General features: G+C 39.2%; 1 protein-coding gene across 2 annotated transcripts; it reads right to left on the bottom strand.

Annotated features, from left to right (window-relative positions):
* Positions 1-14154: 14154 nt before the first annotated feature.
* PTGER3 (prostaglandin E receptor 3) lies at positions 14155-56974 on the bottom strand. Of its 2 annotated transcripts, XM_055585488.1 has the most exons (3): positions 55870-56974; positions 20519-20698; positions 14155-14933 (listed from the first exon to the last, which is right to left on the bottom strand). In XM_055585488.1, exons 1-3 carry the CDS (start codon positions 56761-56763, stop codon positions 14754-14756), a joined length of 1254 nt encoding a protein of 417 aa, XP_055441463.1. In that variant the 5' UTR covers positions 56764-56974; the 3' UTR covers positions 14155-14753. The 2 variants fall into 2 exon arrangements, with proteins under 2 accessions (XP_055441463.1, XP_055441462.1); XM_055585487.1 differs by lacking the exon at positions 14155-14933 and having other exon boundaries at positions 15895-20698.
* Between the last annotated feature and the right edge of the window lie 15115 nt (positions 56975-72089).

Genomic DNA, 72089 nt, shown 5'->3' with positions numbered 1-72089 from the left:
ATTATCCTCGTTTATAGTTAAAAGAAACTGAGGTTTAGAAAGATTAGGTTAATTAGCTTGATTAAAGTCAGCCTACTAAGAAATTAACAGAACTAGGATGTGGCACCATATTTAGTCTAATATCAGTGCCCATGCTCTCAAACACAATGCTATATGTTTAAGTTTCCCACAGTAATACTAAGGAATTACTACAGAGGTTGAGCTGTCTTTCTCTACGTTCCCAATATGGTTTATGAATTCCTCAAGCAATTAATATTGTTACTGTGGCTACTATTGTTAGGGGAGGCACACTGACTGAAACCGCCCACCCTGGCCAGGCACCATGGTAACCATTTGCATGAGTAGTTTTATGACAGGAGATCCCGATAAGGAATACAGAACTAATAAGCCACCACCAACTGAAGAGTTCAGGAAAGGTCTAAAGGAGACACCACGTGTCCGTCCACGTCCCAGAATCCTCTCGCTAGCATCCATCTTGGCTGAGCCATGCGTGCGCCACCAGGAAAGACTCTGAATTAGAAGGATTGGCCAAAACCACCCAGAAACTAATCCCATCACCATAAAACCCAAGACTGCAAGCCGCACGGCAGAGCAGTTCTCCTGGGTTCCCTTACCCTACTGCTCTCCACCTGGATGCCTTTTCCCAATAAAATCTCTTGCTTTGTCAGCACATGTGTCTCCTCAGACAATTCATTTCTGAGTGTTAGACAAGAGCCCAGTTTTGGGCCCTGGAAGGGGTCCCCCTTCTTACAACACTATTGCCACTATTAATATAACATCAATAACAATGACCCCTGCATATTTATGGATATTTATCATACCCACCACATGTCTGGAATATTTACAAATGTAGCTTACTTTACAGCTACCTTATAAAGTAAGTGCAAAAAATCCCCGTCTTCATAATAGGATTCAAAAATCTTACAGAGTTTAAGGAATCACTTTCAGGTTCCATAGCTATTAGCCCAACGTTTGATCCAGGTCTGACTCCAAAACCTATCCTTTCATACCTCTGAAGGTAATCTGACCATGACACTTCACATCCAAATGAAGTTCCTACTAATTTATTTGGCATCCTAGTTGCCTCTTGACTTTCTCCAAGGATATCACTCTCCCTTCCAAATGGTTGTCTCTCACAACTGAGAAAAGTACTCTAAGTTGGAGTAGATCATTCTCTGTCCAATGAAATGGAAAATGGTGTTTCCCATTAAGAAATTTCAAGTAATGTCATCATTCATTGTTATTACATTTTTTCCCCCCCGAACCTATTCTCTTAAAACTTACTTTTCTGAAATGAGGTTCATAAATTACTACATTATTTTAAAAGTTATGTTATTATTAACCACAAACCATTACGAAGATCTTCAGGCTCTATTTCTCAAGCAAATTACATAAAAGTTGGCAGCCAGAAGGGAATTTATCCTTCAAACATTTGCCCTAAGCAGTGACTCATTTGATCTGGTTTAGTTAACTCCTGGGTTAGTAAAAAATTTAAAAAAAAATTAAATAAAGATATACATGTCATTGGGTTGACATGTCAGTCTGCCCTGAGTAATTGTTAATTGACCCCTGAGATGCCTGAGAATTGTTGACTATTGTTGCAAAACTAGACCAAAGATAAATTCCAAGATACAATGATCTTTTTTTGTTGTCTCAAGTTAAACTGCTATTGATGGGTTACCATTTGAATTCACTTGTTAACATAGAATTCGAGTTTTGAAGATCTTTCCGAGATATTATTCCCTTGAGCAAAATGTTCTGCACTGTTTTAATCAGCCTAACTAGTTCTGTGGAAAACAGAGCAGCCAGTTGAAAAGAAAACTGGTGAAGGAATAAAATGTCAGATACACCAAATAGATTTTGCTTGCCAGCAGCAAGGGAAGAAAGACTCAGAAACTGGGGACAGCATTTCCCTTTCTAAAATATGCTCCATTCTGAAAGAGCATTGGATTTTGCAGGAAGAAGGTACAGCAAATTTCAAAATTAAACAGGTGATAAACGGAATCATTTCACTGCTGACAATGTTCTGCTCTCCCTCTTGCCTGTCCTGAGTTTTACAAATTCTCAAAGGAGATCCTGTCATTAGGAAGTAAAACACTTTCTCAATAAGCCTGATCTTAAGTTACCTTACAAGTAGGAGAGGAAGTGTGAAAGGAAAAACAAACAAACAAGAAATGAAAAACAAATGGACTGAAAGAGATGTATATTTAATAGCCCAGATCATTATAATCTCTTCAGTTCAGTTCAGTCGCTCAGTTATGTCCGACTCTTTGTGACCCCATGGACTGCAGGACGCCAGGCTTCCCTGTCCATCACCAACTTCCAGAGCTCGCTCAAATTCATGTCCATCAATTCAGTGATGCCATCCAACCATCTCATCCTCTGTTGTCCCCTTCTCCTCCTGCCTTCAGTCTTTCCCAGCATTAGGGTCTTTTTCAATGAGTCAGTTCTTCTCATCAGGTGGCCAAAGTATTGGAGCTTCAGCTTCAGCATCAGTCCTTCCAATGAATATTCAGGACTGATTTCCTTTAGAATTGACTGGTTTGATCACTTCGCAGTCCAAGCGACTCTCAAGAGTCTTGTCCAACACCACAGTTCAAAAGCATCAATAATCTCTCTTAGCTTTGAGCAAAAGGAAAAGCTAAAAAGGCAGCAAGAGGAAGTGCCCTCTTTTTCTGCAACCATCTACTAAAGAAGCGGCCCGCATCTAACAAGGAAGGGTCTGAGTGTTTGCAGCAGTGTGCACACGCCCAGATTTGACATAAGGACTATATTTTTGCTGAAAATCTTGTTTGCTGTATCTAATCTGTCCTGTTGAAAAAAAACACCTTGCATGATTGTTTCTGGCAGCTTGAAAATGCCCAGGCCTCAAAACAGAGTGAAAGCCTTTTTTTCATGGGGCCTTAGAGCATCTCTCCACGATAAACTTCATGCTTCAGAAAATAACTATAGTAGAAATTCTTCACAAAGGGAATTTGTGGCAATTATATTCTAACCTGAAATAAGATAAGAATCCTAGCCACACTTTTCATTAACTCTGTGGACTTGGCCTTGTAATTTACCCTCCTGGAGCCTCAGACTTCTCATCTGGAAGGTGGTGATAATAGCACCTACTTTGTGGTATTGGCTTGAGAATTTGATAACATGTCACTTCAGTTGTGTCTGACTCTGCAACCCTATAGACTGTAGCCCACCAGGCTCCTCCATCCATTGGATTATCCAGGCAAGAATACTGTAGTAGGTTCCCATACCCTCCTCCAGGAGATCTTCCCAACCCACGGATCTAACCCGCATCTCCTGCATTGCAAGTGGATTCTTTTACCGCTGAGCCACCAGGGAAGCTGCATGTACAATATATGTGCTCATAAAATGATATCTGCCTCTACTATTATTATTACTACTATTATTATCACTATTATTATTATTAGTGTTCATGTTTATTTATGACCATTTTCTTTTCTAGGAGTTTGGTTCCTTATATATATATTTTTTTCTATTAAAAAGCCCTTTTAAAAGCACATGTGATCACATGAGTGAATTTTTCAGAAATACCAAGATGTGAGATCTATAAAACAGCTTGTGTGCATGCCAGGTTGCTTCAATCATGTCCAACTCTGTGTGACCCTGTGGACTGTAGCCTGCCAGGTTCCTCAGTCCATGGGATTCTCCAGGCAAGAATACTGGAGTGGGTTGCCATGACCCCCTCCAGGATCTTCCCGACCCAGGGATCAAACATGCATCTCCTGCATTGGCAGGCAGATTCTTTACCACTGGTGCCACCTCGGAAGTGCCTAGGAAATAAAGTGAAAGTCGCTCAGGCGTATTCAACTCTTTGTGACCCAATGGACTAAACAGTCCATGGAATTCCCCAGGCCAGAATACGGGAGTGGGTAGCCTTCCCCATTTCCAGGGAATCTTCCCAACCCAGGGGTCAAACCCAGGTCTCCTGCATTGCAGGGGAATTCTTTACCAGCTGAGCCACAAGGGAAGCCCCCAGGAAATGTGGTACCTCATAAAAAAGAGGCAATATGCTGAACTGAGGAGCAACTTTTAAAAAATTTTACTCTAAAAGAGGTAAAGATTATCTGATAGGTTTGAACACCTGGAAAGCTGTTAAGATTTGGTTATTAGCACAAAGAAAGTTAAGCAAATTTAACTTGTTAAGTTCTTAACTCTAGAAAATAAAAAGCATGTCCAAGAAAGGAAACATGATGATGGTTCTACTGATTCTGCAGTTAAGGTTATTTACATTGCCATAAAAATGAAAACACTGAATTGTGTTAATAAAATTGCATTATAACCATAATGGGACAATTAGTGAGGAGAGAGTTAAATCCAGTAAAATAGAAAATCAACCTATAAGGTCCAAAGTTGGTGAATCAGGACACAGCAACATAAATACATTATTTAAAAATATAATAGTATATGCCAGAAGAAATGCTGAAAAAAAGCAGAAAGTATTGGAGTTGTTTGGAGAGCAGGGTGGTGGGGAGAGGGTTAGAATAAGGAGTGTGGGTATTATAATAAACTTTTTTATTGAGTGAAAGAGTCTTTAAATTCTATGCTTGTCTGCTCAGTCATGTCCAACTCTTTGCAACCCCATGGACTGTGGCCCACCAGGCTCCTCTGTCCATGGGATTTTCCAGGCACGAACACTGGAGTGGGTTGCCATTTCCTGCTTCAGGGCATCTTCCTGACCCAGGAATAGAACTCACACCTCCTGCATCTCATGCATTGACAGGCAGACCCTTTACCACTGCACCACCTAGGAAACCCTTTAAATTCTATAGTACTTTATAATTTTCAAAAGTTTCATGTATGTTGTTTCATATAATCACAATCCTTTTATTTATCCCCTATTCCTATATTGCCCTTTCCCTCCTCCCCCTTTCCCTCTTCCTGCTGGTAACCACTGGTTTGGTAACCACTCAAAGAAGTAAATGAGATCTATCATCTAATAACTAATACAGGATTTGGTAGTCTGGATGAAGTGTGAGTGTGTGTTCAGTCACTCAGTTGTATCCGACTCTTTTGCAACCCCATGGACTACAACCCATCCAGCACCTCTGTCCATGGGATTCTCCAGGCAAGAATGCTGGAGTGGGTTGACATTTCCTCCTCCAGGGGATCTTTCTGACCCAGGGGTAGAACCCACGACTCTTACTGTCTCCTGCATTGGCAGGCAGATTCTTTACCACTAAAACTGCTTTAAAGTATTTTAAACACACAATCTCCTAGTAGCGATCAAATATTAATTAAATTAGTAAATGAATTATTTCAGGTTTCAATGATAATTCTGCTGAAGGGATAGTAACAAGAATATTCAAAATGGCCATGGTGGGAGAAAGTCTGTGATAAGGAGAGGAGTCATGCACGTCTAACTAAGATTGCAAAACTTTTGAGGCAGTAGCTCCCCTTTAGAACTTGGCAAGAAATCAATATTATTTCTTCAAAATTTTTCAAATACAATAAATTCTGTCACTGCAATTCTTAAAGACACTAGGCAAAAGAATAAATAAATAACAGTCAAGGAATGTTGAAAGTAAGTAACAAAGCATAATTGCTTTTCCTCTTGAAATGGCTTTTTATGGATCTTCTAAGACTCCAAACCACTGACTTTTGAAAATCAGCTTGCAATTTCATGCACACTATCTACAGTTGTCCAATTCATGGAACCACATCCAGAATGTAGGATGCACTGGTATCAAATTGCTGTTTCCAAAATATAAATATTTCAGTGCTGAAAGGTGGCATTTTCTTTTTCCTCACTGGGGCAAGAAAAATGCAAAGATAAATGTCATTAATTGTTCCAGACGTTTCCCTTTAGTGAAATACAAACTATAAACATCAATACCGCATTCCACTAATAGCTTCAAGCAGTGGCTTAAAGCATCATTAATTTTACATTTGTAAAAAGGTCTGAAAGTGTATACCTTACATTTTACTGAAAGGTTCAATCAATAAGTCCTCCTTGTTGCTTTCATTCTAAATAGCAACACAAAAATGTAGTACTTGTATAAGTGTAAATATATTTTTATTCACATATGTATCATAACATAAAGTTATATAACAGAAAATAATAAGAAATTATATTCTAACCATTTTCAAGGTTTCATTTTTCAGGTGGGATGTTATTTTTTTAATTGATTTTTTAATAGCTTGGTTTTAAATCTCTCTTGTGGGATCAACACAAGGCAGAATGAAAATAAGCTCTGTGGAAGGCAAATGTGTCATTGGAAGAGATGTAATTCTTTATTTAAATAATGGTCCTTTCATTTTTCAACCTGTTTTTGGCAAATAACCTATAATGCTCCTCTTCTGGTTAGGATTATATTATTTTTTTTGCCCCACATGATGCCAATTTTTTAAAATGATTGCAATTCTTTTTAATAATTCTACCCCCCCCCCATTATGTTGATTTACTGTTATGGGCATACAATGAGATGTCAAGGAATTTTGGCATTCACAGGGAAGTAATTATGCTGATCTAGCTCCAGTTTTGGATTTTAGCTTTCTAACCAAACATGGAAACTTGTGAGGTTCCTTAAATCACAAAAATTCTCTCACAGCAAGAATTCTTAACCTGTGTCTATAAATTTCCAGGACATCTGTAGACAGAATTTAGGAGGACTGCATAATCTCTGACACGATAAAAAAAAGAAATTCTGTGTACTTTCTGTGAGAAAGAGATCCAAACCTTTCACCAGACTATTAGAGGTGTCTCTGACCCACAGTGTTTAAGAACTAGTGTTCTATTCGGCGTGCATGCTGTGCTAAGTCACTTCAGTAATGTCCAACTCTGTGCGACCCTGTGGACTGTAGTCTGCCAGGTTCCTCTGTCCATGGGATTCTCCCGGCAAGAAGACTACAGTGGGTTGCCATGATCTCCTCCATGGGATGTTTCTAACCCAGGGATTGAACCCACATCTCAGTTACTACCTCTGCATTGGCAGGTGGGTTCTTTATCACTAGTGTCCCTGGGAATCCTGTTCTACTGGGTACTTCTAGTTAAATCTAATTTTAAAAGGCCTCAGTGGTGGTAATGGTTTCAGAATTATTTTCTTCCAATGCTCTTTTCAAAATCGAATTCCAACAACCTGATATGTAATATTCAAAGCCTTCTTTTAAAAAGATTGCATAAGAATCTTGGGCATAAGCACTGATTATCCATAGTCCTTTCTTAATTTACCTCAGAAATTTACAGTAGATTAATGAGTACCTTCATGTTAATTTTAATTTTGACCAGAGTTAGGGTTTAAGTTTTTCAACTTTTTATTTCATGCAACCTATGGGTGAATTTAACTCAGATGACCATGATATCTACTACTGTGGGCAGGAATCCCTTAGAAGAAATGGAATGACCATCATAGTCAACAAAAGAGTCCAAAAAGCAGTATTTGGATGCAATCTCAAAAACGACAGAAGGATCTCTTTCGTTTCCAAGGCAAACCATTCAATATCATGGTAATCCAAGTCTATGCCCCAACCAGTAACACTGAAGAAGCTGAAGTTGAACGGTTCTATGAAGACCTACAAGACCTTTTAAAACTAATACCCAAAAATGATGTCCTCTTCATTATAGGGGACTGGAATACAAAAGTAGGAAGTCAAGAAACACCTGGAGTAACAGGCAAATTTGGCCCTGGAGTACAGAATGAAGCAGAGCAAAGGCTAATCAAGTTTTGCCAAGAAAACACACTGGTCATGGCAAACACCCTCTTCCAACAACACAAGAGAAGACTCTACACAGGGACATCACCAGATGGCCGATAACGAAATCAGACTGATTATATTCTTTGCAGCCAATGATGGAGAAGTTCTATACAGTCAGCAAAAACAAGACCAGGAGCTGACTGTGCCTCAGATCATGAACTGCTTATTGCTAAATTCAGACTTAAATTGAAGAAACTGGGGAAAACCACTAGGCCATCCAGGAATGACCCAAATCAAATCCCTTATGATCATACAGTGGAATTGAGAAATAGATTTAAGGGACTAGATCTGATAGAGTGCCTGATGAACTATGGACAAGGTTAGTGACATTGTACAGGACACAGGGATCAAGACCATCCCCAAGAAAAAGAAATGCAAAAAGGCAAGATGGCCGTCTGAAGAGGCCTTACAAATAGCTGTGAAAAGAAGACAACTGAAAAGTAAAGGAGACAAGAAAAGATATAAGCATCTGAATGCAGAGTTCCAAAGAATAGCAAGGAGAGATAAGAAAGCTTTCCTCAGAGAACAATGTAAAGAAATAGAGGAAAACAATAGAATGGGAAGACTAGTGATCGCTTCAAGAAACTTAGAGCTACCAAGGGAACATTTCAGGCAAAGATAGGCTCAATAAACGCAGAAACAGTATGGACTTAACAGAAGCAGAAGATATTAAGAAGAGGTGGCAAGAATACACAGAAGAACTGTACAAAAAAGATCTTCATGACTCAGATAACCATGATGGTGTGATCACTCACCTAGAGCCAGACATCCTGGAATTTGACGTCAAGTGGGCCTTAGGAAGCATCACTATGAATAAAGCTAGTGGAGGTGATGGAATTCCAGTTGAGCTATTTCAAATCCTAAAAGATGATGCTGTGAAAGTGCTGCACTCAATATGTCAACAAATTTGGAAAACTCAGCAGTGGCCACAGGACTGGAAAAGGACAGTTTTCATTCCAATCCCAAAGAAAGGCAATGCCAAAGAATGCTCAAACTACCACACAATAGAATTCATCTCACACACTAGTAAAGTAATGCTCAAATTCTCAAGCCAGGCTTCAGCAATACGTGAACTGTGAACTTCCAGATGTTCAAGCTGGTTTTAGAAAAGACAGAGGAACCAGAGATGAAATTGCCAATATTCAATGGATCATGGAAAAAGCAAGAGAGTTCCAGAAAAACATCTATTTCTGCTTTATTGACTATGGCGAAGCCTTTGACTGTGTGGATCACAATAAACTGTGGAAAATTCTGAAAGACATGGGAATACCAGACCACCTCACCTGCCTCCTGAGAAATTTGTATGCAGGTCAGGAAGCAACAGTTAGAACTGGACATGGAACAACAGACTGGTTCCAAATAGGAAAAGGAGTACGTCAAGGCTGTATATTGTCACCCTGCTTATTTAACTTATATGCAGAGTACATCATGAGAAATGCTGGGCTGAAAGAAACACAAGCTGGAATCAAGATTGCTGGGACAAATATCAATAACCTCAGATATGCAGATGATACCACCCTTATGGCAGAAAGTGAAGAACTGAAGAGCCTCTTGATGAAAGTGAAAGTGGAGAGTGAAAAAGTTTGCTTAAAGCTCAACGTTCAGAAAACTAAGATCATGGCATCTGGTCCCATCACATCATGCCAAATAGATGGGGGAACAGTGGCTGATTTTATTCTGGGGGGCTTCACAATCACTGCAGATGGTGACTACAGCCATGAAATTAAAAGACACTCCTTGGAAGTAAAGTTATGGCCAACCTAGACAGCATATTAAAAAGCAAAGACATTACTTTGTCAACAAAGGTATGCCTAGTCAAGGCTATGGTTTTTCCAGTAGTCATGTATGGATGTGAGAGTTGGACTATAAAGAAAGCTGAACACCAAAGAATTGATCCTTTTGAACTGTGGTGTTGGAAAAGATTCTTGAGAGTCCCTTGGACTGCAAGGAGATCCAACCAGTCCATCCTAAAGGAGATCAGTCCTGGGTGTTCATTGGAAGGAGTGATGTTGAAGCTGAAACTCCAATACTTTGGCCACCTGATGCGAAGAGCTGACTCATTGGAAAAGGCCCTGATGCTGGGAGGGATTGAGGGCAGGAGGAAAAGGGGACGACAGAGGATGAGAGGGTTGGATGGCATCACTGACTCAATGGACATGAGTTTGGGTGAACTCTGGGAATTGATGAGGCACAGGGAGGCCTGGTGTGCTGTGGTTCATGGGGTTACAAAGAGTCAGACATGACTGAGCAACTGAACTGAACTGAGAGCTTAAATTTAAGATATAGAGCACAGGACTTGAACTCTGTCAGCAAAATGTATGGTAATAGCTTCATGCCTGAAATATTGCAGACTGGCACAAACTCAGAAAGGCATAGGCTGATAAGGAGACATTTGCCCCAAATTTGATTGCTCTTTAATAAAAAATTATATCTCAGATTAAATAAAGTTCTTACAACTCTGTAAGATAGACCAGACATGAAGAAATTCCGTTAAAGACAAAATTTGGTAAATTAGTCTCTCTTGCTAAGGTACCTTACCTAGAAATGTAAACTGAATTAAGAGGAATCTTAACATATTTTTTAAGGTCCTGGGAGAAATGGACTGTCTTTAGATATCACTTTGAGAGACATATTACCCTAGGCCCTCTTATCAAGAACAAAATAAGTATTGGAGCATCAATGGAAAAATGATACTTTCTAAGAAATTGTACCTCTTCCTTTGTGAATAGGTTTATGTGATTACGGAAGTGGATCAGGGCCCATGGTGATCCAGGCATTGTTGTACTGGTAGCACCACATTTTTGTGCATTCAGACACAAACTGACATTCTAGTGCTTGCTTCCTTGGGAAAAGCCAGAATGGTGCCTGTCTGGACCAAGATCCCACAGATGACCTTGTCCTGCAAACCCTCACACACATAGCCTCCTCTTGGTGACCATGGCCCTTGCCCTAAGGCAGAGACTCTCAACTATGAGCCAATACGTCCTCTATGGTGCATTTGGCCATATCTGGGGACATTTTTGATTGCCACAACTAGGGCAATATTACTGGCATCCAATAAGTAGCTGCTAAACAGCTTACAATGTACAGGATACTGTACCCCCAACAAAGAATTCTCTGCCCCAGTGGGCCAATAGTTCCAAGATTCAGAAATCCTGTCCTAAGACCTCTTCCCTACTCTGCAAGATTACAGAGGCATGCACTATTCAGAACCACATTTTTTAGTGGGCCACTAGAATTTAATCAGTTTGAATGCCTTGCAAACTGTACTGCTTTGGGCAGAGTGGAATGAAAAAATATTCTAAAATGTGCCTCCGCCTTCCTGGTTAACACCAACACCTTTCTCCAAAAAACAAACAAACAAACAAACATAGCACTAAGTCGTGTCTGACTCTTGTGACCCCTTGAACTGTAGCATGCCAGGCTCCTCTGTCCATGGGATTCTCCAGGCAAAAATACTGGAGTGGGTTGCCATTTCATTCTCCAAGGGAACTTCCTGACCCCAAGAATTGAACCCAGTCTCTTGCATTGCAGGCAGATGCTTTACCGACTGAGCTACACAGGAACCAAATGCAAATTAAATGTCACCTCCTACACGAAACTATTTCCTACTTCATCATCACCTTCCCCACATAGTACTTAGAGGCTTACCCCAATAGCAGCTCTGTTCAAATTACTTCCCGTTCCCCTATAGAGTATAAATTCACTGAAAGCAATGTTTGTTTATTTTAAAATCCTTGTGTCTTTGCACTTACTAGAATGCTTAGCACACTAGGTACACAGCAAATATATGTGAAAGAAAAGAACAAGGCTGGAGGACTGGCTTGGATTCTGAGTACCTACCTTCAAAATAGGTTTACTCAAGACTGTTTTAGGGAACTGCCCTCGTGATCCAGTGACTAAGACTCTCCAGTCCCAGTGCATGGACCCTGGGTTCAATCCCTGGTTGAGAAACTAGATCCCACATCCACAACTAAGAGCTTACAGGCCACAGCTAAAGATTTTGCATGTTGCAACTATAGACCCAGTGCAGCCAAATATCTAAGGATGTCTGACTGCCTGTCCTCCAAGGACATGAAACTGAGCAACGTCTTATTCCTGGCACGTAGGATCATCAGCATTTTAGTGGAAATTCTTGGCCTACCAGAAGATAGCCATCATGATGTTTACCTGAAATGCCACAAGACAAAGACTGTAGAGATCATAAGATCTAGTTGGGGGGTTACGTCAGAGCTCTCCCTAAATGCCTTTTCTTAGAGGAAAGAGAGCAAGGTTGACATGTTACTTTTAATAAGCCTGGCTTTGCAGCCTGTGTTCTACAGAACTTCTTCCTTCACCAAAGAAGGAAAAAGTAGAGTGAACTTAATGAACACATGAACAGGGTAGTGAGGTAGTTCAACACTCAACTCAACTAGTAGTCAGCTTACACCAAAACCCATGTACAAATCTACTAAAGGAGCTGACTACGAACAAGGACAGTTCTTTTGTTGGCTGCCTATAGATTATATGCAAATCCACAGTGGGAGAATTAAATTTAGGATAATTTATAAATGTGCTTTTGTACTAAAAGCAAAAAAATTGGATTACAACATGAATAGGCAACAAATTAGAGATACCAAGGGAACATTTGATGCAAAGGTGGGCACAATAAAGGACAGAAACAGTATGGAGCTAAAAGAAACAGAAGATATTAAGAAGAGGTGGCAAGAATACACAGAACTATACAAAAAAGATCTTCATGACCCAGATAACTGCAATGATGTGATTACTCATCTAAGAGCCACACATCCTGAATTTTGAGTCAAGTTGGCCTTAGGAAGCATCACTACAAACAAACCTATTAGAGGTGATGGAATTCCAGTTGAGCTCTTTCAAATCCTAAAAGATGATGCTGTGAAAGTGTTGCACTCAATATGTCAACAAATTTGGAAAGCTGACCACAGGACTGGAAAAGGTCAGTTTTCATTCCAATCCCAAAGAAAGGCAATGCCAAAGAATGTTCAAACTACTGCACAATTGCATTCATCTCACATGCTAGTAAAGTATTGCTCCAAATTCTCCAGGCAAGTCTTCGATAGTATGTGAACCGAGAACTTCCATATGTTCAAGCTGGATTCAGAAAAGGCAGAGGAACCAGAGATCAAATTGCCAACAACTGTTGGGTCATAGGAAAAGCAAGAGACTTCCAGAAAAACATCTACTTCTACTTTATTGGCTACTCCAGAGCCTTTGACTGTGTGGATCACAACAAACTGTGGAAAATTCTTCAAGAGATGGGAATACCAGACCACCTGACCTGCCTCCTGAGAAATCTGTATCCAGGTCAAGAAGCAATAGTTAGAACCAGACATGGAAAAACAGACTGGTTCCAAATAGGAAAAGGAGTATGTCAAGACTGTATATTGTCACCCTGCTTATTTAACTTCTATGCAGAGTGCATCATTTGAAATGCCAGGCTGGATGAAGCACAAGCGGGAATCAAGAATGCCAGGAGAAATATCAATAACCTCAGATATGCAGATGACACCACCCTTATGGCAGAAAGTGAAGAAGAACTAAAGAACCTCTTGATGAAAGTGAAAGAGGAGAGTGAAAAATCTGGCTTAAAAACTCAACATTCAGAAAACTATGATCATGGCATCCGGTCCCATCTCTTCATGGCAAATAGATGCGGAAACAATGGAAACAGTGACAGACTTTCTTTTCTTGGACTCCAAAATCACTGCAGATGATGACTGAAGCCATGAAATTAAAAGATGCTTGCTCCTTGGAAGAAAAGCTATGACCAACCTAGATAGCACATAAAAAGCAGAGACATTACTTTGCTGACAAAGGTCCATCTAGTCAAACCTATGGTTTTTCCAGCAGTCATGTATGGATGTGAGAGTTAGACTCTAAGAAAGCCGAGTGCCAAAGAAATGATGCTTTCAAACTGTGGTGTTGGAGAAGACTCTTGAGAGTCCCTTGGACTGCAAAGAGATCCAACCAGTCCGTCCTAAAGGAGATCAGTCCTGAATACTCACTGGAAGGACTGATGTTGAAGTTGAAACTCCAATCCTTTGGCCACCTGATGTGAAGAATTTACTCATTTGAAAAGACCCTGATGCTGGGAAAGATTGAAGGCAGGAAGAGTAGAGGACAACAGAGGATGAGAGGGTTGGATGGCATCACGGACTCAATGGACATGACTTTGAGTAAACTCCAGGAGTTAGTGATGGACAGGGAAGCCTGATGTGCTACAGTCCTGGGATTTCAAAGAGTTGGATACAACTGAGTGACTGAACTGAACTGAACTGATTGCATTATATTGTGCTATTATTTTGATAAAGCAAATCTAATAGGATTTCAGCAAAATACTTAGTGCAATTATCAGTAAAACATTCCTGACATGAGTTGGCATCAGGAAAGAAAGACAGGGCCATTTCAGAACATTCAACTTTATTTTCCATTGACAAACACAACATAAATAACATACATTTATTTGTTAAATACACAGACTAGCTATGACTTGAATGCCATCAAAATTCTGATGTACTTTTCAGTCTTTTATTCTTTGTCTCCACAATATTGAAGACTATCCTTTCAAACATAGTGGAAGATATGTTTAGATATACTTAACATAACTCCTAGAAAAATTTTACATAAAGATAACAAAAGTATACCTTCCCATTTAACCCACTGGAATGGAATGCTGAGTAGGAAAGGTGGAGGAACATACAATTTCTATACTGAGCTTTACATAATTTATTACAGTGTCAATGATTTCAATTCTCACTTAGATACATATTGAAAATAATATATTCATTTGTTGTAAACAGATTAAGATAATCAGTGCCTATTTTTAATTTGCTTGCTTACAGAAATGTTCAACTTTATGCTATCTGTAAAAAACTGTTTTGTTAAAGAAGATGGAGAAAGTAAGATATTCTATCTATATATACAAGGCTTGGGAAGAAAAAGAGTTTGGCAGTCAGTGATGACTTGAGTGAATTAAACATTTGCTTTTACAGAAAAGAACACTGGCCACTCCTCGCTTTGTCCTACTGATGCTCAAGTGTATGAAGATAAATGTGGCCCCTTCCTCTCCTTGCTTCTGTGAAATGACCTAAAAGGATGAAGAATCTTGACAAGTTGGAAATATATAGGTTTTCCTTCATTTCTTTGTCTTTGTTCTCTGTCCCACCCTTCATGTCTATTCCATAGAAGTGTCCTTTCAAAAGGTGAAAGAACGTTGAAGTCCATCAGTAAGTCATATGCATTTTCTCCTGCTAAACATTACAGCTTTGGTTTCTACAGAAATTGAAAACCATAGAAAGAAACTATTTTCATATTAAAGTCTGGTGATTAGCAAGCTTTTGGCTAGATATCTGATTCACTTTAATTAAAAAGCCAAACTATTCTAATTCTAAAGCAACTGACAGGGACTTCCCTGGTGGTCCAGTAGTTAAGACTCCGTGCTTCCAATGCAGGGGACCCGGGTTCGATCCCTGGTCGGGGAACTAGGATCCCACATGCTGCGGGGTGAGGCCAAAAAAAAAAAAGAAGAAGAAAAAAAAAAAGTAAAGCAACTGACAAAGGAATTTAAGAGCTGATCAAAAAATTTTAGAAGTGCTATCATCTCTAAAATGCTTGATAAGCCTGAAAACCTAATTATACCTGATGTTAATCTCTTTCCTTCTTATCTTTACTCCCATAATAAAATTATTTCATTAAAGCAGATATTAAAAAACAGACTCAGATCTGTTTCATAGATTAGTACATTAGTACATTAGAAATGTGAAACCATTCTCTCTCTTAAAAACAATCCCAGCTTCACCAATAGTAAATATTTCTTTTACTTTCTCTCCATGAGAAAATGGATAAACAGGCTGGAGGCAAGGGAGCCAGGGAAACAGTCTTCTTTCTTATGAAGAAATTAACATTTCAGTAGATATGAGTTGTTTATGATTTAAAACAAATTGATGTAAAATTTCTGAAAATAGAATAATTTTCATTCTCAATAAAAAATGTGTAATCCATATATGAGCAAATATGGTATATACCTGATTGAACTGCATTTCTATAGAATCAAAATGTAGTAGGCTTGTGGTATCATAATGTAATGGTTTACAACCCAACTTGTACAAATGGCAAGCCTTTAGGTAGAATCCTCACTTAAGATTTATAAAATAGAGACTCCATAAAATTAAAATTCTGTGCTCTTTCATTATTTAAAAGAGTAGAGAGTAGGGAAGAGTGAGAAAGAAAATGTAGAGCAGCATGTTTTGAAGATATAATTCCATTTGATTTAAAAACTAATTGTTGACCTCCTTTGGGGAAAAAAAAACACCTTACTTCTAGAAGTGCTGACGTCTTTCATAGATGTGCATAGTTTCAGTTTTCCATTTGTCACTGTGAGAACAAAGTCACCCTGTACTGCTCTTTTTACTTTCTTTAGTTTTATTCAAGGTGGACTCAGTCCAAAAAAGGCATTCAGGGAAGGCATGTGAAAGATTTTACTTAATGGCTACAACACGAATCATTATAAAATTGAAACCTTTTGGGTGAGAGTAATCCAGGGGTAATGAACTTTCACATGTAAATTTGTATCCATATACATGATACCAGTATAATGAAGTTCAAATTTTTAAATTTGCTATAATTCTCTGTTTCATGATTCATATGTAATCACAACCTGTTAGTTGTCTTAGAGTTTTGAACTGACAGCACATTCTTAACAAATGTGCATGTGAGTTTTAGTTTGATTTTCAAATTTTGTAAATAGATTATATCATAACCTCCATTATGAAACATCATAGATGTATGTCACCTCTTATTAACATTGTATTGCAACTCAGAAAACAGTTCTATCAATATATCCACAGTATTAAATACTCTTTATTTAAAAAATGATATAATCTCATTCATTGAACAATTCTGTTCACTTATTTAGACCTCAGCTTTAGTAGATTTGAGACATACACAATCACAAAGACAGAAATAAACAAGCAGCTGTGAAGATATGGCATGCTTGATGACCTAAACTTTTTACAGAGGTAAATCATGGAAACTTCAGTTATTCCACAATAAACTTTTAATATGTTTGCAGTAATAAATACTCTACAGTCTCTCTGTGTCACTCACTTTCTGCTGCTGCTGCTGCTGCTAAGTCGCTTCAGTCGTGTCCGACTCTGTGCGACCCCATAGACGTCAGCTCACCAGGCTCGCCTGTCCCTGGGATTCTCCAGGCAAGAACACTGGAGTGGGTTGCCATTTCTTTCTCCAATGCATGAAAGTGAAAAGTGAAAGTGAAGTCGCTTAGTTGTGTCTGACTCTTAGCGACCCCATAGACTGCAGCCTACCAGGCTCCTCCATCCGTGGGATTTTCCAGGCAAGAGTACTGGAGTGGGGTGCCATTGCCTTCTCCGCACTCACTTTCTAGTAACCTGCATATTTCAAAAGAAGCTTTGGGAATAAAATATGAAAATAAATGGGCAATATATGTGTTTAACATTTCAAAGAATATGATTTTTCTGTTTTCTTAGCTGACTTAATCCCAATACAAAACGGCTATGATTATCGACATGGGGAAGACTGAAAACAGATCACTAATCTGGGGTCAAAACCAACAAAAACATACAAAGTATTAAAAAAAAAGGCCTAATTCTTGAAAATCTAAGAATACTGCCACAGATTGTCCACCTTATTAATATACTGTTTGGTCAGAGTTTTTAGTTTGTCTATTACTCAATGCCAGTGTGTTCTCAGGGTCTTTTACAGTTGACTTTTACATAAGCTTCTAAAATTTTATTCCATAACATGGTCAAGAGGTCTTTTATATAATAAATAAGTGTTCAGTATATATGTGTGGCTTTAAATTGTCAATCATTTGAATCTGGCATGATTAAATGCTTGTGTTTACTTAAAATGACTTGGTATATAGCTCAGGCAGATTTGCTAAATCCTGGGATAACACATTTAATTTCTTCAATTTAAAATATTTTAAAGATATCTACCATACTTATTTCATTTGAAAAGTAAACTGTTCTTATTGATTGACATATCATCATTCTCTTCTATGATACAACATAGCTGAATAAATTCACTGTATGGAAAATCAGAATAGCTTTGTAAAATCTACAATAGTCGATATTACATCTAATTTTACACTGCATTCACATCTTTTTATTTGGTTTCCTAGGCCTCCGTTTTTTTAAACCAGCATTGAGAAGTTTGGGGATTGTCATAATTTATGCATGCATTTTTTTCCTGCTCAAAACTAAGTATACTCGAGTGAACTTAAAGACTAAGGAACTTAAACTTGGAAACCGATATACTCTTCTGCAGTGACTTTAGATGTTTTCTTCCTTACCACATTTAGGGCTTCTGAACAGCCTGAAATCTAACCTCAACTATCATCCAAAGGCCAATATCATTTAGGACTAACATTTCTTACCAGGTTTTTCATGTACTAACACGTCATATGCTGTTCATGTAATTCTTTCTTTCCACTTCCTTTTCAAGCTTGTTCAAAAACTGCCATCAATCACAGCTACCACATATCCTTGGGCAGGAAACTATTCCATAGTTAAGCATGAGTTTTAGGTTGTTTTGTCTTTATGAATTTCTGTGGTTGGATGAAAAGTGATATTTCTTTGACTGTCATCTCAATTATCACTTGGGAGTAGTAGTTTCTCAAATTATTAATACAAATGATGTACTTTGTTATGAAGCAATATAATGCTGAACATTTGAAGATAAATTTGTATTTCTGTAATTAAACAAGCAGAGTTCATTCACTTTATCAGCTCAATGGTCTGTAAAGTCACGAAGCACTTCAACCATATAGTGGGACCCCACTGATGTGCACTTGGTTTTGGCAGATAATTATTCATCCATTCACTGAACAAATAGTCACTGAATACTTTCTATATCCCAAGTGGAAGGTGCTGGAAGAAATAACCCATTCAAGCTCACACTACTCGAATCTATGCTGTATATGTGTCTAAACTTAGGACCTAAAGCCTCTTAATTATAAGGTCATTTAAGTACACTTTTTTTTTTTTTTTAAGTATATAGTTTTGTCTCATCCTCCATGAGGTGACTTGTGGAATTATTCAATTCTATGGTATAGAGAAATTTTTAAATGTCCTTTTAGTATAGGTTATTTGTCATCATTTTTTCCCCAAAACCTAGACTAGTGGAAACCACCATGAGTTACATAAGCATTCTCAGCAGATTTTGCCTTCTCACTCAATTTGACATGAGCATTTAAATTGATTCCTCCTAATTGACTTAGCCTAGTAACCATATTAATCTAATAGATATTTTGCACCTCTTAAAATTAATTCTTCCCTGGATGCCTACTGAATACACACACAAAAAGGTAGTTACTATAAAGGAGTATAAATAAATTTCAAGTTTCTTAAAACTGGGAAAACAATAAAGGAAAAAGCAAGTTAAACTCTGAATGAGAAACAGTAAGTTTGCAAAACAAATGCTCTAAAGAATACAAAGAACATTTTATGTAGGTCTGATTTGAAAGATTGTTGTGTTTGTTGGGGAGTTGTTTTTATTTTTTTAAGTGTAATTCTCAAAATTTAATGTAGTGACCTACTTGTGCCAAAAAGATATCAAGCTTAGCTGTCAAGGTTTATGCACATAATAAGAGATACATTTTAATAATAAATATTTAGATAGAAACTTTGAAGAGAGGGCAGAGAAAGTGCTGTGAGGTATCAATATTATAATTTCCTTACCCTATAAATAGGCTAAACTATGGAAAGTCTTTATGGAAGCTTTAAAATATTTACTGGTCTTAGAATAGGAGTTAGTATTTAAATACACAAAAGACTGAAGAGAATACTTTGGATGGAAAAATCAGGGAAAATAATTAGCCAAAGTACCTATATTTAGGGCTCAAATCAATCCTTAAATAGAATTTTGAAAAAAAATCACTTCACTGACTCCCAAGTACAGTTTCATGAATCTTCTCCAGGCTTGTAGGAATTAAAACTGTAATCTAAAGGAAGAACATTGAACAATTTGGATGTTCACAAATTGTCATGTTTGAAATAAATGGAATTAACTGACTCATTCAGATAATGAATAAACCTAATTACCAACCCAACCAAAACAGACTCTGTAAGGTTAGCAGCTAATTTGCATATTGAATGACATTTAAGTAACATCAGTATCAATGAATACTGTGAATATGTTATGTATTTTTTCATCCTAAATCAACATTTTAAAAAAATTTAAGGGGAATAAAAGTGACACAGAGAGAAAGAGAGTAAAAGAGAAAGCAGAAGACCAAGGCCTTTGAGCAAAAACAAACTGTTGCCTTGTCTTCAAATATCTGTGTGTTGAATTCCCCATGTACTCAGTGTATTAGAATATTGACTATCCCTACACGGCTCTCACCACAGACCAAGATCATTTATAAAAACAAAAGAAGTGCTTTCACCTAACAAATAATCACACATTCAGCTACATATGGGACAGACCCCAAAACACTAGACTGTTATTAATCTATTTTCCTTTGTTTGTGTTTCAATACTTTTGGCACATAGGGGATTATTAATATTTATGCTTCTGAGATCATTTAGGCCTTATATCAAAAATTCTACTTCAATGCATAAATAGCGGCATGCCAGAGATGCCTAAATTCACAGTAAGATTTAGGGCTATTTTTTGCCAAAAGCTGTGAACATGCAAGTTGGTTAAGTGTTCTCTTTCATGCTCCTGTCTGTGTTATTTCATTGGATAGTGAGATAGTCGGCACTTTAGGTCCATCATTAAAGTAGCTGGAGACAGCATTTGCTACCTGGCAAAACTTTTGAAGAAGGATCTTTCTTAGCAGCAGATAAACCCAGGGATCCAAGATCTGGTTCAGTGAAGCCAGGCGAACAGCTATTAAGAAGAAGTTGCACTCATCCTGATTTTCTGTGTATGTCTTGCAGTGCTCAACTGACGTGTGATTGAAGATCATTTTCAACATCATTATCTAAGAAAAAGGGACATATTATTATTCCAAAGATTAATAAAGTCATATGCATCTCCCCACATGGTTCTTTGCACATGGTTAGTTTACAATAAGTTGGTTGTTGGATTAAAATGATTAATTCAAGCAACATTTATACTCACAGAACACAGCCCTGAATTATATAAGATATTCCTCTGGATTTTCCCACATTTTTGCCTATTCAACATGAGGCTGATTTTTTTAAAATACATATTCTCTGGCTCTTGGTCCTTGTCAGGCAAAACATATGTAATCTTAAACTTTGGCAGTTGTAACTAAAAAAAAAAAGACTACTTAAGAAAAGATAGATGCAAGAAAGGGGAAAATAGCAGTTACATATTATTAGTATTATCATTATGGCCAGTAGCATTTTCTGAATCCTTACAATTTGCCTGATACTGTGTCAAGTTCTTCATATGCTTTTAATAAATAATAGAAGATAAATACTACTGCCATCTCATTTTTATAATTGCGGAAACCAAGCTTTAATGACATAAAATAGCTGAGTCAGACTTAAACCCAGGTTCACTAACATATTACAGATAGCATTTTACCCTTCTGGGTCTCTACCCAGTCACTGCACATACACCAGAATGTAAATTCCATGAAGGTAGGATCTGGGCCAATACCTTTTTCCCCACTAGTTCATTCCCAGTACCTAGACTAATAATTAGCAGGTTGTGTTCAATAAACATCTGTGAATGAAGATATGACACATATATGAATATATTAATATATGGCATCTATAATATACATAATATATTTATATTTGAATGAATAAATATTTGTGATTTCCACAGGAGAGAAAAAAGTGAAGATTCATACACATCAGAAAAGATATTCAAGCTCATTAGTCCATCAGAGAAATGAATGTTATGACAAAGAAACCATTTTATATTCACTAGTTTGAGAAAAATGAAGCATGACTTTTCCAAATGTTAGCGAGGATGGGGAGCAATATAGACTCCTGCACACAGTACTACCAGGACTCTGAGCTGGAGCAGCCACCTCAGAAGACAATCAAACTGTCTCACCTGTTACCTTGCAGAAGTCCCACTCCCAAGAATGCACTGCCTTGAATTCCTGCACCTGAGGTTGTGTGTATGACTGTTCATTACAGCATTGTTCATAACAGCAATAAAAAAGCAGGAACAACCCCAAAACAGGTTCACACTTGCAAGCAAAGAAAGGTGCTGACTTTATTACCAGCTCCTAAATTGGTCTTTCTAGACATGCACAGCTATTAAGCACTTCAAATGTGACTGAAGAAAATTGGGACGTTGGGATATGTAATGATTATATAATGAAATGATAATATTTTTATATAGTGTGTTAAAATACATTATTAAACTTAGCATCATTTGTTTCTTGTTACTTTTTAAAACCATTTTGTAAAATATTACACTAGTAGAAAATTTAAAATTATATATGTGGCATGCATTTGTTGTTCACATTATATTTTGACTGAACTCAAAAGTGTCGCTTAAGACCCACATTTATTTGGATGGTCTGACCTCAGGTCGTATATCCAAAACTGAAGGGTTCGAAACATCCCTGAGCATCCTAAACACCCACAAACCTACTATCCACAGCAACAGCACTTACTTTCTTACAGTCACCCTGACTCAACACATCAGGGTCACCTGTGAAACCTTCTTTTACCTCATCCTCTGCAATGCAGTTTGCTCTTTTTCCAGTCTCAGTTTAGCACTTCCTCTCATCTGATTTATAGTAATAACAGACACCCCGATACAGATGTCAGCATGACACAAATTCGGCACCCTAAATCCCAGCTCTGATCAAATCCTCAACAGCTATACAAATGTCAACTTGGTCTTACTGGACAGAGTTGTGTGCGTGGTAGTCGCTCAGTCGTGTCCGACTCTTGGCGATCCCAAAGACTGTAGCCCGCCAGGCTCCTCTGTGGAATTCTCCAGGCAAGAATACTGGCGTAGGTAACCATTCCCTTCTCCAGGGGATCTTCCCGACCCAGGGATTGAACCCAGGTCTCCTGCATTGCAGGGAGATTCTTTATCATCTGAGCTACCAGGGAAGTCCTACCAGGGACAGAGTTGAGTCACAGGTTAATTCTTAAAACAATCACTGGCAAAGGGAATGGAAATGTCCAGGTTTTGCTTATAATATGGGTCCCTAACTGGCAACCCACTCTGTACTCTTGCCTGGAGAATTCCATGGACAGAGGAGCCTGGCAGGCTATAGTCCATGAGATCACAAAGAGTTGGACATGACTGTGTGACTAACTTTCACTTTTCAACCCCCAGACCATGGACGGGCACCAGTCTGTGGCCTTTTAGGAACCAGACTGCACAGCAGGAGGTAGGCGGTGGGCAAGGAAGCCAAGCTTCACCAGCCGCTCCCCTGGGCTCCCCACACTCACAGTTCCCCACACTCGCATTATCATCTGCACCATTTCATTTCCCCAACCCCACCTCACGTCCCTTACCCCCACCCCCAGCTGTGGAAAAACTGTCTTCCACAACACTGGCCCCTGGTCCCAAAAAGGCTGGGGTCCAAAACCGTTCTCTGTGGCTTACTTCAGTCCTTGACCAATTTACACCTACTATCTGAACAAAATTATGGCTCTATAAACAAAAAGAAGAGAAAAATATGTAAACATATAGTCTGTCATTTCTTTCAAAGAAACTTTTCCCAAGGGATTTATTCAATAAAAGGAAAAATCAATTGGACAAATAAGTGAATGGTCAATGAAGAATAATCTAGTAAGAAACTGCAAACATATAAATATCTAGTATCAGGAATAAAGCTTAATGAAATACAGGTGGTTGCATAATTATATATATGTATATGAATTAAGTGAAAAGAACAGAATGTAAGATAGTATCATGTATATAAAGTTATATTGTTATTACAATTAAATGTAAAATATGTATTTTGATCTGTGGAAGGCAATGGAATTATTACTATTAAATAATTATTCAATATTTAAAAATTTTTATGTGCATAAAAACATTTCAAACAATTTAGGAAAGTCTTTTGTTTAAAGGAAATGGATTATTCTCTTCATTAATAAATATGAATTATTATAACCAAATTTATTTAAAATGAATAATCAAATTAGTATCTTCTGATGCTGGCTCATAGCCCTGTGAACTGAATACTACCTCCCACATGTGATTAATGTTTAGGGCCTCAAGATGGGGAGATTATCCTGAATTTATCTGGGTAGGTTCAATGTAACCACATGGGTCCTTAAAATCTGAGAACCTTTCCAGCTGTGGTGAGAGGGAGATGGATCCAATAATTAAATATGTTTGGCCATTTACTACTTTTCAGGAAGTGTTCTGAACCTCATCTAAAATGATTTAAGAATTCACATAAGTTACATCTTCATTTTCTTTTACAAAATAAAATATTGAATTTCTCCCACTTTGTATAATCAGGAAAATTCACAAAATTACTTATTAAGATGGAATTTCAGTCATTTTATAGTCCTCCTTGATTATTCTAAAATTAATTTTTATGAAGCTAATAATTTAAAATTATTTCATTAGGCTAATACAGGTTTCATATGCCTAACATTGGTTGATCTACTGTAATTTCCCATAATTTCCTATTGACAATGCAGCAATTATGAAGTTATGAAACCAAGCCCTGGAAGCAATAGCTGGCACATGGGGAGAGACACTCGAGCTTTTCCCAGAATTCATGACATGTGCAGAATGAAGATAATTGGAATTAGAGGCAGTGAGTGTGATATTACCATTTCCAAATGGCAGCAGGGATGGAAAATAGAACCCCTAATTTCTTGTGTAATTGTGAACATAAATGCAAGTTGTTATTTAGTCACTCAGTTGTGTCTGATTCTTTGTGAAACAATGGACTATAGCTCTCCAGGCTCCTCTGTCCATTGGATTTCCCAGGCAAGAATACTGGAGTGGGTTGCTATTTCCTTCTCCATGGGATCTTCCCGACCCAGGGATCGAATCCACATCTCCTGCACTGGCAGGTGGCTTCTTTACCACTGAGCTACCAGGGAAGCCCAAATGCAAGTTAGCATCCATGAAAATAACAAGGAAATGAGTCTTCGACACTCCTTCAGAGCTTCCATCAGGGAATCCAGCCCTGTCGACACCTTGGTGTCCTATAAGTGTCCCATATTAGACTTCCTTCTATTTAGGGAGCTAAACAGAGATTACAATTTTTGCAAATATTTTTTTAGATTATCAGACTTCAGGAGAAAAACTCTGACATCAATATGTAGATTTCTGGTAGATTAATGATTCCTATTAGTCCCATTCTACTAGGGGCAAGGGACAAACCAAAAACAGGATGCTTGGCCACCACAGAAGCTATTTTTTTAAGAAACACACCGCACAATCACACCTTCAAAATGGCCTCATATAACAATCCGGTCAAGAGAGCTGTGAGACCAACTCTGGTTGAAGACAGCAGTTACTTTTCTGCCTGAATCTTCCCCAGGCTTTATATGACTCTCCCAGGCAGGCCTCTTGCCTCTCCTCTGGTTATCAGCAGGAAGAGAGAGTTCTTTTTATACCATGATAAGAATGAACACAACCACATCAGTAACCCCTAAATTCTCCATCCCTGCTTAGTGTCAAAGGCAATTACTCTTCTTCATCCTAGAGAAAAAAACAATATTTGTCCCTTCCCCAGTAAGAATGATCTTCAAAATGTACAAAACACTACCACTAAAAGGAAAACTGTTCTTTGGGTTTTTTGGGTTTTTTTAATCACGCCGCATGGCTTGTAGTATCTTAGCTCCCCACCAGAGATTGAACCAGCTCCAGCAGGGAAAGCACAGAATCCTAACCACTGAACCTCCAGAGGGTCCTTTGGAAGACCGTTTTTAATATTCTGCATTTGGATTTTATTTTACTGCAGTAGGATTTTTTTAAATATAAGTTTATTTATTTTAATTGGAGGTTAATTATTTTACAATATTGTATTGGTAGGATTTTTAAACACACATTTAAAAACCTTCAGTACTTTATTTCCTGGTTCAAAAATGCCTTGGGTTACAGACTACATGTATCTACTGAAGATGATAAATAAGAAAATACAGAACAATTAACTTGTGGGGAGGGAATAAAACTTTTATTTTTCCCTTATGCTCTATTATGTGGTTTTTATGATTTCCAGATTATTCCTAACATAAGTGCGTAAAAGAACTTTCCTTACAGCCAGTTTTATCTATGCTGCTTTGTTTTCTGTAATTCTCTGTTGTCAGGCTACAGGAGAATAAACCTGCTTTACTGGAAACTCCCTGTACAGTGTGATAAATGTGCTGTTATAATACACTCAAACCAGCCTGGGCCCTTTGAACCACTTAATTACATAATTTGAAGGACTTTCATGGGAGGAAGCTTCACTGTAGATTTAAGAAATAACTGTAGTCTTTCTGGTCTGATTACAACTCTGTTCTCAGGTTGCCAAATCATCTAAGCATTCTAGACTCTGTTTCAGAAGCCTTATCTAATCTGAAAACTGGAAATAAACAGTTCACACACATTAAGAAAAGTTACTAGAATGGCATTATTTCATCTTCACTATTATGCAGTTTTATTAAATGTTTCAAAACAACAATGGGCCAAGAATCAAAAAAAGCAAATCTTACCCTGGCTCTGCCAGCATTTATGACTTTAGGCAAGTCACTTACTCTCTGTGCTTTATTAAATTTAATATTAAACCCTGGGGCTGGACTGGATGGTCTCTCATATACTCTTCTATGGCTAAATTTTTTCTGATGAATTCTGGGGCAAAGCTGGAAAATGAATAAGGGTTTAATTTGGAGGAAAAAAAAAAAAAAAGAAAAAGAAACCAAAAGGTAAAAGGTATAGAACAAAAGACAAAACTTTTCTGTAGAAAAACTTCATATGTGATTTTTGGGAAATGGAGGTGAGAAGAAAAATACAAAGTTAGAAAGTAGACAGTATAAGAAGACAAGGGACAAGATTCATGAAGCTCTAAGGGGAGATATTACAGAAGTTGCAGACTTAGGCAAACACACAGATCAGAGATAAAGACCTGCCATGAATCTGACTCAATTCTGTTTCTAGTTTGGGGTCCAGTTACCTAACTTTGGATCTTGATTTATCCTCTTCTCTAAAACATTATTCATCCATGCTTACTGAGCATCTTCTCACCTAGTAGTGCAGTTGTGAAAATTAAAATGAGATAAGGATAATTGATACTTTCAATCTACACAGCATACCTCTCCCCAGCCCTAGGCTATTGTACTATTGCATAGGCTTCCAGAACAGAATGCTTTGATGTTCAGAGAAAGAACAGGAGTGCTTATGGGGAAAAGTGCAAGGAAATGAATGCATGATCTATAGGTTTGCTTTCCTTAAAATTCTACCTAATAGAGCCATTTCAAAAAAAACCCCAAAACTTCCAAATTTGCACCTTAAAAATATTTGAAAATGCATAATTATTATTCAATCAATACACAGGAGGGACCTCAAAATTATAAAGAAGCTTGAAGTCTGCCACCACATTATTTGGTACCGAGGAATTACTCTCTCCTCTCAGCTAGTATGAATTGTAAAATCGGTGTGGCTCAGTATAACTGGGTACATATGTTATGTCTAGATAAATTTTTATCTTTCTATTAGAATAGTCCATATATGATATTATACATATTTCAATGCCATTCTCCCAAATCATCCCACCCTCTTCCTCTCCCACAGAGTCCAAAAGATATATGAAAGGAGTCACTAGTCCAGGTTTGATGCACGATATTGGATGCTTGGGGCTGGTGCACTGGGACGACCCAGAGGGATGGTATGGGGAGGGAGGAGGGAGGAGGGCTCAGGATGGGGAACACATGTATACCTGGGGCAGATTCACTTTGATATATGGCAAAACCAATACAATATTGTAAAGTTAAATAAAATAAAATTAAACAGAGGAAAAAAAAAAAAAAAAAGAATAGTCCAAAAATGTCAGTAACAAGAATACAAACTCTGACTAAAAAGAGGAAGGCAAAAATCTGCTCTATAAAAATATTCATTCCTTGGATTATAGATGATGGATTAGCTTTGTAATACATGTCAGAAGAGGTACTTTATTGTATTTCAAACTTTTGTATCCCAGGTGTCAAGAGAAAGTCTAGACAATATGTCTTTGTCAAAGTGTAAGGAACATTAATCTAAAAATATTTAGAGTTAAGACAGGTTTTTTTTTTGTGCCAAAGTATAGTTTCCTTTAAACCCCAAATACTCTATCTTAATACTGTCTTACACTCAGAAAACCACAGTATTAGTGACAAGAGCAGCTAAGTGGTTAAGGAAGGAATCAGAGGTGTGGGCTAGGTTTTGTGGGCAGGGATATTTTCCTCAGTATAAATATAACAGAAAATTAAAAACAAGTGACCAATAAAAAGATATTGTTCAAATTATGGAACATCTATCAGTGTGCATAATATATATCAGTGAGCATCTCAATGCTAACATTTACAATCATGTTTTTGAAGAATAATTAATAATACAAAGAAATGTTCAAGATTTAAAAGTGAAACAAATGTTTATTACATAACATAATCCAAAAGGATAAAACTACTCTGTGTGTATATATAGAAAAATATTAGAAATAGTTAACTTGGAGTAGGAAATTAGGGTCATTTCTATTTTCTTCTTTATATTTTTCTCTGTTTTCCAGATTCTCCACAACATATGTATTATTTTCATACTTAGAACTGTGGTGGATTCATTTTGATGCTTGGCAAATCTAATACAGTTATGTAAAGTTTAAAAATAAAATAAAATTAAAAATAAATAAATAAATAAATTAAAAAAAAAAAAAGAAAATAAGCATTCATATTCAAAAAGTTGAAAGCTTAGGTATAAACAATGGCCTATTATATAATTTACTGGCAAAACTTTAGAACCTAGAACCATCATGTGGTCATTTTAGCTTGAATTCTTAGGTAGTTGATGTGAGAATAATTTAACAACTAATAGGTACAGTCTGAGACTCTATGATGGGTCAAGACATTTAATAGACAAATGTATTTTGGTTATTAAAGAGAATATGATGTCTGGCTGTACATTGCTGGCCTCTGTGACTCATGGATAGTACAGCCATGGCATACAAGAGTCCCTTCCTGTGCATAGTTAAGTATACAACACAAGCTAATGACTGAGATTCTAACCTGACAACTTCTTCCTTTGTTTCATGTCAAAATGTCACTCTTTTTTAAGACCTATGCTGTGAGACAACATTACCTCACAGAGGGATTCAAATAGACAATCATGTACTTGGGATGGGCACTGGGTAAGTACGGGCACATTGGGCTCTCTTTTTGAATTTTTGGTCCCCAATCTCCTTATCTCATTCCCTAGTTAACTCATTTCTCTCTCTCTTTCTCTTTCTCCCTCTCTCTGTCTCTCACTTTTCTACACATCTTCTATTTTACACATCTTCTATCCTAATTCACATCACAGAAAAAATAAGCTCTTTAGGTGCCTTTCACCTTCTTAGGACCAAGATCAGCATCAGCAGCTATCCATTCCTCCTTTCCTCTTGCTCAAACAGAAAAGTCTCTATCTCCTAGCTAAGACTAACCCTCTATTTGTGCCTTTGATCCTATGCTTCATGAATGTCAGAGGTCTTATTTTCTCAGTTACCTCCTTCCTCTTTTATATTTAACTTTTGGCTTTTCCCTATTATCATTTTACCTTCTGTGGAATTCTCATCTCTTTACAAATACTGTTCCAGAAATTACAGCTGAATTCTCCAAAAAGTTGTCTATCCTGTTTATCTTCAAGTTTATTCCTAAACCTGCTATAATGTGACCTCAGTGCCCATAAATCCTCAGGAAAGGCTGTTTCCAAGCCAGCCAGCAAGGTTTTGAAATGCCTTGGACACTCAACAGCCTTTCTTGAAACATTCTTCTCTAAAATTCAGGTTGCCTAACATTCAGGCTTCTATTTTTCAAACATTCCAGCTGCCATTTGTTCTGATTTTCCTCCTAATTTTATCTCTCTGAGTGCTCATTTGCAGTCTCCTTTATGGCCCCTATTTCTCTATTTATCCTGAAAATGTTAGCATTTTTTTTAGTTCTATCTCATATATATGGGAAGGAGCCTCTATGTACAAACTCATTGGGAAAACTTTTCTACCTCAAAGACTTCAAAACCCATCTATGAACTATAGGCTGTACCTCTTCTCTAATCTCCAGATTGATTGATTTAGGTGCCTAAAGCACAATTCTGCCTACATGTCTTATGTTAAATTCAGCAAGTTCAAACTGAAATCATTATCTTCTTCAAAGCTGCTTCTCCACCAATCTTCCCTATCTCAGTAAACCCAGTTCCCTAAGACAGAAACTTAAGAATTATTCTTTGTTCATCTTGATTTACTGCTCTCTCTCTGTTTCTCATCTCTAGCTGTTTCTCTCCCGTTCCATCTCATTAGTGATATTATTCACATTCAATCACAAATTGTCCAATAAGTTCCTAATATTTTTTAATCTATCACTTATTTCATTTTCATTCCCATTGACCCTAAAGTCGGACAACCATCATCTCTGTCTAACCTACTACAGTTGTCTATTATATGATTTGTTAGACTCCATTCTGGGCCCCTTTGTGCTGTTTACAAGGTTGCTCCTGAAATAAAAATTTGACTGTTACTCTACTTTAAAAAGCTTTTCAATGGCTTTTCATTGCCCTGAGTATAAAGTCTAAACCTTTTAAGGTAGACATTGAAGGCTCATCATCACGGACCCTGTAGACTAAATGCTCACCATTTTTACTCCCACATCTATATTTCAATTACTTTGAACTTCTTTGAGTTCTTCAAAAGTGCCAGTTTTCTTTCTTCTAAACTTTTATAACTGTAGATCCTGGGTCTTATAACTCCTACTCCCCTCTCTTAACTAATTTCAACTTATTTTTTGTGTATATTTGAAACGTCAGTTTATCTGCTATTTCTTCCGCCAAAAGCCTGGTCAGTTTAATTCAGTCATTCAGTTGTGTCTGACTCTTTGCAACCCCATGGGCTGCAACACGCCAGGCTTCTCTGTCCATCACTAACTCTTGGGCTTACTCAAACTCATGTCCTTTGAGTTGGTGATGCCATCCAACCATCTCATCCTCTGTTGTCCCCTTTTCCTCCTGCCTTCAATCTTTCCCAGCATCAGGGTCTTTTCAAATGAATCAGCATCTTTTAATTTCATGGCTGCAGTCACCATCTGCAGTGATTTTATACCCCCCAAAAATAAAGTCTCTTACTGTTTCTATTATTTCCCGATCTATTTGCCATGAAATGATGGGACCAGATGCCATGATCTTGGTTTTCTGAATGTTGAGTTTTAAGCCAGCTTTTTCACTCTCCTCTTTCACTCTCATCAAAAGGCTCTTTAGTTCTTCTTTGCTTTTTGCCATAAGGGTGGTGTCATCTGCATATCTGAGGTTAGTGATATTTCTCCCAGCAATCTTGATTCCAGCTTGTGCTTCATCCAGCCCAGCATTTTGCATGATGTACTCTACATATAAGTTAAATAAGTACAGTGACAATATACAGCCTTGACATACTCCTTTCCCTATTTGGAACAAGTCTGTTCCATGTCCAGTTCTAACTATTGCTTCTTGACCTGCATGGTCAGGTGGTCTGGTATTCCCATCTCTTGAAGAATTTTCCACAGTTTGTTGTGATCCACATAGTCAAAGGCTTTGGCGTAGCCAATAAAGCAGAAGTAGATTTTTTCCTGGAATTCTCTTGCTTTTTTGATGATCCAATAGATGTTGGCAATTTGATCTCTAGTTCCTCTGCCTTTTCTAAATCTGGCTTGAACATCTGGAAGTTCACGGTTCACATACTGTTGAAAAGCCTGGTAGATAATTCATAATATGGACTCCCCAAATTCTTGACTACCTTTATCTCTCCTGCATATTTTATATTATTTCTTAACTGTCAGCCTCTCCTAGTAGATGAAAATTGTTACAAGAGTAGGACTCATTCCTATATTTTTAGGTACATCTCAGGACAAGCCTAGACCAGAATATATTACACTGTTGATTTATAAATAGTTTTGAATTAGCAAATGAATAAATAATAATAGTAGAGTTCATCCTACCCATCCATGGGTAAGAGATTCTAGAGTTTTCACCTAAGGCACAAATTTACTAATATTTATTCTTTATTCAAGACTCTGGTCTTTTTTTCTTTCTGTTATTATGATTAACCAAGATGACAGCTTCAATTTAGCTATTAATAGACTTTAAGCACATCTTTCCTTGTGGTTCAACTGGTAAAGACTCTGCCTGCAATGAGGGAGGCCTAGGTTTGACCCCTGGGTTGGGAAGATCCCCCGGAGAATGGAAAGGCTACCCACTCCAGTATTCTGGCCTAGAGAATTCCATGGACTACGTAGTCCATGGGGTCACAAAGAGTTGGACACAACTGAGCAACTTTCACTTCACAAGAACATCTTATCATTCATGATTTTAAGTAGAATATTCATAGTTACAGCAGTAACCCGGAAAAGGCTAGAAATCTGGGCTATAAAATCAACAGGAGAAGCAAATATTCATAATAAAACAGAGGTGTGACCAAGATGGTGGAGTAGAAAGATTCTGAGCTTAAATCCTCCAACAGGCACACCAAAATTACAGCTTTTGCAGAGACACTGTCTATGAGAACTACCTGAAGACTAGCAGAAAAGATTTTTCACAACTGAAGATATAAAGAAGGAACCACAACAAGATGAGTTGGAGGGATGGAGATGCAGGATAGTCAAAACCCATACCCCTAAGTAGGTGATCCATAAACAGAAGGATGACAATGGCAGATGTTCTCCCCAAGAATTCAGGGGTCCAAGCTCCACAAAGGGCTCTTCAGCCCAGCAGTCCTGCAATGGGAAGATGAGCATCCCGATGTTTGGCTTTGAAGGCCAGCAGGACTTGCATATGGGAGAACTATGGGGCCATAGAAAACAGAGACTCTACTCTTAAAGACTGCAAGCAAAATCTCATACTCCCCAAGACCCAGCTCAGAGGCAGGAATTTGAAAGAACCCTGGGTCAGGCCCACTTGCTGATCTTGGAGAGCTTCCTGGAGAAGGGAATAGTCAACTGGGACACCTTTTGGGGAGACAGATTCTGGTGACAGTCATTCTGAGGAGCTCATTCTACCTCAAGGAAACAGGTATTGAAAGTGCCATTTTAGAATCCAGGGGCTTACCTGCCCCCACCAGTGGGTTGGCACTAGCCCTGACTGACCCCCTCCCCACAAACCTCAGACCCCTGCAGCCAGCTGCCCCAGGACCTGGTCCTGCCACCAGCAGACTAGTAGCCACCTGGGTCAGAGCCAGCTCTGCTTACCAGTGCACCCATGGCAGTGAACCCTACAACAGAAGAGCCTACAGAGCCCACAGAGAGGGTGCCCCTAGAGCATATGGCTCTGGTGAGCAGAGGGGTGTGTGCTGCTGGATGCTATAAGACGTCTCCTACATAAGGCCACTTCTCCAAGATCAGGAAATGTAACTGACCTGCTCAATACTCACAAGCAAACACAGAGAATTGTCCAAATGAGGAGATGGGGGAATATATTTCGAGTAAAGGAATAAGACAAAACCTCGGGAAAATAAACAAAATAATGAAGTAAAGATAAGCAAGCTACCCAATAAAGAGTTTGAGGTAATGATCATAAAGATGTTCAACAAAACTCAGGAGAAGAATGGATAAACACAGTGAGAGTTTTAACAAAGAGTTAGAAAATACAGAGAAAAATCAAACAGAGCTGAAGAATATAATAACTGAAATTAAAAAAAAATACACTAGAAGGCATCAGTAGCAGATTAGATGATACAGAGGAACAGATCAGTGGACTGGAAGGCAGAGAAGTGGAAATCACTCAAGCTGAACATAAAAAAGAATTTTTAAAATGAGAATAATTAAAGAGATCTATGGGATAACTCAAGCATCTGAATGTTCACACTGGACTTCTCTGGTGGCTCAGATGGTAAAAAATCTGCCTGCAGTACAGGAGATCTGGGTTCTATCCCTGGGTTGGGAAAATCCCCTGGAGAAGGGAATGGCAACTCACCCCAGTATTCTTGCCTGGAGAATTCCATGGACAGAGGAATGTTCACACTATAAAGGTCCAAAAAGGATGTGAGAGAAAAAAATAAAGAGAGCTTATTTAAAGAAATAATAGCTGAAAGCATTTCTAAATGGGGTAAGGAAACAGATATTCAGGTCCAAGATGCACAGACAGTCCCAAACAAGATGAATCCAAAGAGGTCCACATCAAGAAACATTATAATTAAATGGTAAAAAAAATAAATAAAGATAAGGAGAGAATCTTAAAAGTAACAAGAGAAAAGTAGCAAAATACATATTTTTTTTCAAGTGCATACAGAAAATTTTCCAGGATAGATTCCATGCTGGCCAAAAAACAAGTCTCAATAAATTTAGGAAAACTGAAATCATATCAAGCACCTTTGCTGACCACAGAATGAGACTAGAAATCAACTAATAGGAAAAAGCTGCAAAAAACCACAAACATATGGAGGCTAAACAATGCTATTCAAGAGCCAATGAGTGACTAAAGCATAAAACAGGAAATTAAATACCTGGAGACAAATGAAAATGGAAAAATAATAATCTAAAAGCTGTGGGACACAATAACAATAATTCTAGGAAGGAGGTTTATAGTGATGTAAATCTATCTTTGGAAGCAAACAAACAAAAAATCTAAAATAAACAATCTAAACTTACACTTAAAGGAACTAAAAAAGAATAACAAACAAAACCCAAAGTTATTAGAAGGGAAGGAATAATAAAGATTAGAGCAGAAATAAATGAAATAGAGACTAAAAAACAATAGAAAACAGATTCATAGATACAGAGAACAATTAGTTGCCAGAAGAGAGGGAGGTGGGAGCACAGAATACGTCAAAGAGATTAAGAGTTACAAACCTCCACTTATATAATACATAGTAATGCAGATGTAAAATACAGCACAAGGAATATGGTCAATAATATTGTAATAACTTTGTGTGGGACAGATGGTACTGATGTATGCAAATGTCGAATCATTTTTTAGTACACCTAAAACTAACATAATATTGTATGTCAACTATATTTCAATAAGAAAATATTTTTTTTTCAACCTACAAATAATAAATGCTAGACAGGTTGTGGATAAAAAGGACCCCTCCTACACTGCTGGTGGGAATGTAAATTAGGATAGCCACTATGGAGAACAGTATGGAATTCCCTTAGAAAAATTAAAAATAGAGTTATATGATTCTGCAGTCTACTCCTGAGCATTTATCTGGAAAAAAGTACAATTCAAAAAGATACATGAATGCCCCTACTCACTGCAGCACTATTTTTAATAGCCAAGACATAAAAGCAACCTATGTTTGTCAACAGATGAATAGATAAAGAAAATGTGGTATATGTATACACACACAAAAGAATATGCATGCAGGCCAAGTTGCTTCAGTTGTGTCAGACTCTTTACAACCCCATAGACTGTAGCCCCAGGCTCCTCTGTCCGTGGGATTCTCCAGGCAAGAATACTGGAGTGGGTTGCCATACCCTCCTCCAGGGGATCTTCCCAACCTAGGGACTGAACTCGCGTCTCACACTTCTCCTACGTTGGCAGGCAGGTTTTTTACCACTAGTGCCACCTGGGAAGCCATATCTTATGCCTATATTATAATAAATATGTAAAACGCCCCTCAGAGTCTAACAGATAATGCATCAATAACAGTTTATAATTTACTTGCAAACTTTCCTGCCAATGTTAGGTTTCTAGTTATGTTAGCATAGGAACTTCCTGACACTATATTATTTTCTTTTCCCCAACACAAAACACTCCCTCTGAAAATCTGCCAGCTTTCTTTACAGTTAACTCTTGTTCTGTTGACTATAAATAGGGGCTAAGCAATAGTGCAGTGCCAGATCCACAGCTTGAGGGGAGTAAAGTATCATATAGCAGCATCGTTTTTTCCTTGATATTAAGGAGAACTTTCTATGATTCCTCATTATGACAAGAAGTTTGGCTGCCAATGCCTCAACCTTTTAAAAGAGAACTGTGTTAACTGGGTTTAACTTGCACTTTTACTGCTTGGCTTTTGTGAAGGGGAAAAGTGACAACCAAATATTTCTGGTGACTGACTATCCTTTTGGGTTTCAAAGTAGCAGAACTGAAGACATTGATTTCTACAACTCACTCACCTTCCAGGTCGTTGAGTTAACAGACATAGAGATAGACAGTATTATAATCTGGCTTATAATAAGTACTATGTAAGTATTTGTTACTATTGTTTTGGGTATTATTTTGATGTTAAGAACAATACAATGAAGCATAAAAGAGCCCTTCACTGTCACCTCCTAACTAGTACATAAATTCCAGTGCGGAAGAATGTGGCTATCACACACAACAGAATGGTAACTTGCCATATCCAGTAGAGGCACAAATCCCTTTTTAACCCCATAATCCAATAAGGTTTATGTAGCAGCTTTGAAATACATCTTAACAATCACTCTTTCCTTTCAGGCACTGTACAGATGGCAGATGAACATCATCAAATATCATGTGATATTTATATTGTAAATGATGTTTTATTTTTCAAAATACTCTAATGAAAAGACTCTGCTTTCCATTTTCATTGTATCTCAATTTGGAGTGATCACATTTCAAGTGTGTAATAACCAAGTGGCTAGTGCTACCGTATTGGAGAGTGCAGGTCCAGTGTCTTATACATTTTGATGGGCTTCCACCTGTATTCTCTCAATTAAATGGCAGAAATATCATCACCACAGTGTCCATTTTTGTCTTTCTCCATTCTCCCATCTCCCCTTCTCACCAGAACACCTATTTTCATTGGCGCCTAAGTGCTTCAAGGCTGACCCATCCCTAGCTGCTGGAAATGTCTGGATCAAAGATGATGGTATGACCCCATATTAGGCAATAAGTTCTAAGAAGAAGCTTCCCAGGGACATCCCAGGAAAAGTTTCTTCATTTTTAGGAGAGAGCCATAGTAAAACAAAGCTTCTTTGTCCTGCAAGAGATGAACAAAGAAGCATGTACTAGCAACCAGCCTACTACCCGAGGGGAACAAGCCACACATAGGATGAGGCCAAAACTGTAGACGGTGTAAGAAGGGGCAAGCTCTCTTGATTACAGTGCTGAGCTTCTGGATTAATCAACTCTGAAGGCTGTCCCAACCCTAGATTTGTAATTACGTTCTTTATTCTGAAGAATATTATATCATCTCTAATAATACCACCTTATACCATCTCTAATAACAACTGAGGGCAACACTGATATACTGAAATTTTTTGGCATCTTTTGAAGCACTGTTTCTCCCTGCCTTTGTTAGTTTTACTGTTTCCCTATTGTTGCTAAAATTCCTCACTGTTTAATTGTTATCCGCAGGGCACCTTCCAAAACATCCTTTTTGTTTTTCTCTTCTTTGGATACTAGGCATTAGAGCAGCTGTTTTCCACTGCTTCTGCCCACTGCTTCTAATTAATTTCTCTCTTGTTTTACAAAAACAATGCTGTGTCTCCCATTCTTACTGTTTTCAGTCTTTATAAGAATTTTTATTATTAACAACAATGTAGAAACAATAAAAGCTAACAAATAAAGGGAAAGGCATAATTTTTTTTTTTTTAATATAATGCTCACAGTTTTACTGTTTAAATTAGTACCATCATTCATTAGACTCAAGCTGCATTCCAAAGCTCCTTGGTGGTTTTGGAATAAAAAACATTTGGGCTTGATTTGCTCAATACCATTTACCAACTGTGGGTCTTAAAGCAAGTTGCTTACCCAGCAAAGAAAAAAAAAATAAAAAGATAAATGTCTCCTGCTTTGAAAAGTTTATGTGAAGATTATAAACCATGTAATATATGTAAAACTTAGGGCTAAACTTATGATTTTCTGATTCTAAATCAATTTTCTGATTCTAAATCTCATGTCCCCTCCAGTTTACTACAACTTCGTTTCTTCATTCACTCATTCCACAATCATTCATTGAGTGGCTGCTATGGGCCAGGAAGATTTATAGACAAATATGATAAGGTCTTTGCTCTTTAGCAGTTTACAGTGAATCAGACAAATACATGGATATTAACAAGAGGGAGGCCATTTAATTTAGCAGTTCATTACATAGGCTATAAAGCTAGACAAATCTGGATTTGAGGGTCATCTCCACTGTTCATTAACTTTGTGACCCTAGTAAAGTTACTTCACATCTCAAAAAAGAGATAACATCTGAAAAAAGATAACACTATACCCTTGTAGAGTTGTTGACAGAAGAAAATGAGATTATGTCTACAAAATGCTTAGCTCAGTGCCTATTGTGAAGTAAGCATTTGTCTACTGTGGGCAATCATCCTTATTGTCATAATAAATATTATGACAACTGTAAATATAACTGTACAGAATTAAATGAAAAGGGTATGTGCATGCCTATGGAGTATAGAAGCAGGGCATTTAAATCAGTCTCAAGGATTAGAAAAGCTCTGTCTTCTAAAATGGGCTTCCCAGGTGGCACAGTGGTAAAAAATAAACCCGCCTGTCTGTGCAGGAGACATGAGACAAGGGTTAGATCCCTAGGTCAGGAAGATTGCCTGGAGAAGGGCATGGCAACCCACTTTAGTATTCTTCCTCCCTTCCCTGTGAGCCGGGTCTCCATGGTCTCCCACTGGCCACCCTGGAGTTCAGCGACAGTGTGACGGTCAAGTGTGTCCAGCAGCACCCTGAGCGGCTCATGCCCACCCGACCATAAAGCAGCTGAGGTCAGACGCAGCGGATGCCGCGCCGAACCATCAGCGGTGAGTGTGGCTGTGTCTCCTCCCAGGTGACAGTCACAGACACTGTTAAGGGAGAATGGTGCTGTTTACAGTTACATCCCGTCAATTTCAGAATTCACCAGTGGTTTCTCGCGTTGGTCCACTCGCCTGATCTTCCTGTTTTCTCCCCGGTGGTATCGAAACCCCAGACTGCCCAGCCTTGGAGGGGAAGCCCCGACCACGCCAAGCTATCGCCCTCCCACCCCCACTCACCCAGGCCCCCACGGCTCCCGAGGACGCAGGAGGGCTTGGGATCTCCACAGTCACCCTTCTGTCTGGCTCCTCGTGGGGTGACTTTGCCATATGCAGATGGAGAGGAACACAGTGCTGACTGTCCAGGAGCTGATCTGACCATTCTCTCATGTGGAGGACCACATAAAAAAGGCAATTTTAGTGTATTAATCATAGATTATTACAAACTATAAACTCAAGGGCAAGAAGTTTATTACAATGTATCTTTTGAAAACAAAAGGGTGTACAGTGTTCACACACTGTGACAATAGTGTAAAAACTACATTGTGAGCTCTGATTATTTCTCTCCTGTACCACAGAAGCATATTGTATAAAAACTGTCCGAAAACTGATGTGAAGGGCTACTGCCTTATTTGTCTGTAAAAAATGCAGCTCAGTCACAGGACTGCTTCCTGGAGCTTGGGAATAGTTTATCCTGTATTCTTGGTTGAATTCTCCCTCTATTTAAGATGTATCCATAGAACTGAAGTGTCGATGTAGTAGTTCTCTCCTCTTGCCTGCAGGCCAGTTGTAATAAATCTAGGATATGATGGAAAAACAAAAACAAAAACTGCCTGTCGGTGCGGGAGACATGAGACAAGGGTTCCATCCCTAGGTTGGGAAGATCCCCTGGAGAAGGGCATGGCAACCCACTTTAGTATTCTTGCCTGGAGAATCCCATGGACAGAGGAGCCTGGCAGGCTACAGTTCATGGGTTCAAAAAGAGTCTGACGTGACTGAAGCGACTTAGCACACACCTCCTCTAAAATAGGGGCTTCCCTTGTGGCTCAGCTGGTAAAGAATCCCCCCACCAGTGCAGGAGACCTGGGTTGGGAAGATCCCCTGGAGAGGGAAAGGCTACCCACTCCGGTATTCTGGCCTGGAGAATTCCATGGAGTGTATATAGTCCATGGGGTCACAAAGAATCAGACACGACTGAGTGACTTTCACTTTCACTTTCCCCCAAAATAGCAGAAGTTTCTGGAGAGGTTTGCAATATGGAGGTCACACTTCTAAATGTGTAATTCTGCAAGTTATTCTAGGAACTACAGATTGATTTCTACAACTAACAGTAGGGATGCTGGGGGAGGAATGGAAAATGAGTGGTAAACGTGGCCAAATCCAAGATTTTTAGGATTAAACTAAGGAATCTGAAGCCTTTTAATCTGGGTGAGAGAGTGCTAGATGGAAAAATGCCTGAATTCCATATTATAGGATCACTGTGAACACACTGAGGTTCAGTAGGGCTCTTTTTCTTCTCTATAATTATAAGGGGGGCGGGGGGAGGTGGGGAACAGATAAAAGCAGGTTTGCAAGAATCCCAATTGCACTGTATTATGCTAGAAGTTTTGAAACTGTCAAAACAAATTTTCTAATTTTGACTGTAGTCAAACACTTTCCCGCTAAGCAAAGAGAACTCAATAAACAGTTTTATTTGTTTTATAAATAGTTTAGTAAAAAGAATAATATTTGTGAATTGTACTAGCTGAAAAATGTTTGTCTAGTAAAACTTTCCCAATGTATGTAAGTTTTCTAAATCTGAAGAGACAGAAGGAACCGGATGAAATTGATGCTGCCCCTTTATAGAAAAAGCCTCCTAAATTGTAGACGCTGTGTTGAATGGAATCCTTTAATAGTTTGCTATAGATCAAAATTTTTGTCACTTCCACGGGGATTTTCACAGTATGTTCTCTAGAAACCCAAGCTCTTAAGAAGGGCAATCAATTAATGAATCAACAAAGATATTGCAGGAAACCTTTAATCACTATAATTATGTGACCCAGACAGTTTCCATGATCATTGACCACTCTCAATCAATCTGTTCTTTTTGTGTGTGACATTTTCAGTGAAGTAACCTGAAAATATTTTGTGTGTTAGTTGTTCAGTCCTGTCGTGTCTGACTCTTTGCGATCCCATGGACTGTAGCCTGACAGGCTCCTCTGTCCATGGAAATTTCCAGGCAAGACTACTGGAGTGGGTAGCCATTTCCTTCTCTAGGAGATCTTTCTGACCCAGGGACTGAATACAGGTCTGCTCCACTGCAGGCAGATTCTTTACCATCTGAGCCACCAGTAGGCTAATAAGAAGAGACAATGAATGTGAAAGAGATTATTACAGCATAAAAAAATCTAACCTACTAATTTCTAGGGGTAGGACTGGGGAAAGTTTTCCAATTGTTTAAAGTATAGTTTGTACAACTGAAAGATGGGGATAAAAAAATACCAAACTGATAAACTTGTGCCAATTAAATTAGATAATAAAGTAATTCTCAAGTGCTTGCAGGAGAAGGCAATGGCACCCCACTCCAGTACTCTTGCCTGGAGACTCCCATGGATGGAGGAGCCTGGTGAGCTGCAGTCCATGGGGTCACTAGGAGTCGGACATGACTTCACTTTCACTTTTCACTTTCATGCATTGGAGAAGGAAATGGCAACCCACTCCAGTGTTCTTGCCTGGAGAATCCCAGGGACGGGGGAGTCTGGTGGGCTACTGTCTATGTGGTCACACAGAGTCAGACACGACTGAAGCGACTTAGCAGCAGCAGCAGCAAGTGCTTGCATGTAGTAGGCTTTCAATAAGTATGTCCTTTTGTTTTGTGGATCTTTTCAACTTCCTCTCCATTAGTCTCACTGCCATTCCAACTCCTCAAAAAGTGACATGAACACACACACACAGGACTTAAAAGATACAACTTTACTATCAAAATGTTTCTAAGGATGATTTAAATGTTAAAACGAACCCCCATCTTTTGTTATTAATACCCCAATTTTGAAAAACTTTTTCTATGTATTCTGCTGCTAAGTCGTTTCAGTTGTGTCTGACTCTGTGCGACCCCATAGACGGCAGCCCACCAGGCTCCCCCGTCCCTGGGATTCTCCAGGTAAGAACACTGGAGTGGGTTGCCATTTCCTTCTCCAATGCATGAAAGAGAAAAGTGAAAGTGAAGTTGTTCAGTCGTGTCCGACTCTTCACGACCCCATGGACTGCAGCCCACCAGGCTCCTCCATCCATGGGACTTTCCAGGCAAGAGTACTGTAGTGGGTTGCCATTGCCTTCTCCGATGTATTCTAGGTGGGAGAGAAATCCTAGCACTTACCTCTCACTAACAGGTCCTACTTCAAAACAAGTTGCTGCAGTTGCCTGATCCTTCTGCTAGTAACATCTTTATTTGGCCAGGAGGCAAAAAACCCAAGCTAAAGCAGTCAGGTTTGCTCCCAGGACACAAAGAGCAACAGAAACTCTTTTGCAGTAGGATCTTGGCCTGATGCTCAGCATCTAGAACAGCCTGTGTCCTGCCTATCTTCTAAAGCTGCCAGCTTTCTATGGACACTGTGAGCCCCCAGTATCCTTTTTCACATATGCCCTTTGTGTTTAGTGTTAGACTCTATTGTTTGCAACCAAATATTAAGTTGAAGGAGAAGACTAGAGCTCTGAAGTCAGAGGGTATTCTCATGCTTCCTGAAGTTGACCTACAGCACGATTTAATAAGAAAGAGATGCAAGAGGAAAAAAAATCAAGACATCCCCTAATATTTTTTATAGAACAAAATTGAAGAAGTTAAGAAACTTATCTTGTGGATCTAGGCAAATCCTTAATCTATACTTGAGGAAATTATTACCATTAAATGAATTAAAAATATGCCACCCAGAATGTTAGTCATTAGTACATCCAATGGTTTATACCGAAAGTTGACAGATTAGCATTAAACCCAGACTGCAATTCATCCTTTATGGGAAAATCAAGAAAAATTTCTTTTTTCCTTTTCTTGTTGCCTCTCTGTAGTGCTGATGGCGTATTTGTGAGCTTTCAGAAACTTATATACCTACTTCTGTCCCACTGGAAACCTCAAGCTATACCCAACTCACTTCTGGACAATTCTCTAAGTCTAAATCCTTAATTGTAATTTAACAAAACTCACAATGTCTTTGAAGATGAAGTGGAGTCCTGAAACTTTATGTGGCATATAACTCTTTCTTATATTTGCTAAATAAATAAATAGCAAAGAAAAAGGAGGGAGGGAGGAAAAATTTTGTTGAAACAGTGCTTCATAGTCACTGAAATACTGTATTGCTATAAAAGCAAAATTAAGGCTTCCTTGGTGGCTCAGTGGTGGAGAAACAACCTGCCATTGCGGGAGACATGGGTTCAATGCCTGATCAGGGAAGAGAAGATCCCACATGACGTGGAGTGGCTAAGCCTGTGCGCCACAACTATTAAGTCTGAGCTCTAGAGCCCGAGAGCTGCAACTTCTGAGCCCATGTGCCCTAGAGCCTGTGTTCTGCGACAAGAGAAGCCATCACAATGAGAAGCCTGCGCACTGCAACTAGAGAGTAGTCCCTGCTCACCACAACTAGAGAAAAGCCCGTGCAACAACACAGACCCAGGACAACCAGAAATAAAGCTAATTTAAAAATTATTTTAAATAGCAAAATTAAACCCTTTCATGCAGACTGTAAATATAAACCTATGTACCAAAAGTACATGGAACCTGGCCAGTGAGCTGCAAGAGTATGTCCAAGGTTAGTTCCTTAGAAACAGAGCCTGAATTGGAGATTCTGACACAGGCAAGAAGTCAAAGTGAAAGATACAGAGAGTCCTGGCTTTGTCTTCCACAGGGTCACCTCCACTCTTGGCACCACCAGCAATTTATATGAACCAAGAAATTCACCTCCCCTTTCCCTTTTTCCCCCTTAAACTAGCTTGCTTTAGCTTGGTCTGGATCTTCTTCAGGGATGATGAGTCTTATAACATCCTACTATTTCACAAGCAAACTTTGCTTATTTCCCTTTCTCTCTGACTATTCCAATTCACATCTCAGAACAAAAAAATAGCTCCCATTAGATAGAACTTAATTCTAAATCTGCCCATTACTAGCTCGGAGTAGTCACTTCCACCTTAAGGAACTAGATGGAAAGTCATTTGTGGACAGATAGCCATTTCCTTACCAGAGGCTCAGAGAGGAAGATGGGACCTTACTTCCTGTCAGAGTCAGAGGACAAGGATTAGAGAAATTGCAGAAGGTCTTGTAAAGTCTATCTCCAAAACACTCTGTGTGAATATATTCACTTCTCCACTCCAGCTCCACCTCAGCTGTCATTGTTCCCCATCAGGACAGTTTCAATACCTTCTACTTGGTATCCCTACTCCCACTCTGGCCCTTCTGCAACCCAGTCTTCACACAGCTTCGAGAAGAATCTTTTAAAGACATAAATCCAATAATGTCACTCCCCTTGCTTCAAATCTTCTAGTGTTTTCTTAAAATAGTATCAAAACTCATCCGCAGGGCCTCACACAATCTGGGCCCCCACACTGTCTCTACCTCAATTCACAGACTCTTACTCTCTCCACACCCACCTCACTTCAGCCACACAGGACTTCTTTCTACCCCTTGAGCTTACCAAGTGAGGGCCTTTGCTGTTTCCTTGACCTAGAATATTCTTCCTGGAGATCATTCATACCTGGTTCTTTCCTTTCCCTCAGATATCCGCTTAAATATTACCTCTCATTTAAGAGGCACCTTTCTCTGATGTTTCCATCTACAAAAGTTTCCCAGTCTTCCTCTATCACATCACATGCTTTATTTTCTTAACAGTATTTACCACAATCTGACTTCTCATCTAATTTATTGACTTTCTCCTTCCCCTAGAATGCATGTTTGCTGAGAGCAGGAAGCTAGTCTGCTTATTTCATTGCTATATTTCCAGCACCCAGAACTGTGTCTGACACATAGTAGGTACTCAGTAAACAATCACTGAACACATGAGTAGGTAAATAAATTCTGAATGGTCCCAACTTTTTTTCCTATATTCATAATTGATAAAGAAAAATAACATTGCTTCTTTGAGTCACAACCTCAAGTTTCTCCAGGAAATCATTCAGTAAACAACATATTCCTTAAGGACAAGGACTGTGCCATTGCTCTATCAGGTTGTAGTACAGTGTCTTGCACACAACTGACAGTAAGTGTCACTTAAATGAATTAATACATCATGGCTCCTGTCCCTGACGTTGTCAAGATAATTTCACATTATTTTACTGTTTATTTACAAAGATTTAGTAGAACTCCTTGATACTTAATTGAGAAGTATAGTGTCATATAACTTTAAAAATAAAGTGACACGAAAGTGAAAGTGAAGTTGCTCAGCTGTATCTGACTCTTTGTGACCCCATGGACTGTAGCCTGCCAGGCTCCTCTGTCCATGGGGTTTTCCAGGAAAGGATACTGGAGTGGGTTAACATTTCCTTCTCCATGAAACATAAAAGATATCTCTAATTAAATTTAGTATTGTTCCACATAAACCAAGAACTAGAATTAGCAACACTTCAGTTCAACCAGTATGCGTGTGTGCACACATGCTTTGTTGCTTCAGTCGTATCTGACTCTTGGCAACCCTATAGGCTGTAGCCCGCAAGGCTTCTCTGTCCATGGGATTCTCCAGGCAAGCATACCGGAGTGGTTTGCCATGCCCTCCTCCAGGGGATCTTCCCCACCCAGGGAACGAACCTGTGTGTCCTGTAGCTCCTACATTACAGGCAGATTCTTTTACTGCTAAGCTACTGGGGAAGCCCAGTTATTAAGTGCTTATTAAGTGTGATATGGTGTTTAAGTGTTTTACATATATTATTAGTACTATGTTTGACCGTAAAAGAGAAAGGAAGAAAGAGAGGGAAGGAGGCAGGAAGGGAGAGAAAGAGAGAGAGAAAGAAACTCTAAGAAAATTCTTTGTGCCCCTTAAAAAGCAATAAATTTCCAATAAGTAAAAGTATTCAAACAAAATGGAAAATTTCACCAAGAATATTCTAGAAATAGATCAAACATTAGATGAGTTATTTTACTAAATGACCCTTTATAAATCAAGAAATTTTATAAGGTCAACCCTCTTCTTTTACAAATATGGAACAGAAGTATAGACAAGCAATACAACTTGCCCAAGATGAAATGCAAATTCTTATTTCTAATCTTCAAGGCAATCTACCAGTGCACTCCTTCCTTCTTTACTCCTCAGTCCTTACTTGACTCATAATATTTCTTGACATTCTCAAACATACTTCAACAAAAACATATTTGCTTACCAATCCTAACACACCTGGCTCAATTTTTCCCTGTGCTTCTGCACAGACTTCCACTCCCACTGTCAATTCTATGCCAAGCTTTGTCTCTCCTTTTAAAGCAACATTTAAGGAAAAAAAATTTTTTTAAATTAATGTCTCTACATCTCCATCTGATCTCAGTACTCAAGGGCTGTGATATCTTTTCTAATTCATAAGGCAGCTTGAATCTTCTTAATACACAAAGCAGATCAAATCACTCCCTCACTCAAAGCTGGTTGTTTTCCAAGACACTTAAGATAAAAATCTATAAACTCCCCAAAAAAATGACAAGGTTCTGCATGGTCTGGCCCTGCCTCCCTTCCTAGCTTTACCTTAAAGCTACTGTTCCTTTTATTCATGCTAATGTACCCCTCTGGCACTCTTTAAGTTCCTCAAATGCTTTCAGCTCTTTCCTACACTGAGTTTCACAAGTTGCTCTTTCTTCCTCAATGTACCGACTTCCAAGATTCCCCATAAATGATGTTTTCTTAGGGAGATCCTCTTTAACCACCCACACATTCACCAATGCATCACAAGAAGGTCCTCCTTGACACTTTGCCAAAGCACCTTTTTCTTGCCTTTATAACACGTCCATTGTTTTAATGTGGGCTTCCCAGTGGTAAAGAACCTGCCTGCCAATGCAGGTGACATAAGAGATACCGGTTTGATCCCTGGTTTGGGAAGATACCCTGGAGAAGGAAATGGCAACCTACTCCAGTATTCTTGCCTAGAAAATTCCATGGGCAGAAGAGTCTAGAGGACTACAGTCCACAGAGTCGCAAAGAGCTAGACATAACTGAAGTGACTTCATACACACATGCATTGTTTTCATGATGTATGTAGGGGGATGCCAGAAGCTGCCCCGCTCTTCCCTGTTCAGGTGGGCAGAGCAAGTCACATTGGAGCAGGTATTACAGAAATAAGAAACATTCACTTTGGTAAATGTTGACTGAGTTGGTTTTCATAGCAGAGAGTTGTGTGGTACAACAAAGGAAAGCCATACAACACCCCCGGTATAAATTGCTGGTTACCTGGGAAGAAGTAGACCATCATATTTATCATATTTTCTGGAGGAAAAAAAAGGCAGAGAAATCTAACCTCCTCTCCCAATATCTGAAGCCAAGAAACTTAGTAGAGAACAACTTTGGCTGCATTCAGTAGAAGGAGAAGACATGGAATGTCTTAAAAGAAAATTTACTGGAAGAGAAAGACAAACTTGTGAGAAAGTCATCTGAGTACAACCCAGAGCCTAAGGACCCCAGAAGGAGGTTCCAGGCAGTATGTGGCCAGGGGCCAGCTGCTCTCTGTGTCCTTAATTCTAGTACAGTGGTTGTGCTTCAGAAAACTGCTGCTGAGCTTCATGACTGAAGTTAGAGGGTGTGCATGAATGTGACTCCTAACAATGGCGCCCAAGCACAGACCCACTGCAGCCTGGGCAGGGACATGCTCCATGAGGGCTTCACGGGGGCAGTGGACCAGCACCGCTCTTCAGCCCAGACAAGATCAACCTGCAGCAGCTGCACCATGTGGCAGTGAAGGCACCCAGGGTGATGACCCACCAGACTGGTTACATTTGTTTACTGGATCAATGGTTTATTCTCTGTGGGTCTACCTTAGTAGATTGAAAGTTTCATGGAAGAAGCTAGCATGTGTGTTTGGCTTACACTCAGGGCTACCAAGTAGAGCACAGATGGCACCCGGCTCCACAAGGACTGTCCTTCATGTGGAACATGACATGAAGACTGCCCCTTAGAGCCAGGTAACTGCTCAATATCTTCAACCTTACCCTGTCATCACTGTATCACCAGAGAGGCAGACACGAAGCAAGCACTCAATACATGTTTACAGAATAATTATATAACAGAATGCATGATCTGTTCATTTGTATACATTTCTATGGTTCTTCTTAAGACTTTTTGGGTATTCCCCCCCCCCCCACATACCTAATATGGTATGTCTAAAAGGGATGATTTTATCTATTTTGAGCCACAGGAAGTCAGAACGGAAAAGAAGTTTAGAGTGATAAGTGTTTTTATTTTACTCACGAGGAAAGGGAAAACCAGAAAGATAGGATGACTTTTATCCTTTGGTAGAAAAGCCAAGACGAGAACCGTGGGCTCTGTGCCTTTTGCTCTCTCTAGCCCCCATCTGCTCTTCAATAGCTTTCTCTTGTTCTTATGAAACAGAGGCAGAGGTCACTTAATCACTGACTGCTGTTTGTGCCTTTGACTGCCAAGGCACTGGATTAATTAGGGAAATGCGGATATGTGTGCTCTACTTGACCCAAAGTGGTAGAACGTTATCAGGGAAATTTCGTATACCAAGACCACAATGAAAGCTCCACTTTATTGGACTGGTGAATTCTTCAAAACACACCGTATTTTTTAGAATCTCTCTTTCAGTATTTTCAACATTAACAGCATACTTCTTTTTCCAAGTGCTCATGAGTCATACCAACAGCAGCATGTTCTCAAGCATAGAAAATAACACACTGAATATTCAGAAAGAGGAACAAAAAGATCAAATCTACTTAAAGGAAATAAAGGATTAGTGAAAAGTACGTTCTTAAAATTATATTTGATTTTTATTAGATCAATAATTGCTTAAAATAGGAAACTTCCCTGGTGACCCTGTGGCTAAGACTCTGTGCTCCCTATCCAGGGGGGCCAGGTTCCATTCCTGTTCAGGGAACTAGATCCCACATGCCACAACTAAGACCTAGCACAGTCAAATATATATATATATTTTTTTTTTTTAACTAAAAAAATTGCTTAAAATAAGTATACTTCCAGCTCCAACTTGGCCTTCTGTCTTTGTATTACCAAAATTTGTAAAAATCTTGTTTGGTGTAAAATTTATCCTGTACTTATATGATATGACTCTTGAGGTTCCCTTGTGGCTCAGCTGGTAAAGAATCTGCCTGCAGTGCATGAGACCTGGGTTTGATCCCTGGGTTGAGAACATCCCCTGGAGAAGGGAAAGGCTACCCACTTACAGTATTCTGGCCTGGAGAATTCTATGGACTGTATAGTCCATGGGGTCACAAAGAGTTGGACATGACTGAGCGACTTTCACTTCACTATATGATGTGACTCTTACCTAAATTAGTACCTAATTTCTTTTCAACAGAATTAAAGTGAGAAAAATCAAGCCTCCTCTTCTATCTCTGCCACCATCTTTCATTTTTAGGTTTATAGTCCTCAAACACCTATCATAAAAATCAGCAACAGTAAAATAAAATACTGATTTTGAATAGGTGACCAGACCAGATGCTGAAATGTTCTTCTTATAAATGATGCCAAAGAGAATTCTAGGAGGGCTACTGGATGGGAAAATTACACTTTGTGTTATTTGCAGACTACAAATAATATTAATGCCTTGTCCGGACCTAGACTAACTGTGAGGCAGTTTACAACTGTGTGTTTCTCATGCTCATGTAAACTCAGTTCTGGACTGTGAGTCAGTGGTGGAGAATCTGTGCAGCCCCAACACTGTGGATCACCTGTGAAGAGATGAGGACAACCAAGGCACAGGCTCTAGCCTTAAGAGATCTGCAGAATGATTTGACTTAGGATAGCAACTAAATGCACAATTAATTCGACTCATTTACATGAGGATGGGTCTGAGCATATGGAGTCCCTGACTGGAAAGACAAGGGACATATTCTAGACAGAGTTCTTCAGAGCACGAGGTGGTGGGTACTTCTCCAAGTTCAAGGGTAGGAGAGGTGGAATCCAGCATGTTTTAGGTTTTGAGAGTTAACTGGCAGTTGTGAGGGGGAAAGCATCCCAGAGCTGAGAGAATGGTGATGGTGACGGAGGCAGGGAGCAGGGATGAATTACTATACCTTGCAAAGATTTACAAATATTTATCTTACAATATTTATTTGCCCGTTTTCTTAATTTTTTTTCTGAAAAGTTACATTCTCCACCACCTTTCCCCACCAGTTAATTTTAACTAATCAAGCTGTGAAACATCATGTCTCTCTTTTCTCCAGTTTCCTGGGAGAAAGGTCTATCTGAAGACAAGAAGTCAACACTGTCATCTATAAAACATCATAGTAGTATTCTTAATATGGAAGAAATAGTCTCAACTATTTTCACATACATTTATTTTGCTTTTTATTACAATCTTGTGAAATAAGTTAAGTTGGTGTTTTTATTCCTATTTTACAGGAAAAAAAGAAAAGTGTTCACAAAGATATCAAGCAAGCTGTTTAAGGTCACACAGAGGATTGTGTTATGTCACTGGGACAAGAACCTGTCTTCTGATTTATGTGCTCAGATATTCACTCAATAGGCTTATACCGGACATATTGTGTATGGCTGGTCATCATGATAGTTCCTAGGAAAAGAACAATTTACTGGGTAGTTACTATATCTGCCCTCAGGAGGTCAGTTAATCAGAATGTTCAGTAAAGTGTGACTCAGATCAAGACACCAGATCTGCAAGGTAAGTGCTGTGGGACCAAACAGCTGGAGCACCCAACCAAGCCTAAAGAGGCTCAAGGAAGGTTCCTCTAACAAAGTCACTGCTAACTTGGGACCTTAGCCAATCCAAGACAGTGACTGCTTGGCAGCTGTCCTGAATGGCTGAGGGGTGAGGTGTAAAGCTGGAAAATGGAGACCAAAGTGTTCCAAATAAAGGGAGTAGAGTTACTACTCCACAGTTATTTCCGTGTGTGTGTATATGTGTCCATATGTGTGCGCACATGCGTGAGTGTGCATCCTTCTCATTTAAAAAAGTCACACAGTGTCCAATTGTCATTTCTGTGTAAGAATGAATTACTATGTTTACCATTAAATGCTGATGTACACTCAGGAGACAAGATATAAGAGGAACCCCAAGAAAAATAAGGCCCCTTCTTGGGTTACCCTCATTAATCTCTGAAAATTAGAATTTTTCTAGGGAAAAGAAGGACTTAAGAGGCCATCTAATAATTCTCAAGAAGCAAGGCAGGAATTGAAATACAAACTACTTACTTACTTCTATGATAAAGAATTGAGGGAAAAGAGGGATTCAGAATATGACATGCTACAGTTGTAGATTCCAAGAGTTTCCAAGTGTGAAAGAGATGCATGTAGAACACTGCTGCTGCTGCTGCTAAGTCGCTTCAGTCGTGTCCAACTCTGTGCGACCCCATAGACGGCAGCCCACCAGGCTCCCCCATCCCTAGGATTCTCCAGGCAAGAACACTGGAGTGGGTTGCCATTTCCTTCTCCAATGCATGGAAGTGGAAATCGAAAGTGAAGCCGCTCAGTCATGTCCGACTCTCAGCGACCCCATGGACTGCAGCCTACCAGGCTCCTCTGTCCATGGTATTTTCCAAGCAAGAGTACTGGAGTGGGGTGCCATTGCCACACTGGTGGACTATAAAAGTGCTACCCGTATGTGAGGAGTTTGAAGGAGAACTTCTCTCCCTGCTTTCTAGCTCTGCAAGGCAAGGACTGAAAATTGAACATGACACCCAGTACCTCTCACTACCACCTCTCAGCTCCCCTAGACAAATCATCGATCATCCTCTGTTACAAATGCCTGTAGTGCATATTCCTGAGTGTAATTCCCAGAAAAATGATCCTATGGAAACTTTCATAATTGAGTTACTGACCTTTACAGATTTTTCAAAGGAGAAAGTCCAATGAGTCACACGTATGCTACAACTCTAGACCATCTGAATGTCTTCAAATAAGATAGCTTAAGAATTTGTTTAATTCTTGGCTCTCTTTAATAAACTCAAGATACAAAAACCTACATTTTAAGCCCTGATTTATCTCATTAATCTTCAAGTTATATTTGCTTCTGGATATATCACTTAGATAATCTGCTATCTCCTTACATATAGGGTCCAAAAGCCCAAGTCACTCAGAAGCCCCCACTCTTTAGTTTAGTTCAGTCACTCAGTTGTGTCTGATTCTTAGTGACCCCATGGACTGCAGCATACCAGGCTTCCCTGTCCTTCACCAACTCCTGGAGCTAGCTCAAACTCATGTCCATCGAGTCGGTGATGCCACCCATCTCATCCTCTGTCATCCCCTTCTCTTCCTGCCTTCAATCTTTCCCAGCATCAGGGTCTTTTCCAATGAGTCAGTTCTCATCAGGTGGCCAAAGTACTGGAGTTTCAGCTTCAGCCTCAGTCCTTCTAATGAATATTCAGGACTGATTTCCTTTAGGATTGACTTGTTGGATCTTCTTGCACTCCAAGGGACTCTCAAGAGTCTTCTCCAACACCACAGTTCAAAAGCATCAATTCTTTTGCACTGCCCCCTTTCTTTATAGTCCAACTCTCACATCCATACATGACTACTGGAAACCCCATTCTTACAAAAGTACAATTGACCAAGAAGTCTCCTCAAATTTTTCATTCTGTGTCTTTAAACCATGATTCTCCCAAATAAGAGAAACTGAGCATAACACATGGAAAAAGACCTTAGATATCTATTAGCTCTACTTTTGCATTTTAAAAGGATATATAATTTCCCCAGTACTATGATTAGCACTAGAATTGCTGGCTTTTAGCTAAGTCAAACAAACAAATCAATACAACAGAAAAAAGATTAAAAATAAACTCAGAGTCAAATATCTTGAATTAGAAATCTGGTTCTAATATTCTTAACAATATTCTAATATTGTTATTTTTATAACACTATAAAACACCATTACTTCTGCAAAATAACCTATTGCATCTATTTTTCACATGTAGTGCATTTAAGGCAAATTTTCTATGTCAAAAAATGTCAGTGATTCCTTAAACTTAAAAAACACTACATCTATGTTGCAAAAATACCTCCTTGAGTTAAAGCATCTCTGCCCACATCTGTGGCTATTGAGCAGGGAATTTGCTGGTTCAAGATTAAAGGCAAAGTGCCTAAGGCTGCTTTTATACAGTTCCCAAGTTGTGGATGAGAAACTCTGTTCCTCATTATCTCTTTTCACAGTGCAGATAGCTTTTCGTCTACTATTTTTAAGATGGCTACAGTATTAGTTCCTTACAGTATTAGTATTGTAGCTGTTGTACCTGTTTGAGGAGTGCCAGGTGTACAAAAGTACAAACTGTCGTCATGGCTTCCTCTGAACAACAGCCTCAGGTTATTCCTGCTTCTGGAAACTTGGCTATTATGTCAAGTTGGTGATGTTAGTTCATAAAAAATCTAATGATAATAAGTCAAACAGATTGCATTGCTGAGCCAATTGACTGATTTCAACAGAATTTGATGCTTTATATTGACTAAGAAGCATAGGTCATCTATCAATGGTAACATCACTTCCCACTGTATTCTCAATTAATTTCAGATTTTCTATTGTATAGCTTCTGGAGGAAAAAGTTTAAAAGCTTTAGTTTGCACCATAGATAAACCTCTATTTAAACCAGATAAACCGAGCAACAGCTCCTATTTACACAGCAGGAATTTGCAGCAGTTGGGATGTTTTCTTATTATGGTATCTATTCTCTGCTAAGTTTTTCAGCAGTGACAACTGAACATTATTATCATCACGTTAGTCCTCCAAGATAAGATACACTCAGAGTCCTTTTAAGTAAGAATTTTGAATAATTAGATTAGTACCTTTTGCCCATTTTTTTATAAAGCTAACAGAGAATCTATATTTTATAATTAGGAAAAACATATTAAAAAAAAAAACCCTCTCACTTCAGCATTAATACACTAAAACTTCAGTTCACTAAATTCTAGTGTTTTCATTCTTATAATTCCCTAAACTATTAAGGGAGCAGTTTTGCCATTTTTTTTCCTTTAAAATAATTCCAACTTTGAATTGTAGATCTTTCTGAAGATATTTGGAGATTTAACTTCAGTGGTACACAAAACAGAAGACAGAATAATTCCTTTAGTTCAAAAAATATCTATTTTGAAAACCACGAATTTCTTCTTTGATCACATGTTGAATTTGTTTAATGTTTTTATGAGAACTGACCCAATAAACTTTGATAAAATGCTGCAAACCAATGAAGTTTATATGCAAATATTAATTGAAATTAAGATGAATTCCAAATACAGGGTTTCTTAAGAATGAGTTTGGTGATCCCAGGTTTCAGTTTTCAGAACTGATCTAAAGTCTTCATAAGGCCACTGTGCCCATCATATTAGAAGCACAGTTTTGAAATAAAAAACACACTGCTTATTTTCTCTTCTACTTAAAAAGAAAGCAACAACTATAAGTCTGGTTAACTGTATGAGTAAGCATTTTATTCATATGATTTACCTTTTTCCTTGGATATATAGAGCACACATATAAAGAGTGTGATAGAACTCAAATATGTGGGACCCAAATGACTGTTGTGAAAAATTCAAATACTCTGTTTGCCTTTAAAGCTACATTAACTATCAATTATAGTAAAGTGCTTATTATTTAGAATTCTTTTTTTCTTCTATTTGGCTACCTACACACAGTAGAAGTAAATATGTCTAAAATTGGTGCTGGCCTTGATAAACCACGGTGATGACATCAGCCTGACTTCTAGCTTCTGGAATGCAGAACCGAAACCTTACAGAGATTTGTGGGCTATGAGGTCCCAACATAACTCTCCTTGTCACCATCTATGATCCATTCCAAGCCAAGACTCCTGCTCTAAATATACTTACTACACAATTAAACAAGAGTATTCTGGAATATCGGTGTTGTCAAATGCAGTAGTGGTGGGGGTGGGGTGGGGTGAGAGGAGAAAAGGAACTACGGTTCTGTTAAAAAGTACAAGGATTTTAAAATTGTACATGGTGTACAACAATGTTAATGTAAACTAATAGGAATTTTCATGTGTATTCTATTACAATTAAAAAAAGAAAAGCTCCGGACTTCCATGGTCCTGCCATGAAGATTCCAATGCAGGAGACACCGGTTGGATCCCTAGTGGGGGAACTAGGATTCCGCAAGCTGCAAGATACAGATAAAAACTAAAACAAGAAGAAAAAAAAAAAAAAAAACCCTATACGTGGGTGGTTTCTGAAAACTGTGCCATAGATTCAAGGAGTTTTTCACAACTGTCTAATAAATTTCTAGGTCTGATATGTCATCTGTTGTAACCTTGTCACAATGACCAGATCGCTCTTGCAGGAATATTTACTGAGCCAGGTTGCTGGGGGCCTAAAAAAGCAACCATTCATCAGGAATTAGTAAATAGCACTTACACCAAATGTCGAGCTAAAAGGACCGCGGAAGAAAACCTGGAAAGTAAGATGTAAGAACGGGTGTTAGACAAGGAGCATGTGGAAACGTCACTTGCTCCCTGGCTGTGGGCCCCATGAGGAGCTGGTAAGTGCAGAAACCTCTACTTCCTATCCCAGGAAGGGCCTTGCCATCAGCCCCGTGCAGTGATCACAAGGACAAGCAAAAGCTGGTACGAGGGAGTTAGTAGGCCTCGGGGCCCACGGGATGACCGTGGGTTCTAGCACTTACTAGAGGGCGCAGCGCAATTTCAAAGGACGGAGGCTGGCGGAGGGCGAGACGCCCCTTCACTCTCCTGCCTCGCTTCTGCTTGCTAGCAAAGCGAGCGGCGGCTGCTGCGGGAGGACGCGCACTAGCTCAGAGGTTGTGCCTGTCTGCGGGGTAGCGGGCCGCCGGTAAAGTACTTCTGCAGAGTGAAAATCGATTCAACTTGCGAGAGGTATTTGAAATAAGGAGAAAACCCAGAGTACCGGGCTAGAGTTGTCATCGCCATTCTATTCTGCTCCTAGTACTCCCGGGAGAAACCAGTTTCTGCACCAGCAGTGAACACCTGGCTATCCTCTTACTCTCTCAGGTTAGAATGTGAGCACCCCTGAGGTCTCCAGGCGTGCACAGCCAGAGCCTAATGCGATGCCTTGCACTTGGAAGGTGCTCAGCAAGTAAATGAGGAGCTACGCTCTGAAGCCGAGACCAAGACAGCGCAGGTAGAGCCCTCTCCAAAGTTCTCTGCTTGTAGACACGCCCCTGCAGGTGCTGTCACTTCCCAAAGTCTTCACTGCCCGCCGGCGCGCACGCGCCCACCCCGAACTCCCCAAGCCCTGGAACTACCTACCAGCAACGGCGACCAGCAGACCGAGAGCACGCACATGATCCCCATGAGCTGGATGGCCGTCTCTGTAGTGATTCGGCCCCACTGGGCGCTGGACTGCGACGCCGTGGCCTTGGCCCTGCAGCGGGACACCAGGGCCTTAATGGTGGCCAAATTGCAGGCGAAGGTGACCACCAGCGCCGAGAGCCCCAGTATGGCAAAGGCAGAAGCGAAGAAAACGTTGCCCCAGTTTTGCCGGGAGTTAGTCCCGTTGCCCCCAGGCCCGGTGCTAATGAAGCACCAAGTCCCGGGCCACTGGATAGTATACTGACCTACGCCCAGCACCGGCAACAGGGCGAAGGCGAGCACGGCCAGCCATACGCCTAGCAGCACGGCGCGGGTGACGCTGGTCTTCATGTGGCTTGAGTACCAGTGCGGCGCCCGGGTGGCCAGAGCCCGCTCGACGGCCATGGCGCTGGCAATGAAGAGCGAGGAGAGCCCAAAGACGGTCATGGTCAGGCCGAAGAAGGTGCACAACCTCCCCGACGGGTCGAGCTGCTCCCAGCGCTGGTGGGACAGGTAGAGGACGATGACCACCGGGCTGGTGAGCAGCTGCCCGACCATGTCGGTGAGCGCCAGCCAGCCGATGCACAGCAGGAACGACTTCTTGCGCTTGCCCTCCCGGCGCCTGTAGCTCTTCGACACGAGCGTTATGGCCAGCGCGTTGCCCACGAACCCGGTGATCATCATGGTCATCGAAAAGGCTACGGACACCGAGCCGCAGTCCTCGCTGGGTTCCGGGGGCAGCGTGAGGTTGTTTGGCGCCTCAACGGCGCGCTCGGCCGCCCAGATGCCCTGGTCGGAGTGGTTGAAGCGCGTACAGAAAGGAGCGCTCGCGTGGTCTCGGGTCGCCTTCATATTGCCTTGGAGGTGAGGAAGGGACGGCACCTTGAGAACAGCGACGAGAGCCGGCAGACTCGGCGCGGGAGGCGGCGGCTGTCGGTGGCGACCGGGGCTGGGGCTGGGGTCGCAGCTAGGCTGCCCTCCATGATGCGGGGCGCAGCCGCCGCCTCACTTCGCCACTAAGGCGGCGGCGCCCGGGCTCCCAGGCCAAGCAGGCAGCCGTGCCGTCGGCTCCCAGGCGTCCGGAGGTGCCCGGCGCCGGCTATAAGCCCGAGGGGGGCGGGGCGCCCGTGGGCGTGGGCCAAAGTGCAGTGGGAGGAGGATGCAGAGGCAGCCGAGAGCCTCCCTCCCTCCCTCTCTCTCTCTCTCTCCCTCTCTGTCTCTCGCTGCGGCTTGATCACTGCTTTGGCTGCCTGGGCTCCGAACATCCTTCCGCCACCGGAGGACTCCTCTAGAAATGGCCCAGCTCCTGCCGGGACCGGCCGCCCAGCTAGGCTGCCCCGCGCGGCCCCGCGCCTCTTCAGGTTCTCTGCCAGAGGCGAGTTCGTGGAGAGGCTGGGGCTAAAAGGTCTCCCTTGGCTACCCCACCTCAGGCAAGTTGCCAAGGTGTTTGCCTTCCTCCTCCATCCACAGAGGCTCACTCAAGGACCGGATCTTCCTCCCGACGCTCTTTTGTAAACCTGGCAAGTGTTATCTTACCTACCTGACCCTGAGCAATCTAGGCAAACCACACTCCTGATAACGTAGATAAGCGTGAACATTTTTCCCTTTCTGCTTTGGGACTCTCGCATGATCTTAAGCAGGCCAGGTTGCTCTGTCCCCAGGGGCGCACTGAAACTGAAAAACCAATAGTGCCGTAAGATTTAAGGGAATAGGTACAGGAAGACAAAATCAGACTGTCAGATTCAAAAATAAAGAAATCCCAACTACCAACCCCTTCCATCACCCGCCTAAATTCTTCTCCTTCCTTAACATTAAATATACATATGTATATTCATTAAAAATATTTTAAAACGTTAGCTAGGGCAAAAGGGGCTAGAGGCAGGTGGCTGGCACTCACTATTTCACTGTTTCAGCACATCTGAAATATTGAAATCAAAGGCTGCTAGCCTATTTGAGTGAGGGGAGGTGGGGCAGAGAAACAAGACAAACTCTTATAAGCCATCTTTCTCCACCCTGGACCATTCTTATGCAATTAGGACTAGAAACTGCATTTAGATGTTATGAAGGTCTTCCCATTTAGTGAAAATGAGCATAATCGCCTAGTAACATCTTTTACTAAGCCAATATTTTATGTTTCACAACCATTTCCCCATTTTTTCCCAGACATCCTCCAAGTATTGTTATTACTCCCCCTTTAAGGTGAGGTAACTAAGGCTCCCGAAGTTAAAGGATGTGCCCAAGTCTTTCAGCAATTCTCCAGTCTCCAACTTCTTATCTGAAACACAGTCTTCTTTACATAGACACCATAACCACTCTAAACAGGTGATAAGACCAGCAGTTCTCAAATCTAGGGACAGTCTAGTTTTTCTGCCTTTTCATCTTGTCGGGGAAATGGAAAGATTTAAAAAATTATTTTCGAACTTCATTTTTCCTCATATTTAAGAAATTAGACCTAATCATTCAACTCAGTCGTTTCCCGTGTCCGACTCTGTGCGACCCTATGGGCTGTAACCTGTGAGGCTCCTCTGTCCATGGGATTCTCCAGGCACGAATACTGCAGCGGGTTGCCATGCCCTCCTCCAGGGGAGCTTCCTGTTCCAGGGATGGACCCCGCCGCATCTCCTACGTTTTCTGTATTACAGGCGGATTCTTACCCGCTGAGCCAGTTGGGAAGCCCATTTACTCAGCCCTATGAAGACCATTACTCAGACTTTCAGAGCAAGACTGGGTCAGTTCAGTTGTTTGTCTTTTCCAGCTTAGTTGATCTCCTTATTGAATGTAAAATAGTGGTAGGATATGAGAATGGAGTATATTCCCTTGCATTCTTTCTATGCTGTTGTTTTGACTCTGTATGAGAGTCTGAAAAAAAAATCATTATAGGGCTATATAGTTTTTAAAGGAGAAAAAGCAAAAAGGAAATGTAAGCTCTATTTTCACAACATGCATTAATCACATCACTAATTTCATTTTGTGTTTTAGTTTTTTTCTTTTACTTTTTTGAAATTTATTTGTAATGCCATGTGTCTAATGAGAACAATGAAGAAGAAATAGAGAAGTGGTTCATTTTTTAAATCTTCCCCCAAGCTTTTATTAGTTTTAATTAGTCTCAAACTCATATTTGTGAAAATGTTTTTCTAAAGTGTCATTTTAAAAGTAAAATAATATTTGATGGTATTCTGATACAAGTTTTATCCAAAGCATTGGATTGAAAGTACATATCAAAATTTAATGTTATAGCAATAAAACTCTAGTGTAACTGTATATTTTAAAATTTAAGACCTTTTCATGATTTATACATCAAAAAAACCCAAAGCCAATATACAGTGACATCAAAAATTATTGTTTTATTTATGAATGTTTGACCTCTTTGAAACTTTTGTTACCCTCACTGCAGTACACGTTAGACTACATAAGAGTTAAAAGTATAAGGGCATATAGTATCAAACAGTTAATGTTACCCTCTTTTAACTCACCTCCACCAATGCCTTAAATGTACTACATTTCAGAATTTTTGTATAACACTTTCCTCCTTTCTGTGTATTTATTGCTTCATCTTATCCTAAGTTGTTTGTTTTGTAGTTATTCACCTTGAAAACAAGTAATTTGGAGGATCTGAGGTGTCACTATAGAATGCTGGCACAGAATGTCTCCGGATCCACGCTTCTTGGTGTCAGAACAGAAATATTCTGAATTGTGTTGGTCTGAAACATCACCGCCCTCTAGTGACCCAAAGGTTAATAACATGCTATATAATTTCTGAACAATACATGCTTTGCTTAAGGACCTCTGATACTTTTCATAGGGGCCTAACATAACTATTGTCATTCTGTCTTTCTTTGAATGTCTGTTTAACCAATATTCCAGTGAGGATTAAAGTTATAGAGTAAGGTAACTGAAAGACCATATATTCAAAAACTTTTAAAAAGATATTAAAGCATGTATTCACCCATTATGTATTTTTAACTGATATTATACCTAGAAGTGATTTTAGTTCATAAATTTAAATCCCCTATTGTATCTTACATCTTAAAATTCCTGACATATGTCAGTACTTAGCAAGTGCTGATGAATTTATTGTATATACTTCTACTGAACTTCTATCAGGAAATCTTAAAATAGACATAAATTAAAAAAAATTAAATCAGTCCTGAATAGTCACTGGAAGGACTGGTGCTGAAGCTGAAGCTCCAATACTTTGTCCATCTGATTCGAAGAACTGACTCATTGGAAAAGACCCTGATGCTGGGAAAGATTGAAGGCAGGAGGAGAAGGGGACAACAGAGGATGAGATGGTTGGATGGTGTCACCAACTCAATGGGCATGAGTTTGAGCAAACTCTGGGAGTTGGTGATGGACAAGGAAGCCTGGTGTGCTGCAGTCCACGGGATAGCAAAGAGTCAGACATGACTAACTGAACTGGAAAAATTAATAGTTTCACACAATCAAGCCCTTGATTACCTGAAAATATCTGCAGTTCTTACTCTATAGAGCCAACTACTAACTTCAGAATGTTTTCAAGTCATTTATTCAATAAGTATTGAGACTTGTCTACCAGTCTAGTAATTAAGACTCCTTGCTTCCAATGCAGGGGATGCAGGTTCAATTTTTGGTGGGGGAACTAAGATCCCACATGCTGCATGGTGCAGCCAAAAATAAATGAGCACCCACTCTATGTGAGACACCATACAGTCGTCAAGGACACAAGAAAAACAAAAGTTTCTACATTTATGGAGTTTATATTTTAATGGAAACTCTTGATATTTTACCCAAAATAACAGAAGAAAGAATGCTAAACTCAGTGGCTTTTGTGATTTGTCATGCAAATCAAGAAACCCAATTTTAGAAACAATGTACAGTTTTGAAGAAAAAGTAGAAAAATGTATATAGTATTCAGGATCAAATAAGATTTATCTCAGGAACACAAGGTTGATGTAGCTCTCAAACATTAATCAATATAATTAGCAGTTCAACAAAATAGACACTTTAAGTCTTTTCTAAATCAGTTATCTTGATACCCTAAGTCCTTTTTATTGACTGCCTCTTTTCCAAACTTTTGTTTCATTATATGCCTAATAATTTTTAACTGAAAACTGGACATTAAAGTTCATATACTGTAGTGACTGTGGATTTCATTTTTCTTCTGAAGATTACTGATTTGGTGGTTGATGGGGTGGTCCTTTTAGCAGTTAACGTGCCTGGATTCAAAATGCTAACATTTTCTCTCCTCTGATAGGCAGCTACTGTTATCTCTTGTCTCTTCATGACTGCTTTTTAAGCCTGGTTTCTTGTGAATTGATCTATCCTATCTAATGCAAAGAGCCAACTGGAAAGACTGAAGGCAAAATAAAAAGGGGGTAGCAGAGGATGAGATGGTTAGATGGCATCACTGCCTCAATGGACATGAATTTGAGCAAACTTTGGGAGACAGCAAAGGACAGAGGAGCCTAGCATGCTACAATCCATGGAGTCACAAAGAGTTAGACATGATTTACCAACTGAACAACAACATACCTATATGATTTGTTGGTTGTTCGGTGATGGGGATCATTCTGTCTGGTTTATTTGCTTATAGCAGGGGTCTCTTCTGATTTCTAGCTGTTCTGTCAGTTTGGGGCTGTGCCCTGGCATCTCAAGCCTGTGAAGCTTCAGCTTGCTTTTTAAAATTAGGTTCCAGGGCGATTCTGTCATTCACATATAGTTTGGCTGTCAAATGTAGATTTGGGCAGAAGTTCCAGTTCACTCTTTCTGTGGTTCTCATTATTTGAATCTATTTAAATCTCAGTGGTTTTTCTAAACTTGAACTCCCATCTCTTGCACTTTTGGCCAGTGAGGGCAGTTTCTCTACTACTATTTCCTATGAGAGAGTCATGAAGATTGGATATCATTTCAGTCCAAAAGACCAGAAGTCTTAATTCTTACTCCTGTCAGTTGCAGTTTTTTTGAGATTATTTTTTTCTCCTAGCTCTGTGTGCTTTTGAAAGCTTTCCAATAAATTTAAACAGTTGTTGTTTTAAATCTTTTAACCAGACTTTATAATTGTTATCTGCAGGACAGTGATATTGGCATAATGATATACATGCAGTTCAATGGAATAATATGCTTATGTTATACAGATGTGTGTGTGTGTGCTCAGTCATGTCCGACTCTGTGCAACCCCATGATAACTCACCAGGCTCCTCTGTCCATGGAATTTTCTAGGCAAGAACACTGGAACGGGTTGCTATTTCCTTTTCCAGGGACTCTTCCCAACCCAGGGATGGAACCCTTGGCTCTGGTAGGTAGATTCTTTACCACTAGCTCCACCTGGGAAGCCCACACTATATAGATATGTAGTTATATATATATAGTTTATATAGATATATAAATATACAGAAATATAGATATAAAGATATGCATATACACATACATACATAAATGCAAATTCAGTTAATTTTCAACGAAGTGTTAAGGTAATTCAGTAAAGTCTTCACAAATGGTGCTGGGAAAACTGGATACCTATATGCAAATAAAAATGAACACAATCCTTATGTCACACCACACACAGAGTTTCATACATTAAGTAAATTTATTTAATATTAAGACTATAAACCTTCTAAATTAAAATAGGAGAAAAACTCTGATTTCTTTATCCTCTCATTGTTACTAGAAGTACTCCTACAGCTTTTTCTTGTCTTTTGAACATTTAACAAATGTGATTATCTCTTTTGGTCATTATATATAGAAATTCTTTATAGTCTTCTTAAATACCAGGAACAATCTAACTTTTTTTTCTTGACTGTTTGGAGCATAATTTTTCTGAATGTTTAGGTTGTAATTTTTTGTTATTAGCAGCAATTACAATAACATTCTTATATTTATTGGTATGTACATTTGTGGGGCTTATTTTTATCATGATAAATCCTTAGGAGAGGATAGATCCCAAATTTGTATCCACAGCCTATATTTCCCCTGGAATTCTAGCCTCATTATCCAACTGACTGTCATCGCACTTGGCTAACCCAGTAACACCACAGTATGTTTAAACGGAACTTCAAATTTTCTTCCCCACTCCTGGTTATATCTGAGTCTTCCCCACTGCAATGTATAATACTGCCATCCACAAACTCAAGCTAGAAATCAAATGGCCATCCTTGACTCTTCATTTTCCATTGTTTCTCTTTTCCAACCCATTATCCAGTAATATTAATTCTATTTCCAAAATATACATTCACTGTCTCCATCTCCACAGCTACTATTCTTGGTTCAGGTCACTGCCATCATTTACCTAATCTACTGCTATTGTTTTTAATTGTCTTGGTTTTATCATTTAAAATTTGATTGTGACAAAATAAGCTAAGCAAAGCTTAAATAGCATGTAGATTTTATTTTAAAAAATTGATATGGCTGTGCTGAGTCTTTGTTGCTGTGTGCAGGCTTCTCACTGTGGTGGCTTCTCTTGTTGCGGCGTTCAGGCTCTAGAGCATGTGAGCTTCGCCAGTTGCAGTGCATGGGCCCCAGGCTCTAGAGCACAGGCACCGCAGTTGTGGTACACGGGCTTAGCTGCCCCGAGGCATGTGGGATCTTCCTGGATCACAGACTGAACCTGTCTCCTGCATTGGCGGATTCGTTACCACTGGGCCACCAGGGAAGCCCATATATTTTTAAAAGTTAATATTTTCTACACCTGTCTTTAATTTTACTTCCAAACTAACCAATATGAACAGGCTGTGGTGTATGACGTCAGATTTTTCTTTATGCTCATACAAAGATACATTCACTTACAATACATGGGTTCCTGTTGCTCTGTTTGCCGGCTCTGAATTACAATCTGAGTAAAATATATTTTACTGTTAGTTTGGATCTCCCTAACTAGTAAAGTTAAATCCATTTTCACATGTATATTAACTTCCTCGTTGATTTTTGTGCACTGCCCATTGGATTATCATTATGCTATTAATCTGCAGGAGCTCTTTGGATATTTAGATACCCATCACCTGTTTCTTATTTTCCTACCCTATCATTTTGGTTTTTTTGTGTGTCATGTTTATTACTATATGTAGAAAATTTGTTCAGTAAAATGTTCATCTTTCCCTTTATGATTTTTAGGATTATTGCTTAAGAAAGTTAAAGTTTCTCCTTAATTTCTATACTCATTACATTTTGGAAAATAGTGCTTTAATAATCATGTTTAATCAGATTTAATTTTTACTTTTTAGCAAATAAGGTGGAAGTTTAACTTTTTTGATAGATTATTATACAGCTAACTAGCACTATTTATTAAGTAAATCATAATTCTTCTCTTAAATACCATTTATCATATACTAAATTTCTATATAGCCTAGAATCTAGATCTTGCTTTCTAAATATCATTCTTCAGTAAGAACCACCAGAACTCCTTGGAGAAATGACTGATTGATGGCTGAGGCAGGGAAGACATGAGCCTACAGCATCTGTATTATCAAAAATTAGACTGCTCAAAAGACAAAAGGATGGTGATATGTCAAAGAAACACAGGACTCAATGTAAAACAGTTCCCAATGGCAAATTGGAACAATTTGACCAATAAAATAAATAATGGAATCCTGAATATAATCCAAATGTAAATATACACAGGCCCATACTGATACAAATGAGTAAATAAATGAGTAAAAAAGAGGCAAACCTGCTTAATATATGTAGATACTTCCCTCTCCAGGAACTGAAACATAGTCCCCCTTATTGAGAGCATGCTTGACTTCATGACTTTCAGGCATTTATTGTGCTTTGAGTTTCAGATACTGCATTTTTAGATATATGATTGGTGGCAATCCTGCACCATCAGAAAATGGTTAGTATTTTTAAAAATAAGAGTATTTTAGACTTAAGGTATGTATATTGTCCTTTTAGATGTAATATCACACACTTAATAGACTTTGGTATAGGGTAAACATAGTGTTTATATGCACTAGCAAGCCAGTAAGTTTATGTGAGTCGCTTTACTGTGATACCTGGTTTACTGTGGTGGTCTGGAATTGAACCGGCAATATCTCCAACGTATGCCTGTGCTTCCAAAGAATATAGTATTAAAAAGAAAATACTAGTACCTTTATAATGGAGAAATCTGGCAAACCCTGTCTTAACAAAGTGATGGTTAACATCTCCAGTAATGTTATGTGGATATATCTCTTGATATGTGATGAGGAAGGCACTTCACTCCTACAGTAACCTTTCTAAAACCCATAACCCCAGTCTAATCATGAAAAGAAAGTAACAGATAAACCCCAAATGAAGGTCATTCTACAGGATACCCGGAGAAGGCAATGGCACTCCACTCCAGTACTTTTGCCTGGAAAATCCCATAGACGGAGGAGCCTGGTAGGCTGTAGTCCATGGGGTCGCTAAGAGTCGGACATGACTGAGTGACTTCACTTTCACTTTCCTGCATTGGAGAAGAAAATGGCAACCCACTCCATTGTTCTTGCCTGGAGAATGAGAGAGACGGGCGAGCCTGGTGAGCTGCCGTCTATGGGGTCGCACATAGTCGGACACAACTGATGCAACTTAGCAGCTACAGGATACCGGAAAAGTACTCTGATGGTCAGGTATTCTGTAGAATACCTGGTAAACTGGTGGAAATTAAAGGAAATCTGGAGTTAACAGTAATGTCTGAATATTGGTTTCTTGTATCCTTGCAAATTATGCCAAATATTAAGGGTATAGGAACTCTTATTATCTTGGCAAGTTTTCTATATATATAAAATTATTCCCCCCAAAGATATTAAGGGTGTATTCTTTTCTGTAATCTCTTACTTTATTCCACTAAGTCACTTATATTTCTAGGTGAATAGTTTTGACTGGCTCAGATCACTAACTCCTTATTGCAAAATTCAGACTTAAATTGAAGAAAGTAGGGAAAACCACTAGACCATTAAATGACCTAAATCAAATCCATTACGATTATACAGTGGAAGTGCCAAATAGATTCAAGGGATTAGATTTGACAGAGTGCCTGAAGAACTATGGATGGAGTTTGTAACACTGTATAGTTACAGTGAGGAGGCCATGATCAAGACAATCCCCCAGAAAAAGAAATGCAAAAAGGCAAAATGGTTGCGTGAGGAGGCCCTACAAATAACTGAGAAAAGAGAAGTAAAGGCAAAGGAGAAAAGGAAAGATCTATCTATCTAAATGCAGAGTTCCAAATAGCAAGGAGAGATAAGAAAGCCTTCCTCAGTGATCAATGCAAAGAAATAGAGAAAACCAATAGATTGGGAAAGACTAGAGATCTCTTCAAGAAAATTAGACATACCAAGGAAACATTTCATGCAAAGATGGGCACAGTAGATGACACAAATGGTGTGGATCTAACAGAAGCAGAAAATATTAAAAACAGGTGGCAAGAATACACAGAAGAACCATACAAAAAAGATCTTCACAGCCAAGATAATCAAGATGGTGTGATCACTCACCTAGAGCCAGACATCCTGGAATGTGAAGTCAAGTGGGCCTTATGAAGCATCACCATGAACAAAACCAGTGGAGGTGATGGAATTCCAGTTGAGCTATTTCAAATCCTACAAGATGATGGTGTGAAAATGCTGCACTCAATATGGCAGCAAATTTGGAAAACTCAGCAGTGGCCACCAGACTGGAAAAGGTCAGTTTTCATTCCAATCTCAAAGAATGTTCAAACTGCCCCACAATTGCATTCATCCCACATGCTAGCAAACTAATGCTCAAAATTCTCTAAGCTAGCCTTCAGCAGTACGTTAACCAAAAACTGTTGGATTTTCAAGCTGGATTTAGAAAAGGCAGAGGAACTAGAGATCAAACTGCCAAGATCCGTTGGATCATAGAAAAAGCACGAGTTCCAAAAAATTTTCTACTTCTGCTTTACTGACTACTCCAAAGCCTTTGATTGTGTGGATCACAACAAACTGTGGAAAATTCTGAAAGAGATGGGAATACCAGACCACCTTACCTGCCTCCTGAGAAATCTGTATGCAGGTCAAAAAGCAATAGTTAGAACCAGATATGGAAAAACAGACTGGTTTCAAATTGGGAAAGGAGTACATCAAGGCTGTATAGTCACCTTGCTTATTTAACTTATATGCAAAGTACATCATGTGAAAAGCCAGGCTAGATGAAGCACAAGCTGGAATCAAGATTGCCAGGAGAAATATCAATAACCTCAGATATGCAGACACCACCCTTACGGCAGAAAAAGAAGAGGGACTAAAGAGCCTTTTGATGAAAGTGAAAGAGGAGTGAAAAAGCTGGCTTAAAACTCAACAGTCAAAAAAGATCATGGCATCTGGTTCCATCAGTTCATGGCAAACAGAAGGGGAAACAATGGAAACCGTGACAGACTTTCTTTTCTTGGGCTTCAAAATCACTACAGATGGTGACTGCAGCCATTTAAAGATGCTTGCTCCTTGGGATAAAAGTATGACAAACCTAAACAGCATATTATTTTGCAAACAAAGGCCTGCCAAAGCTATGGTTTTTCCAGTAGTAATGTATGGATGTGAGTTGGACTATAAAGCTGAGTGCTGAAGAACTGATGCTTTTGAACTGTGGTGCTGAAGACTCTTGCGAGTCCCTTGGACTGCAAGATCAAACCAGTCAATCCTAATGGAAATCAGTCCTGAATATTCATTGGAAAGACTGATGCTGAAACTCCAGTACTTTGGCCACCTGATGCAAAGAACTGACTCACTGGGAAAAGACCCTGATGCTGGGCAAGACTGAAAGCGGAAAGGGACAACAGAAGATATGGTTGAATGGCATCACTGACTTGATGGAGTTTGAGCAAGCTCAGGGAGTTTGTGATGGACAGGGAAGCCTGGAGTGCTGCAGTCCATGGGGTTGCAGGGAGTCGGACACGACTGAGTGACCAAACTGAACTAAGCTTCATGTAAACAGAATCAAATAGAGCACACATACTTAAACCTTCCAAGTGTATTTGAAAGTGTTTTTTGTTCCTAGTGAGTTCTGTGTTAATTTGGTCAAGTCGACTGATCTCCCCATTTTTGCCATACAGTTCTAAGTTTTGCTTCATGTTTTCAACTATTACACGCATAAATACTTATGATTATGCTTTTGACATACGTGATTTATTCCTATTCTTTCCTCAGTTTTTACTACATTATTTCCACCCTTTCACTTCTAACCTATTTGTATCTTTGTTCACATTAGATTTAAGAGCATATGGGTCTTGCTCCATTTATCTAGTGTGAGTCTCTTTCATTATGGGGAGTGTTTGAACAGTGGTTGGGCTTAAACCTACTATTTTCCATCACGTTTCTTTTTTCTGCCTCCTTTTGCATTGTTTGTGATTCCATTTTTTTCCTTTTTAAGTGTATTATGTGTAACTCCTGGTTATGTTCGGTGGTTGCTTTTATAGCATATATCTTATCAAAGTACCTTCAAGATATGTACAACTTTGTTTATAACCCTACAAATAGCTCACTTCCATTGCCCCCATTTTGACCTGAGCAACTTCCGCTGTTTACTTGCACGTAAGTCTCACAGTCTATTTGCTTTAAACAATTATCTTTTAGTGACTTAAAAAACAAACCTGTATTTAACCACATAACACTTTCTGTGCTATTATTGTATAGATCCAATTTCCATCTGATACCAATTTTCTTTTGCCAAAAAAAAAATCTAATTTTTGTATTAGAGATTCAGCTTTGGAGAAGTTAAAAAGTTTATACATTTGAACGGGTATGTATAGAATAGTAGGCTGATTTTTTTTAAATACCTTTAAAGGTACTGCATGATCTTGTTTTTCACTGTTCCGACAGTACTGGCTGTCATCCTTATCATTTCTATATAAATGACTTTTTCTCTGGCTGCCTTTCATCTTTATCACAGGCTTTCAACAACTTGCTTATGAATAGATCTGCTTAAATTTCCATGTCTCTGCTTAGACCTTGATATGGAATGCTTTGTGAGCAGCACTTAAGCTCAAGGATTTTACATCAAGTGTTTTAGATTCATTTCCATAATTTGGGGAAAATATTACAAGTGAAATATCCCAATATCCTCCTGGCATTTTTTCTATTGCAGGGTTTTAGTAATGCAGGTGCCGCAGCACCGGGTTATGCAGCCTGAGAAGTACTTACATGGTCTTCATTTCTGGTAGAGAATTAAAGAGAACACTTTGCGACCTTTCATTTTTGATGCTTCTTATGTATTAAGAACAGTGTGATATACAGCAATGCAATTCTGTAATTCCAACCACACCATTTGCAAAGGTGCAAATATTTAACTTTTTCTGATCATGGTCACTAGTATCACATTAAAATTCTTAAGCTCTAATAGCCACATAATCCAAGTTACAATAAGATAATATATCTTTTCTGCTCAGAATTCTGATTTGAAGTATTTAAGCGTTGAAAAGGCAACATTTTCAGCAGATTTGAATAATTAGAGGTAATAATGTCATTAAGAGGATTAATGTAATTACTAATTCATCAGATTTGTGTCATCCACATCACTTCCATGTTTTTTCAGGTCTTTAGTTCACTAAAGAGCAAATAACTCCTAATTTACATTTCTTATAATAAATGCCCAAATCATCTTTGCCAATAAAATGAACTTCAATGGTGTAGTTATCAATCGATAATATTTTATGCTATTTTCTATTAAAAGCTTTTAGGGCCTCAAAACCTATTAAATACGGTTGTAACTAGTCTATGTTTACTGTTCTAAATTTTAAGTAAATATGACTGCATTTTAATAAACACAAAACCATTTTGACCTGTGTTCCTACACAAGAACGCAAAGGCTAATTTTTAAATTCATTGCTTTGCAAATCACGCACTCCAATGTACTTAGTTCCAAGAGTTATACATTCTAAAGGAATTCAATTTACCAATTCATAAGCAAACTTGCTTAGGTTGGTATTTTTGCAGACATGTTAGGAATAAACCAATAGCTTACTAAAATTCTCTTGCTGCTTCTGCTAAGTCGCTTCAGTCATGTCCGACTCTGTGCGACTGACCCCATAGACGGCAGCCCACCAGGCTCTGCCATCCCTGGGATCAGAATAATTCTGTGCTTCTGTCCTCAGGAATATAAAAAGAAACTAAACGAATTTCAAAACATATACCAGTAAGGCTTGGTTTCCAATCTTCAGTTCAGTTGCTCAGTCGTGTCCAACTCCTTGCGACCCCATGGAAATCTTCTCTTAGCTGTTTACATAAACCTAAGCTGGTGTTTTACCGGGCTTCCCTGCTGGATCAGATGGTAAAGAATCTACCTGTAATGCAGGAGACCTGGGTTCAAACCCTGGGTTGAGAAGTTGCTCTGGAGAAGGAAACGGCAACCCACTCCAGTATCCTTGCCTGGAGAATTTCAAGGACAAAGGAGCCTGGCAGGCTACAATCCATGGGGTCACAAAGAGTTGGAGGTGACTGAGTGACTTAACCCTTTTATGTTGGCATACATCGAGGGCAATAAACAGTGTTTACATGCAATTTCTACAGATTCTATAACACACTGAAGCATAGCTGGATGAGTAAATGCAAACCTTATTAGCTTGTGATGAAATGGAACTATTAAACTGAAAAAAAAAAAAAAAAAAAAAAAGTCCAGTTTGCTAACTGGCTATCATAACTTCAGAAAGAAAACTCCTGCAACCAAATGTTTTCCAGTAAAGAATAAGCATTTATTAGTATTGGAGGAAAAAACTGACTAAACTCTTTAAGAAACATATTTATATTTATTCCTTTGTCAAACACGGTGCTAGCTACAGAATGCTGAAAGAGCTAGAAATACTGGGTAGAAGACTTTCAAGAAATTCACCTGAACTATGGAAACTCAGGAGTCAGGGTGCGCATCTCAGTGTTTTGAATCGAGTCAAGAAGATCAAGTGGAAAAAGGGATGGTAATGAAATGTGTACAGGGCACAGGAAACTTGCACAGATGGAAATTTATCACAAGTAGTCAGCATGGCTCACGGGGATAGCTATATAGGCTTTGTGCCCAAGTTTGCTGGAATTAGCAGGGGGAAGGGAAGGTGTGGTAGTCAGAAAAGATTTTAGTTTAATCCTGAAAACCACAGGAAAAATTTTAAACAAGGAAATTACATGAACATAAACAGCTTAAAACCACTCTGAGTACTCAAAGAATAACTACTTGGTTAAATATCATTTAGCAAACACTGTGGAAGACCTCTACTATATGTCAGAGGGGGAGTGAGTGAGTGTTGGTCGCTCAGTTGTGTCCAACTCTTTGCAACCCCAAGGGCTGTAGCCTGCTAGGCTCCTCTGTTCATGGGATTCTCCAAGCAAGAATACTGGGAGTGGGTTTCCATTTCCTTCTCCAGATGATCTTCCTGACCCAGGGACTGAACCCAGGTCTCCTGCACTGCAGGTGGATTCTTTACCGTCTGCATATGCCAGGCTGGAGGCCCAATAATCATTAAGAGCCAACTTCAGTATCTTAGCCCATAAACCAAAACACTGGTAGCAGTAGTGGAGCATTGGGGGCTTGAGGGTTAAGAACCATTGATTCAAGGTTGCCGCTGCTGCTGCTAACTTGCTTCACTCGTGTCCAACTCTGTGCAACCCCATAGACAGCAGCCCACCAGGCTCCGCTGTCCCTGGGATTCTCCAGGCAGGAACACTGGAGTGGGTTGCTATTTCCTTCTCCAATGCATTAAAGTGAAAAGTCAAAGTTAAGTTGCTCAGTCGTGTTTGACGCTTAGTGACCCCATGGACTGCAGCCTACCAGGCTTCTCCGTCCATGGGATTTTCCAGTAAAGAGTTCTGGAGTAGGTTGCCGTTGCCTTCTCTGATTCAAAGTTAAGTCTGATTTATTTGAGGTGGGAAGGCAAGAGAAATCTAAGAGGACCCTCCATCCTACATTACTGATAATGTTGTTTATCAATATGAAATATACTAGTTTTGATGGACAGATTGCATGGGTAGAATTGAGATATGTTGAAACTGACATTTAAAAAGAAGACACACAGTAGGCAGCTTAATGGATCTGGTGCTATAGAAAGGGGTGAGTAGGAATACTTTAGTATTACCATACAAAATATCTGAGGCCACGAGTAGGGAGTAATATTCAGTTATTTGCTGTATACTCATACGCTAGTCATAAAAATGTCCAATGTCATACAGGTTCCATGAAGTAAAATTTCAAATCTGGCTCTGACTCCAGGAGAGTACAGATAGAAATGAAGTATCAATGCCAAATCCACC

This window comes from Bubalus kerabau, chromosome 6 (assembly GCF_029407905.1).
Source record: "Bubalus kerabau isolate K-KA32 ecotype Philippines breed swamp buffalo chromosome 6, PCC_UOA_SB_1v2, whole genome shotgun sequence".
Lineage (NCBI taxonomy): Eukaryota > Metazoa > Chordata > Mammalia > Artiodactyla > Bovidae > Bubalus > Bubalus kerabau.
This window is presented reverse-complemented; position numbering and strand designations above follow the sequence as displayed.

Bases quoted from the DNA above. Each gene is read 5' to 3' on its own strand.
- PTGER3 (XM_055585488.1), bottom strand. From the start codon at position 56,763: ATGAAGGCGACCCGAGACCACGCGAGCGCTCCTTTCTGTACGCGCTTC. The intron at 20,699-55,869 runs GTAGGTAGTTCC...CCTTTTTCTTAG, and splicing joins TCTGCTGGTCGCCGTTGCTG to ATAATGATGTTGAAAATGAT. The intron at 14,934-20,518 runs GTAGCAAATGCT...ACGTTCTTTCAC, and splicing joins TTCTTCAAAAGTTTTGCCAG to CTTTTGAAAGGACACTTCTA.